Source organism: Patella vulgata, chromosome 7 (assembly GCF_932274485.2).
Source record: "Patella vulgata chromosome 7, xgPatVulg1.2, whole genome shotgun sequence".
Lineage (NCBI taxonomy): Eukaryota > Metazoa > Mollusca > Gastropoda > Patellidae > Patella > Patella vulgata.
The window spans coordinates 60,561,163-60,633,251 of record NC_065885.2 but is presented as its reverse complement, the minus strand read 5'-3'; the positions used below and the strand labels follow the sequence as shown (position 1 = coordinate 60,633,251).

General features: G+C 37.9%; 3 long non-coding RNA genes across 3 annotated transcripts in view; all 3 read left to right on the top strand.

Annotated features, from left to right (window-relative positions):
• LOC126827598 (uncharacterized) overlaps positions 1 to 4,089 on the top strand; it is a 6,676-nt gene extending 2,587 nt beyond the window's left edge. Inside the window, exons 2-4 of the long non-coding RNA XR_007682752.2 lie at positions 436 to 645; positions 1,849 to 2,181; positions 3,964 to 4,089. This is a non-coding gene — a long non-coding RNA (uncharacterized LOC126827598). The remainder of the gene's footprint in view (positions 1 to 435; positions 646 to 1,848; positions 2,182 to 3,963) is intronic.
• A 15,921-nt stretch (positions 4,090 to 20,010) lies between these two features.
• On the top strand, positions 20,011 to 44,690 carry LOC126827600 (uncharacterized). The gene is made up of 4 exons (XR_007682765.2): positions 20,011 to 20,301; positions 40,339 to 40,465; positions 41,885 to 42,045; positions 42,708 to 44,690. It is a non-coding gene; the product is annotated as an uncharacterized LOC126827600 (long non-coding RNA).
• Positions 44,691 to 50,641: 5,951 nt separating this feature from the next.
• On the top strand, positions 50,642 to 54,843 carry LOC126827603 (uncharacterized). The gene is made up of 4 exons (XR_007682767.2): positions 50,642 to 50,768; positions 53,042 to 53,174; positions 53,362 to 53,507; positions 54,587 to 54,843. It is a non-coding gene; the product is annotated as an uncharacterized LOC126827603 (long non-coding RNA).
• The last annotated feature ends 17,246 nt before the right edge of the window (positions 54,844 to 72,089 follow it).

The window sequence follows — 72,089 nt, the reverse complement described above, 5'->3', positions numbered from 1 at the left end:
AAATCGTGTTTTCAATGTCGAAGATTTTGGATGATATTGAGTTAGAGACTTATCTACTTTAAGTTCAAATTTTGGCGTGAGTGTAGAGTTAAATTAACATTGTAGAAAATTCTGTCCATGTTGTTTATATGTGTATTACAATGCAGGACAGGGGGCCTGACAGGGACAACTGTCTAGTCGTTCGGATGGAACGAAAAAAACTGAGATCCCGTGTACACATTGGCGTGCACGTAAAAGATCCCCTGACAGTTGGAATTCGATATAAGAGTAGACCGTAGCGCCGCTGTCCGGGCAAAATTTCCCCCATAGCACACGGTATGGCGTATGCCCGTCCTCATTAGCCCAGTTCGGATCAGAACAGTAGGACGTTAAACCCCATTTCATTTCATTTCATGTCTATTACATCTAATTAATGTTTCTATTTTGTCCTTCTAGAAATGAATAATCTGGTTATATTGGGTGTTTTGTGCGTGGGTCTGGTAGCTGCTTACCCTCGACCCAAGGAAACTGAACTTGAGCACGTTTTAAGAGGTTTGTTAGCCAGACGACAGGGGCCCGGCGATAATGATTCACCACCAGAAACCAACGGCCCAGACGAGGGAAGCGTCAGCGACGGGGGAGAAACTGGAGAAAGAATGGGAAAAGGTAGGTTTATCCATATAAACTAAATTCAATTTAGGAAAAAGTTCCATGCTTTTCGCATATTAAATGATGTCTACGCTGGTAGCTGGAAACAGCAAAGTCACCAGTTGGTTTCATTTGCCTGTTTCAGCATAGATGATATGGTAAGCGGGAACTGACAGCACACTGTAACAAAAATACCAGGAAAATTTTATCCGTATTTGTTTTTCCTGTAATTTACAGAAATTCCTTCAATTAAATACAGAAAAAATAATCCTGGTAATTTTTGTTTCCTGAGCATGAAAGTGATAAAAATTTCATTGAATTAACCATTGACTTTCTACGCGTGTGTGAAATAGCTTTATTTAACGTCCGCTTTCACCGAAGTGATATCGCAGACAGTCCTTATACGCAACCTCTTTCCGCTAATATAAGAATACGGAATATCCTAATCGAGAGACGAGCGCACCGTATCACGAACCGTTACTCGTCAGTGAATGGACCAGTTAGAGGCTTTCAGATGTAAGCTTGCGATACCATCAATGTGCAGGTATATTATAAACTCTGCCATAGAGACAAACCGGCTTACACTGGCCAATCGGTAATACTATCGGGATTTAAGCGTGCTTGGTTATCAGATAATACAAACCTATACACACGGAGCGTTAAAATAAATTTTTATACATTTATGAAAATACTTACAATCTGATTAACGTATGATGAATAACAATAAACTTTATAGATCTTATAAATAATGGAAATTAGATATACATGACAATTAATATACCAAACGTTACAAAATATGATTCTTCATAATTATGGTTAATAAATTGAAATGAATACTATAACATGATAATTATTAGGAATGATTATATGTATACGATTGCTTATCGTTCGATTTGCAAACAGAAATAATCGTAAATTCCTGGTCATTCCACCGTTTATCCCGTAACATAACAGAATCAAATAAAACATTTTATCCTTAAATTTCACGGAAATTCCGGGTCATTCCAAAGTTTATTCCGTAAAATAACTGAATTACGTCGATTATAAAACATTTTATCCCTAAATTTCACGGACATTTTCTGTTTAATACTGAATATTCCATATAAATACATAAAATTTGAAGAAATAATTCACACTTTTAACACAATTTCTCCAAAAAAGCATTTTTACAGTGTAGTTATGTATTCTAGTAGTTTATTTATTGGTCTTATTTACTCGCAGATTTCCTGAGAATGCCCCTTGGTGCATTTTTCAAGATGGTATTTTGTCACCCCGAGAGGCCTGAAGCCCGAAAAGAAGAGAAACCCCTTGACGAGCTTAAGAGACTTCTTAATGAGCTGTCAGGTGGACCTGAAGGTGAACCAGCAGGTGAACTAAGGACGGGTCCTGGTAAATTAGTAGAAAACCTATGTAAAGCTCTAGAAGAGTTCGGTGCACGACCAGAAGGCGGAGGAGAACGGCCAGAAGGCCAAGGAGAACGACCAGAAGGCGGAGACGAATTACCACCCCCTACCAAATAAAATCTCACTACTTCCTATCAGCCGCCAGTTTTAAGTAGGTTGTCGTTTATTTTGTTTTTTAATTTATTATATCCCACCAACAGCTTGACGAATAGTTAAAGATACATTATGTAAGATTTAGAGAAAGATCTGGTCATTCTTGCTGTAATAGTTCAAAAATGGAAAAAAGTAAGATGAACATTTCAGTCAAATTACTTTAAACTTTAAGTTTTGGATGTTTGAATGAAATAGCGCTAAACCGTTTCCGACGATTGCCAAGCGCTGTCACGTGGAGACCCAGACCACATACTCTTGAGTATCGGGTACCCTCGCCACCATTAACGTAGTCTCGATTATTGGTCTTGTTATCAGTCTACGTCATGCTGGATAATAATAATAATAATATGAACATTTGTATAGCGTCAATTCCACACTTAAAGTATGCTCTATGCGCTTTCTACACACAATTTTAAATTAGATATAGCGTTGAAATAGGTATGTTTTAAGTCTGGATTTGAAACACTCAATAGAAGGAGCACTTTTGATGAACACTGGAAGATCGTTCCATTTTGATTGAGCAAGAAAACTAAAAGCTCTTGCCCCAAATGTTTTCATTCTCCACCTTGTGATCACCAACTGTATTTGGTCACATGAGCGTAAACTCCGGGAAGGCTTGTTCAATGCTGAGACGTAAACACATCTAGTCTCTATCTTTTAGACAAATATTCCACGAATAGTCTGGATGGGCTGTCAATATTTGAGAATAACCAGGTCACACCCTGCAAACCTCAGCAGATTCCAGTACCCTACAGCCTCGGCTGTATGACGAAGTCCGCCAATGGAACTACTTTCAAGTTCCCGGATTACCAAAGGCGTTGCCCATGACGACGCCTTTGAAGAATGTTTTATCATAAAAATATTTCAAAGTCTGAAGCTTTCAAGTTTATCCGATTCTCCTCAAACAAGGACAATTTTGTACTGAAAATTATATACACGCATCGAACGACGCAATTTTGATAACGTCTTTTAAAACCGGCAAGTTTTCCTACTAAGTAAATCGGTATAGGCGTAGGTACATATCACTTACCGTTATACAGTCGAGGCTGCAATTTGCCGAGGATTGCCGAGTGAACCAGGTCATTGGTTAGATTATCCGGTCGTTTAATTATCGTGAACAAAATATAAGAAAGGTAACTAGCCCCAAAACAAGATGTTCACGCCCATGAAATTAATTTAAGAATTGCCATTTCAGAAAATCCATTTGATTGCATTGGCAGTCCAATATCCAACACCCTTGGTTACGCACGACAATGGAATTTTTCAGCAAATGTTGACAACGGACCCAGATCCTCCGTACTTTGAAGACTAGGAAACAGAGACTAGAACACGTTCAATACGCATTGAATCGACGCTTTTATGTTGTTTTTAGTTTTATCAAAATCAGAGCGGTCTTGAACTATCAAAAGAATGATTTGGTAGAAATTCTGTGGTCTGTAATTAATTACCTGATAGATTACATGCAAAAACATGAATTGCCGTCTGTAACTTTAACTGGATTCCAGAGTTTGGATGTCGTTGTAACCAGAACCGCTGCATTCAAAACGGCTGCCCCCCCCCCCCCCATCCCTGCAAGCAAGCTGTTTAATTTTGGATGTCGTTGTAACCAGAACCGCTGCGTTCAAGACGACTGCCCCCCCCCCCCCTGCAAGCAAGCTGTTTAATTTTGGATGTCGTTGTAACCATGACCGCTGTATTCAAGACGACCCCCCCCCCCCCCTCTGCAAGCAAGCTGTTTAATTCGTATGTTAATTTGTATTAATCGTCTTTGTCATTGCAGGTATATTATAACAAGTCAGTCAGATCTTTGGTACCATGTGAACTCAAACTACTCTCCTGGCAATTCCAATCTGTTCATTCCGTTTCTGTTTGTAAATTTCAAAATAAATTCAATTATTTGATTAAAGTTGAGAATAAAATCTGTGAATACTATTAATAAAATGGTGCTTAACATCCTACCTTTCTGCACAAACTGGCAAAATCAAATGTGCTATAATGGGAATTTTGCCCACACAGCAGCGCTACATCCCACTCGTTTTTCGATATCTTCAACGTGACGCCAATTCTATACACAGGACCTCGTTTTTCCGTCCCATTCGAAAGACTAAATACCTTTTTTGCACAAACTGGGAAAATGATGACGAGTATATGTCATGAAATCTGCTATAATGGGAATTTTACCCAGACAGCGGCGATATCTTTAACGTGGGACCGGGGATCACGTGGCTAAGTGGGTAAGACGCTAGCTCGCTAGCCTGGAGGTCGGGTGTTCGATCCCTGCATTGGCCGAGAAAGTTCATCCAGATTTTCAGGCGTGGTTCTCCCTTGTCAGTGATGTAGGACGGAGGGGCTGACAAGGACAGCTGTCTAGTCGTTCGGATGGGACGAAAAACCGAGGTCCCGTGTACACATTGGCGTGCACGTAAAAGATCCCTTGGCAGTTGGAATTCGATATAAGAGTAGGCCGTAGTGCCGCTGTCCGGGCAAAATTTCCCTCATAGCACACTGTATGGCGTATGCCCGTTTCATTAGCCCAGGTTAGGAGCAGAACAGTGGGACGTTAAACCCCATTTCATTTCATTTAACGTGGGACCAATTCGAACGACTAAATACCACTAATGTGTCCGGATCCCGGACCTGTCTTGAGTCGCTGATAGTGGGAAACAAGCTGGAAAAACCCACAGAATGGATCTCGACCAGCATCGATATAATGGCCCATTCTGGTAGAAACCATACCAGGGCTGTTTTTCTCAAAGACATGATTTCTGTTGCGCTTCGTTCTAGGTAACCCCTGTCTATTCGCCTAAGAGGATCAGTTGCGCTGCATCAACTGCCCTCGCCCCATCCCCTCCCCCACCTGTACATTTGCGGCGCTTCAACTGCTCACACTTGGCATGCCTATTCCTACCTCCATTTATAAATTTACGTCGCCCAAACTGCCCCCCCCCCCTTTGCCCCCACCTCCTCATCCAGTTACGCCACAGTCGATATCAGTGTCGCTTTAAGGTCGACATGCACTTGTCATGATTCCACCACAAATTGCCTTTACGATAAGACCTGATAGATTATTTTTAGAATATCGTCTACGATAACAGAAGCAAAAGATTATGTGACGTGGGAATATCAGTGTCGCTTTAAGGTCGACATGCACTTGTCATGATTCCACCACAAATGGCCTTTACGATAAGACCTGAAAGATTATTTTTAGAATATCGTCTACGATAACAGAAGCAAAAGATTATGTGACGTGGGAATTCAGTTTTGAATTTTTCTACGGTTTTAAAACATTGTCAAGTTTTACCTGCACGACTTGATGGAATACTCCTGACGACCCTCAATATTTTCTAAACACTGTTGTTTGGGGAAGAATTCGATTTTGTAAGCCACTTGGAAGTGTTTTATCTGTCGAATGGAATGGGAAGATTCCCTATAATACAGGTAAGTTGTGGACTAAAATTGATTTAAATTGCAAAAGGGGTGGGGTATAAACTCTTGCTATTTTGCAAAACCTAGAGTAATGAAGCTGGGTAGCATACGCCAAGTAGTGTGGCATGGACGTAATTTCGCCTGGGCAGCGACTTTTCTCGAATTTCTGGGATATATTACGCACACGCCAACGTGTTCACGGAGTGTGTTTTTTTTGTCCCATCCGAACGATTAGACGTTATACTTTGCCAGGCCCCGTGTCACTGACAAGAGGAAACCAACGGTCAGGTCTAAATATTAAGGCCACCTGCAGATTTCGTCAAGTTCGCGAGATGTAAAATAGGGTTAGGGCACGTGATTGTTGACGAGATTATGGGTTAGGGTTAGGGTTAGTACTAGCCCTGTTTACATCTCGTGACCTTTACGAAATCTGCAGTGGCCTTAATATTTAGACCTTATCATAAAATGTCCTAGTTTGTGAGTCACCTTTGCTCCCATTTTGGAACAGGGGGTACAGTCAAAAGATAGCAATAAGTAGTCAACAATTAGCAAAAATGCTGCATGGAAAATTGAGGAGATCGCCAATTTTGTCTGAATTGCGTAAATGTATAGTCTATTGTGGTTCTATAATACGAAACCGGCCATTTTATGGTGATACACATTAATTCTTGAAGTGGTTTGTACACCAGAGGCCTGTTTCACGAAATTTTAACTAAGATGAAATCCAAATTTTAGTAATTTGATTGGATAATATTAAATTGATTTTAGTGCTTAGCCCAGTGGTTCTCAAACTTTTTTCGCCAACGGCACACCTTGGAACACATGAAAAAATAGCGGCACACCTGGCTAAATATATATGAAAAATATTTGGATTTTGCAAAATAAAATCATGGCAAGTCATAGACGGCACACAGCCGTAGACACAGACTAGTCATACACACAAACTAAATAAAGAAAAACACAGCTATGAACTTACTTTATTGCAGCGTTTCGAATTTCATCAGTCAAATAGCCGGCTTCTTAGTGAGAAATTTTCTTAGTGTGCTGTTCAATATTTCGCGGCACACTTAGGAACATCTCGCGGCACACATGTGTTGAGAATCACTGGCTTAGCCAATTAAAATTGAAGTATCTACTAAAATTTGGATTTTATCTTTAGTTAAAATTTCGAGAAACAGGGCTCCGATTTCGAGACTCAAAAAAGGTAAAAAAAAACCCAGTGTAATTTGAAGAATTGTTGAGAAACTAACACTCCCTTTGGTTTCACTCCCTTTCAAACACGGCTTTATCACGCACTGCAACCTACGTCATTGACGCCAAATAGCTGCGGAGCAAACTGTGAGAGCTATTTTTGAATGATGTCATAGAAAAGCTCGTTATTCACCCTACTTATCTGATAATTTATCGATCTTGTGAAGATTAAAGATTTATCTGCGACCTAGAGTTAGAATGATATGGGGTTCAACGTCCACTCGACACCTGGTGATTTTTTTTATAAAGAAGACTCCTGTCTTGTCCTCCATTCGCCGGCGTGGTTTCCCCTTGTCATTGGAGTAGGGCGGAGGGTCTGACAAGGACAGCTGTCTAGTCATTCGGATGGTACGAAAACCGAGGACCCGTGTATAAATTGGCGTGCACATAAAAGATCCCTTATCATTTACCCGAGGACCTGACAAGGACAACTGTCTAGTCGTTCGGATGGGATGACAAACCGAGGTGGTCCCGTGTATACATTGGCGTGCAAGTAAAAGATCCATTGGCAGTTGGAATTTGATATAAGAGTAGGCCATAGTGCCGCTGCCCGGGTACAATTTCCCCCATAGCACACTGTATGGCGTATGTCTGTCTTCATTAGCCCAGGTTAGGAGCAGAACAGTAGGACGTTAAACTCCATTTCATTTCCCTGTTTTGTAACCGCACTATTATAAATAGTGGATTGGCGACCATTTCACACAGATTGACTTAAGCTAGCGTTAAGATAAAAAAAAAACCCAAACAAACATAGGTTAGCATAACATGACATTTTTCACTCTAGTAATTACCAAAAACTGTGTTGAGTGTCGTGAGCAAGGCAAAGTATGCTTACTGTACAGAGAAACCCTGATACCACATCGCCTTTCAGAAATTATCTAAATTACTAGTAGATGTAGATAGTTGTGTATGTCATGTACTGAGCAGAGTATGCTTGTCTAGAACAATTGATACCACTTTGATTTATTTAGGATGTTCACAGAAATAAGATTATTATTTTGACAAAGGGGGTTGGGTGGCCGAATGCTTTAACGAATCGTTGAGTCACATGGCGTGGTGTCCATTCTGAGCTTGTACGTGACAAGGAGGAGGATCGTGTGTTTTCTCAGGGTTCTTCTGGTTCCTCCAACTGCTAAAGACCCCTACGCACATTCCAATTATTAAAATAAAGTTGAACCACGAGCGGATATTAACCTTCATTTCTCTTTCTATCTCTTTTTTATTGACAAGGGAGCCACGGTGGCTAAGTGGGTAAGACGTTGGCTCGCTGGGCGTGAAGTCGCGTGTTCGATCCCTGCATTGACCGAGAAAGATCATTGAAAGTTTCCAACGCGGTTTCCCCTTGTCAGTGGTGCAGGACGGAGGGCCTGACAAGGACAGTGGTCTAGTCGTTCGGATGGGACGATAACCGAGGTCCCGCGTATACATTGGAGTGCGGGTAAAAGATCCCTTATAATTCGATATAATGCCGTTGCCCGGGTAAAATTTCCACTCATAGCACAATGTATGGTGTATGCCTGTCTTCATTAGCCCAGTAGGGTAGGACTTTAAACCCCATTTCATTTCATTACATTTATTATTGACAAACGTTTGTGACCTGGATACGATATGATATAGGTAGGTCAAATATACGAGAGTGTTGATTTCGATGCCATGTGATTTCTATATGGAAGATAAGGGAATAAAGGTTATAACAATAAACTATCTAATCTACGGATTTATTTATAGACTGATCCATAAACCATCAACACAGAGAGAGAGAGAGAGAGAGGGAGAGAGAGAGGGTAACGTCCACTCGACACAAACTCGGTCATTTCGGGACTAACATATGGTTTAATTTTATTTCAATAATTCGCTTGCGCGTAGGGGTCTTTAGCAGTGGAAGGAAACCGGAGGACCCGGAGAAAACCCACGAGCCTTGACAGGCGTCTCTACTCCTTGTCACGTACAACCGGGGATTCGAAACCACGCCAGTTGACTCAATGACAGGCCTTATGATACAGCACGCACGTGCTAACCATTCGGCCATCCAACCCCCCAGAGAGAGAGGGAGAGAGAGGGGGAGAGAGGGGTGGTTTAAAGTCCATTCGACACAACCTAGGTCATTTCGGGACTAACATATGTGGGGGGCGAGTACCCGGAGAAAACCCACGAGGTTAGACAGGCGACCCTAATCCTTGTCTCGTACAACCGGGGAGTCGATGCAACGCGCATGCTCTAACCATTCGCCCCCACCCACCCTTCACCAACAGAAGAACAGCTGCAGTGTGTTTTACGGTGGTATTTCGAAAGCCTGTTTTAACTCTGGATAACTCGTACATTGTTTGCAGGCAGACCAACAGACTAGCAATTATTTGCCCATTGACTTCAATGTTAAATGGCTGTAACATCACAGACTGTAGCTTTTTGCTCAACATTCCGTTGGTTCCAATCTTTGTAGGCACAATGGGGACAGCATTTGGCAATCTCCCCATCATAATTTTGTAGGGGGTTGACCATTAAGATTTTTTGCTACGCGGATTTGAAGTTGACTGGGGTGAAAATCTCACTTCCGACACAATGATTGCTCTGCAGAAGGACACTTTACACCCCCTAACCCTCCGCTGTAATATCATCAGTATTACCCAAAACTGCTATGAAATTGCAAATTTGATCCCTTTCCTCCAATTCTAGACCAAAAAGTCAACCCAAAAATGCAGGAAGAGGGGAGAAAAAAATTAAGGGAAAAATTGTCTATTTATAACTCGCACTACATTCGTTCATGAAATAAGGGGAAATAATTACTAGTCTTAGTCCAACAATAAATTGTAGTTCGTCTGTTTATAGCAATTCTCTCCCCTTTTGCATGCTTAGTTTTGTTGATTTTTTGGTCTAGAATGGATGAAGAGGGTTTAAATTAACATTTTCTTCCAGGTTTTGGTAAAAATTCATGATTTTGAGGCGGAAGGATAACGGGGTTATCAGGTTGGTTACGGTGATATGTACGGCAGCTAGTTACTTGTTTTTAGTATGCTTCTTCAAGTTTATGTATCTCAAAAGTTTGGTGGTCAACCTCATACAAATTTTAGTGCAAAGACATGACCAACTGTTCCTCTGTCTGTAGTGAAAAACATTCAGCCAAACGGAAATTTGGGGAAAAGTTGGAGGTGGGCAAAGAGGCCAGAATTAACATTGAAGTCAATGGGGAAATTAATGGGAGGCAGACCACCATAAATTTCCCCATTAATAGCATACAGTGCTATATTTTGTTCATGCATCGTCATTTGGCCGAAAATCTGGTGAAAGATCATTTTAATTGGGGTGTTATAAACATGAAATTGTGATTTTTTTATTTTTTTTATCGTTTAATAACAAAGCTGTCGCATAAAGTCACTGTGACTGAGCAGTACGCTGTGACCCGATCGATTCCACGTGGCTAATTGTTTACATCACGTAGTTTGTTTGACAAATTGCAATTGGCCCATTGCCCCGATACGTTGGTGTCAAAGTTGACATAATTTGTAAATTTGTATTATTTCTTTTTTGAATATATTTGCGATACAAGTCCGTTGAAAAATACTCAAACACTATTAACACTCACAAAAACACACAAGCGGACGACATATCTGCCACGCGCAAGCTGTCAATTCAACCACGTGGCGTGAACAGGGCCACAGCGTTGAAATAAACACAAACACTGCTAACACTCACAAAACAAACAATCAGAGGACATATCTGTCACGTGCAAGCTATCAATTAAACCACGTGGCCTGAATCGGGTCAAAGCGTACTGTTATTAAGCATAGAGAGAAAAAATGGGGTTTAACGTCCACTAGACACAAACTAGGTCATTTTGGGATTCACATATGGTTCAATTTTATTTCAATAATTCGCTTGCGCGTAGGGGTCTTTAGCAATGGGAGGAACCCGGAGGACCCGATGAAACCCCATGAGGTTGGACAGCCGGCCCTACTCCTTGTCACGTACAACCGAGGAATCGAAACCATGTCAGTTGACTCAGTGACAGAACTTATGATACAGCGCCATCCGGTCTCCCTTAAAAGGGACGAGAAACCATTCGCCCCCCCCCCCCACAGTATTAAGAACACAATTCATGTTGATATTAATAAACAGGCCCTTGGATGAGATTTGCGTACATCTGGATTTTCCGGCGTGGTCCCCTCCTTGTCAGTGGTGGTGGGGCAGTCATGTCAATGGATAACGTTTAGTTTCTGATTGGTTTCTCGTTTGGGACGAAAAACTGAGGTCCCGTGTACACATTGACGTGCACGTAAAAGAACCTTGACAAATGAAATTAGGAATAAAAGTAGGCTACTGTCAAGGCAAAATTTTCCTCAAAGCACACTACTTGGCGTATGCTCATCTTCATTAGCCCAGTAGGAGCAGAACAGTAGGACGTTAAACCCCATTTCATTTCATTTTGATCAGATGGTCGACCAAACCATAATGCGTGAAACAATAAAGCACTAAACTTACGCCAAAAACGGTATGCTTAAAGGCTCAATACCACTCTTGTTGTAACTGAATAATGTGTCCCAATCTTTATTCTGGTCAACAAATTGTACTATGTTACAATATTCCAATTAATTGATGATACAAATTTCATCTTTACACACCTAATATAAAAAATTGGAAAAATTCAACTAAATGATTTGAAAAGCCTGACGTGAAGCTTTTCAAATGTGACTTGGATTTAAAAATATTTTTTAACCCTCTGGACAAGTAAAATATGATTTAATTGACAATTTACACAACAGGTAGGACACTAATACATATAGTACTTGGAATAAGGCTATTTGTTATTTTCTGGAGCTGTCAAGCCAGCAAGAGTGTTATTGTCCCTTTAATGTAGAGACCAGCGATCATGCTAAACCAATTACATCACTTCCAGTTTTAATAAACCTTAATTATCATTTACATAAACGCTTTTGCTTGTGTAACACGGTGAGGCGCAATTTCTAGAAATATAATTGAAAATACATTATGGAAGATCAGATAAAGAGCTGGCAGTTCTAACTATAATAGTTAAAAACTAGATAATGTAAAGTGAATTTGCTGAAAGTTTCAGTCAAATTGATCCACCGAGATTTTAGCGATTAAATTTTCGGCCTAGCCTCGATAATCATTACTAAAGTCGGTACGATAAAAGACATAGTCTCGATTATCCATTTCATGATTAAATCATGAATGGAAATCGAACAGCAAATCGGAACCTAATCCAATAAACATCGCAGGCTAGCGAAGATATCGAGAGTTGATTATGGTCTGGATAAGTTAATTAATGTTTAATTAATAATTTAGATAACATTTCAGGCCTAAAGAAAGACCTGCAATAGGCAGATTTAGCTCTTGTATAATGTATGTTTAAATAAAATACAAACCACTGTAGGTAATTCCCTTTCATCGTATAGCAGGTGGTCGTAGCCAGATCTGGAGGCGGCGATTACCGGACAGTTAATGTTTCGAGTTGCCAGCTGATGTTCTAGGCGGTAACAAGGCAATCATCTAAGCGGATTAACCGATAACGACATCAGTGATTAGATATAATTATCTGGAATCGTGACTTATGGTGTTATTACACAACTTGTTTATGTCCATAAAAGACAAGTCAAACTCTTCCACACTTTTGTGGAAGCAGACGTTAAAGCATCAGGTAGTTGTAGCTTCCACACACTTTATCTGTATTAGCAGCAACTGTTGAACCTTGATTAATTCACTTAAACATTGCGGATAGTTGAAAAGGAATTCGTGGTACAGGTGAATATTGTGAATATATAGAGGGTGATAGGGTGGGTGTTTAACATCCACTTTAAAGAAACTAGGTATTTTTGGAAATAACATATGTTCACATACGGTACAATGTTCACTCATGGCACACTGTACGGTACACGGAACCGTGGGTAACCCACTAGAAACATCAACGCTGATTGGTTAATCAAATGTCTGACGTCATAAGGTCAAAAGCCGCTCGTATGACCTCTGATGCGACCTTCAATTACAACTGGCCACATCTTCATGTAGTAGAGGCCATAGAAAGTATAACAAAAAAAAACGAAACGAAATAGAGATCTGTATTTTTATCAGATTGCCCGGCAATTCTTGATGTTCATGACATATATATGATTACCCTCTGTTTGTATTTCAGCTTATTGCCCATCCGGTGGACGTGATGATCTAGACCAAACTGACGTGATGATCTGAACTAAATGAGTGTATCATCGTGATGTTTGATTGATTCAGGACAATATCAGGCAAATCGACAAGCAACTCGTTGCTCTGTTCTAGCTAATAATGACATCCTCTACATAGGTCTGTATCTGTTTATTTCGAGAAAGCCAAAGCTTACTTAAGATGACATTTTCTGTTTAGATGTATACCGACAGTATTCACGTCTAATATCCTATGTGACTTCCGGTTAAGCCTTGTACGTTGTTTAAGAGCCACGCTATAACACTTCTAACTGGAATCAAGCTATACGGAGTGAATATCCTATGTGACTTCCGGTTAAGCCTTGTACGTTGTTTAAGAGTCACGCTATAACACTTTTAACTGGAATCGAGCTATACGGAGTGAATATCCTATGTGACTTCCGGTTAAGCCTTGTACGTTGTTTGAGAGCCACAATATAACATTTCTAACCGGAATCAAACTATACGGAGTGAATATGCTATGTGACTTCCGGTTAAGCCTTGTACGTTGTTTGAGAGCCGCACTGTAACACTTTTAACTGGAATCAAGCTATACGGGTGAATATCCGTTGCCGACTTAGTGGTCAAAGAACACTTGATGATCATGGCTTTACAAATAGAGACCAGATTAACCAGTCTGTTTGAGGATTATCTACTGGTAGTATATTTAGCTGTGACGTTTCTTCTATCAACGTGTATGACTGTACTTGTGTGTTGTTTTTTTCATAAGAAACCTCACTTATTGACAGTATCCAACGGATTTGTTTTAAATCTCATATGTTCTGAACAATGTAAGTTGGTTTTGTTATTCCCTCAAGTCCTTTATTTGATTTTTAATTCAACCTCTCGCCGATTTTTAATTCAAGCTCTCACCGATTTTTAATTCAAGATCTGGAACTTTGGTTCCAAATGGGCGTTTTACCCCACGTGCTGCACCAATCCTTGAGTCAATTAAATAAACTTTCTATTCTTCGTACCATTCAAACGAAGAGACATCTTTAAACCCCATTTCATTTCTCTTTTAACTGCAGGTGCCTGTACATGGAAATACGATGGTCAAATTTAACATTTTTATTTGGGGGGGGGGGGGGGGCGTACACGGTACGCTTCACTTCTTCGGCACTTGCAAACGAACAGCACCGCCGCCTGTAATCGGGCATATTTGCGGGCATTTCAGATGAGCACTTTAACATTCATCGAGTCCGTACGCCTATGTGGGGTTGGATGGCTGAATGGTTAGCGTGCGCGCGCTGTATCATAAAGTCTGTCATTGAGTCGACTGGCGTGGTTTCGAATCCCCGGTTGTACGTGACAAGGAGTAGGGTCGCCTGTCCAACCTCGTGGGTTTTCTCCGGGTCCTCCGGTTTCCTCTCACTGCTAAAGACACCTACGCGCAAGCGAATTATGTAAATAAAATTAAACCATATGTCAGTCCCGAAATGACCTAGTTTGTGTCGAGTGGACGTTAAACCCCATTTCTCTCTCTCTCTCTCTCTCCGTACGCCTATGATTTTATAGAAAGGCAAACAAACAAAGGGATATCAAAGTCTACAACCTCATATTGACAACCGGTTGCAATCGTATCGTATCGTATTTATTCAGTATACAAGGCCATTGGCCCAAAGTACAATTTAATCATAGATTATTTAAGTTACACACAATATATATACAAATAATTTATGTTATGGAATTGAAATATTTAACTGGTTGCAATACTAGACAATCGAGTCTATGGGGTGTATCAAAAAGATAGTAGGCTCGATTTGTCAGACATAATGCTTAGCCTCTGTTTAAAGATATTTTTGACAGAGCTTTCCCATGTTACCAGCGTCTCATGCGCTACTTTCCAACAATGTAATGTAGGCCTTTTCGGTGACGTAGCCTCGAGTCTAAAGCCTAGCTTATGTCGCCCTACGACGCGATAAAACTGACGACGACTCCAGTCGGCGACTGGTGTAAGTCTGACGGTAACCAGTCGCCGTCTAGTCGTCTCCAGTTTCCCTGAGTCGGACATGTGCTACTCCTACGACTGGAGACGACTAGTTGTCCCTAGTCGCAAGCGCAATGAACGCAAATACGACTGGCTTGAGTCGGCGCCTCGCTGACGTAGCCTATAAGATTCGATTATTTAGTCACATGGTACCTAGGGGGCGGTAATAACCATGGAGGAACAAGTGGAATGAGGCTATTTTGAAGGTTATCACGTGTCAGTCATGTTATCAGTTGTGGATCCGATTCTTCAGCTGCCGGCGGGTGACATGAGCGCGCTTACGACTATGATCAACTGGTTGCTCGTGATTGTGTCCAGTCGTGGATAAATTCGGTCGTAGCGACATAAGCTGTCAGTTGCCGTTAGTCGCCGTCTGTTTTATCGCGTCGTAGGGCGACATACCTAGACTTAAAGGATAATATTGGTGCCAGTCATTATCACATGTGATAGAGCTGGTTAAACACATTCCAAATATAATTTTAACACAGAGATCATTGCTACGATAGCTAAGTAATACAGGTTTCGTGAATCGGAAGTGACGAACGCCAAAGGAAAACACGAGTCATCTCTCTATATAACTGACTGATGTGACGAGCGATAACGGATATACGGGCGAATTTCTGCTCACTAATAATATCTGATAATGACTGTCACCAATATTGTCCTTTAATGCCACGATTTGTGTCTAAATCTTACCAACCATCCACACTGTATTTGACATGTATTAATTTATATCGATTTTTTTCCAGGTTTTACAGTTTTATTAGTGACGTTTTCTGTGACATCATTGCTGTGTGGCTCATGGATATTTAGTGACGTATTATGTCGCGTGCAAGGTTACTTAGTGATAGTGATGATGACAACTATTCAAGGATCTTCAATGATAATAGCTTTGGATAGAAAATTCGCCATCAATAATTCGTTGAGGTACGCTGAAATATTCAACCAGTCACTGGCAGCGGTTATGATAGGTTTAACCTGGGCTATTGGTCTACTGTTGGGTTTTCCCGCGCTGATCGGTTGGTCATCTTACGAATATAACGAAGCGTTGTACATGTGTACACCCCGGTTTAGTAAAGATTTGGGCTATTCCGTTTTGTTTTTATTGTTTGTGTTCGTTATCCCGTTCGTAGTTAAATGTGTCTGTTATGCCTGTGTGTTTGTAGCTGCGTTAAGTCACACGAAAAGATCCGTTAAAATTTGGCCGGTTCAGCAATCGACGACATCAACGGTTGTCAAAACAAACAATTCCCGTCATCAAGAAAGTGGAAATAACGACACGAGTAGCAGTGAATGGGAGAGCGGTGTCATCCCTGTCGACAATTCATCTCACCAGTCCACATACCCGCGTCAGAGAAACATTACTCGTTTTAAAACTGCAAAAACACTTTTATTGGTCTGTCTCGGATACGTCACTTCCTGGCTGCCCCTTTTTGTGATTGTTGTCAAGCAAACTGCCAACATGTCTGTCTCTGCCTCGTTTAGTAAATTCACAATGGCGATGTTGATGACGTCAGCGGTTTTTATGCAAATTGTTTACGTCATCTTGAATAGAACAAGTCGAAAAGAGCTGTTGAAATGTTTACAAACGTGTTCGTCCAAGTTGTTCAAATCCAAAGATAGTTCGAATACAGATATTAAGATATCGGCTATTAGTTCCAACCCGTCCACAAGCACCAATTTAAACAATGGCGGCAGTAACAGCATTATTAAGGACAATCCAATGACGTCAGATGTGCTGCCGACCATAGAAGAGACTGAGTTAGAAATGTGTGGGGAGACATTGTTTCGAATCCACCCGTTTTCGTTCCGAAAACCTATCAAGCAGCCTCATCACTTAGCCCCAGAATCTAAAATAGAATCTTGTGATTTATGTTTTTTAAGAGGAAGCGAGAAGTTGCCGTCCATTCATGTCACAGTTGATCCCATAGAAAGTCATATTAGGAAAACAAGTCATGGCGACTTGAGAAGTATATCATTCCATCGAACTCGTTCATCCATTTATAACGGAAGTGACGCGTTATCATCTGTTCACTTGACACATGACCCTATTGAACCCCGATGTAGAAAAATTAGCCTAGGCGACTTACATAGTTGGAGAATCCACCCAAAACCCCATCCACCTTCGGATAAAGATTGTTTTGATAGTGAGAAAAATGGATTTCAAGTTGACCGACAAACTAAGAAAAATGCCAGAAAAACGTCCGGTCTACGACCTCATCCATTTTCTCCGTCGTTGAACAACTCTTTGTAATTAGACGGACAGCATGGCAGAATAATGCGCAGATATATCAACAAAAGAATCATATTGCCTACAGAGGATGCTGAATGTTGCGAAATTATCAATTCATCATATCTTTGGAAATACTGAATGAAAGTCAGCCATTGTGGAATGATATTCATTTTAAGCGGGGGATCACGTGGCTAAGTGGGTAAGACGCTGGCTCGCTAGCCTGGAGGTCAGGTGTTCGATCCCTGCATTGGCCGAGAAAGTTCATCCTGATTTTCCGGCGTGGTTTCTCCTTGTCAGTGATGCAGGACGGAGGGCCTGACAAGGACAGCTGTCTAGTCGTTCGGATGGGACGAAAAACCGAGGTCCCGTGTACATATTGGCGTGCACGTAAAAGATCCCTTGGCAGTTGGAATTCGATATAAGAGTAGGCCGTAGCGCCGCTGCCCGGGCAAAATTTCCCTCATAGCACACTGCATGGCGTATGCCCGTCTTCATTAGCCCAGTTTAGGAGCAGAACAGTAAGACGTTAAAGCCCATTTCATTTCATTTCAATTCGTAGCGTAGCTCACAGCCCGCAGTACGTGGGAAATTTTAGTAAACCGTAGTGCCACTGTGTGAGCAACCCTTTCTCTCACAGAACACTATATGGCATTATTATATGTCTGTCCCTATTAAGCAAGTCAGAACAGAACAGTACGACGTTAAAGCCTCATATTTAATTTTTCACGAATTCACGCACATTTAGCAAGATTCCCTCCACCTCCACTTGGCCGCCATCAAACCATCCGAAACTTCCCGTTGGGTTTCGTATTATGATGACCACTTTTTTTGATGTTCGTTGTTATTGACATTAAAATGGAATTGAATAAAATAAGATGTTTATTTCGTTTCGGATTTATACTGTGCTGTCCAATTACTTGCCAAACGGTGCTGGTCGGGGTGCCCTTGTGGTCGAAAGTAACGGGCGTCGAGCTCCAGCTGTCCGGTGGCCATGGGTTTAATCCCCGGTGCGAGAGGACACTGTAGTTTGGAAATGGGGCGCCTTTTAACATTATTCACTAAATGTATATATATTCACTATGTATATATGTTCACTAAATATATATATGCGTCACTGAATTTAATTCTTAGAAATCATTTTTAATACGACAAACGCCATGTGGGTGTTAAACTATATAAAAACATATTTCAATTTCAGTGAATTTAGACGAATATTCAGGAATTGTCTAATAGTTTGACGGCTCCCCGGCCCCGGCATTTTAAATTTTCCAGTTGGTCAAAAACTGATGCAACCATATAATCAATGGAATGCAGTGAGACCCAACGACAGTTGCTCTTGTGGAACAACCGTCAGAGTCGCAGTCTCCGACGAGCATTGTAAATTTCCCGCCAAGTACATGTTAAAATCATCAACAGGGTTTGAGGTCCGTGTTTGAAGGTGGGAGTGGGGGCAGGTAATTAGCAGTTAATCACGGGATTCTAGTAGGCGCTACGACGGGATGGCATCAACAATGGCCGTTGAATGGGCGATGTTTGGTCATATTTATAACTAAAATGGTGACCGATGGCCGCGTTAGAGGATTGACAGTTTATCAAAGAGATGAAACCAAAGAATTTATACGTTGGGGAAGTTATTGTGGCCGCTTACAAGGTGATGTTGCTGGGGTAGGAGTGGCTGCTTGCACAAAGTCTACTGTAGCTAGATAATACATTTTATGCAGGCACTATGTTGAGCTTTAGAGTATCGGTATTTTTTGTATTGCTTTATTTCATGTTAATTAAAGGTTATCCGATAAGTTAATGTTTTCATAATCAATATATTCCTTCATAATTTGTAATATTATTGTAATAAATTGTACGAGAGAGAGAGAGAGAGAGAGAGAGAGAGAGAGAGAGAAATGGGGTTTAACGTCCAGTCGACACAAACTAGATCATTTCGGGACTAACATATGGTTTAATTTTATTTCAATAATTCGCTTGCGCGTAGGGGTCTTTAGCAGTGAGAGGAAACCGGGGGACCCGGAGAAAACCCACGAGGTTGGACAGGCGACCCTACTCCTTGCCACGTACAACCGGGGATTCGAAACCACGCCAGTCGACTCAATGACAGACTTTATGTCTATAATGGTGATAGTCTATAATGTAGGCTGTAACATAATGTATTCTTTAAATACTTAAGCGGCCGTGCTACAAACTCTAAATTACGTCATCTCTATATGGACACAGCTCACCAAATATTTCTACGCCGTCACCCACGAATGTAGGGCGAAAGTTATTTTTAGTCTTTCTCTCCCTTTCCCTTTTTCCCCCTTTTGCATGGCGATTTTTGTTGACTTTTTGGTGTAGAATCGAAGAAAAGGGTTTGAAAATACATTTTCTACCAGGTTTTGGTGAATATTCATGATTTTGAGGCGGAAGGATACAAGAGTTGAGAGGTTGGTTAGGTTGAAATGTAGGGTCCAAAATTGCATGTTTTTTTGTCTCTACTTCCAGCTTGTGTATCTCAAGTTTTTCATGGTGAACCTCATACGTGCTTTTGGGCAAGAGGTTGCCACTAGTTGCTCCATCTGTGGTAGAAAGCGTTCTACCCAACGAAAATTTGGGGAAAAGTTAGAGCCGGTCTAAAAGACGAGAATTAACATTAAAGTCAATGGGTAAATGTTTAGTGATCTGTGGCCATATAGACTGCATGGATTGTACTGTATTATTGTCAACGACATAAGCGACTTTTAATAAATAACGCAATCGCCACACTTGTCGTTGCTATAGCAGATCTTACATAGGTTACATAACAAATACACAGTGAATACGAGAGCTATTAATAACAACGAAACTAACTCAGTCAGGTTTCAAAGTATCGGTGCAATTCGATGCGCGAGAGACGTCTAGTGAAGTGGTTGATTCTGGGAAGTGAACCAAGTCTGACGTCTGTATAAGCTCTTTCACTGTCCATGCCTTATTACTAGTAAAAGATGGCTAGAATATTATCACTGACGTGTTCACTTATTATCGTATACCTCTGTACGGCAGGTAAGTAAAACAGTAAATATGCACCATCGATTTGTCAACAATATCATTGTGATGGCAGAACGTTTTCATAAGCTTAGATAGTGAAAGTAGCGGACATGTTGAATATTTTCACTGCTTTTGAATTTTGATTTCAGGAACTTAAGATATATGAAATGGTTTAACATCCTATATTTCTGTACTATTCAGGCTATTAAAGGCCGAAATGAAATGGAATGGGGTTTAACGTCCTACTGTTCTGCTCCGATTGGGCTAATGAAAACGGGCATACGCCATACAGTGTGCTATGAGGGAAATTTTGCCTGGGCAGCAGCACTACGACCTACTCTTATATCGAATTCCAACTCCCAAGGGATCTTTTACGTGCACGCCAATGTGTACACCAGCACACCTAACTTTACGAAATCGGTTGGAGCTGAATCACAGTCAACTGCCAAAAGAGATTCTAATTGTCCCCCACCCCATGCTAATCTGAAGTACCTGAATATAGGTCAAGCACTCTTTGAAATCAATAATCGATTACGCAAGCTGGATATCATTGAACGACAGATCGGAAACATGGCCAAAGATCTTACCTTAGTGAGGAAGGAAGTAACCACTAATACAGATCGAATCAAAGATGTCGAGGTCAAATTTAATAGTATTGAAAATAGTCTGCAATTCCAGTCTAACTCTATTGATAAGTTGCAGGATAGTAATAAAATTCTCTAAAAAATTAAACATGCATTATGCAAGAGCTAAATCTGCCTATTGCAGGTCTTTCTTTAGGCCTGAAATGTTTTCTAAAGTATTAATTAGACATTAATTAACTGATCCAGGCCTTAATCAACTCTCGATGGCATTAGATTTCTCCGATATTAAATAGATTAGAATGGTTCAGCGATACTCTGATTTAATCAAATATGGAGGCCCGACACTTAGCTTCGATCAACCAGTACGGTGGTTGAAATTATTGCACACGTCTGTTTAACCTTCAAAGGCTAATATCTTCGCTTGCAATAGAGTAATTTCAATGAAATTTTCAAATTATTCAACTTAATCATCTACTTTCGAACTATTATAACAAGAATGGCCAGTTATTTATCTAAATCTTACATAATGTATCTTTAAGTAGTGTTCAGTCTGATAATCGTCACCTAAAACAAAGTGTCATTGACCTAAAGTGTAGAGAGATGCGGAACAATCTCTTATTTTTTTAATATCAAGGAAATGCCACACGAAGATTGTCCAGCGGTAGTTCACACGAGTTCATTAAAACCAAACTAACTATACCCAATTCTGAAACAAGAATTAAATTTGATCGTGTTCATAGGCTTGGAAAAAGGCGAAACACTCGGCAAAATACCCCCGATGATAATAACGCTGATATAATGCCACACGAAGATTGTCCAGCGGTAGTTCACACGAGTTCATTAAAACCAAACTAACTATACCCAATTCTGAAACAAGAATTAAATTTGATCGTGTTCATAGGCTTGGAAAAAGGCGAAACACTCGGCAAAATACCCCCGATGATAATAACGCTGATATAGTGCTGCCGAAGTACTGTTTTCTGGGGGTTGTAGCTTATTCCAACACTAACGACGAAAACTCAGATAAATAGTTAAAATTGTACTTTTAATAAACGAGTGTCCAAAACTGGCTAACGGTCACAATAACGAGATAGGTATCGCTGCGGCGAGCCGGTCACCAGACTAAAGTTACAGTATAATATAGAACATATATACAAGATTAGGATTAAAATAATTATATAATAATATTTGATCAGAGATGTTAAATTGTACATAGGAAACAGATGTTTAAATACAGAAGAAGATATCGACATAGCAAGAACGTGTGTTAACTATAATTACGTAATATATATCGTTACATTAAGTTTAAACCCAGACAGTTAAAAGACTCGAAAGATTAGTGAGATATCAATTCGGACATTGGTCGATTTCTACCATAACTAAAATTATATCATAAAATATATACAAAGATACACTATAACAGTGCCAATTGAATTGGTTGCTGACAAAGATTTCAGACCGATTGTCGCTAAATTTAATTATTTCCCCGACAGAGAAGAAATACGTAAATGTGGATACCTATTGAAAGATACAGGGTTCGGCATTGGTGAACAATTTCCTAGGGAGGTTGTGGCAAAACGGAAGGAATTACTAGCAGTGTTTAAACGGGAGAAGGCTAGAAATAATGTTGCGCGGAAAAAAAAGTCACAGAAAAAAAAGTCACAAATTTGCCTAGGTAAAAAAAACACAGGAAAAAAAGTCACAGTTTTTTTTATTACATCTCAAATTAAATAACAATATAAACAATAACATACATATTTAACCTTTCATTACACATATGTTCATAACACAGATGTAACCAGACTGTTTTAGTCTTTAGAAATCAGCACATTTTGATATAATAGCACATTTGACGTATTAGCACATATGGCATAAATTGTATATAAATGGTGAGTTATATAAACCTAGATAGGACAGGTTTGGACGTCAGCTTACAATTTTATGCTGGAATATTAATGGTGGATTGCCGGGAAAACTTAATGACCAAAATTTCTCTGAATATTTAAGTAAATTTAGCTTAATTTTTGGCATTCATTCCGGTAAAAACGTGAAGCGATGTACCTTACCAGATTATGACAAACACTTAAAGATACATTAGTTAAGATTTTAATAAAGAGTTGGTCATCCTTGCTATAATAATTCAAAAATAAATGATAAAAAAAAAGAAAATATTGAAAATTTCAGCCAAATTACTTCATTCTGAGCCAAATAATCACTGTTTATTGTTTTGACAAGATGTGTGCATAGTTGTAATTAGCGCACTGGTATATTCGCGACTTAGCCTCGCTTTCCCATTTTTAAATTAAATTTTTAAATGGCGAACCGTTCTAATCTAGTTAAAATCGCGAGTATCCGATGCCATCGATAGTCGATTATGGTCTTGGTTTGTTAATAAATGTCTAATTAATAATTTAGATAACATATAAGTCCTAAAGAAAGACCTGCAATAGGCAGATTTAGCTCTTGCATAATGTATGTTTAATAGTCTGATCAAAATGGAGGTGGTATTGTTGTGTTTAGTAAAAAGTCTTTGAACTCAAACTTTAGTATTATAGAGCAACATGATTTTGGAATTGTTGTTTGTAAATTATCTGATTTATTACTGAATGTAGACTTATTTATATGTTGCATTTATATACCTCATGAAAGATCTAAATTTTATCACATATATGACATAGATTTCTTCAATATAATACAATCCCTTTATGTAAAATATAATTCAACTTGTGTGGCGACTTTAATAGTAGAATAGCCAACCTTACCCAATATATTACTTTTGACACTTTCAAAGCCAATTTTTGTGATTTTGATAATATAAAGACTGTACGAAAATCGGAAGACACGATTATTAACAGTTTTGGGAAGAGAGAGAGAGAGAGAGAGAGAGAGAGAGAGAGAGAGATTGGGTTTGACGCCCACTCGACACAAACTAGGTCATTTCGGGACTAACACATGGTTTAATTTTATTTCAATAATTCTCTTGCGCGTAGGGGTCTTTAGCAGTGGGGGGAAACCGGAGGACCCAGAGAAAACCCACGAGGCTGGACAGGCGACCCTACTCCTTGTCACGTACAACCGGGGATTCGAAACCACGCCAGTTGACTCAATGACAGGCCTTGTGATACAGCACGCACGTGCATTTTTTTTTTCTTGTAAATATGTTTATTCATGTAATATGATACATTATGGTTACATAATATAAACAGTTTGCTTAATCTATACAATATTTACAATCATATCAAGACATATTCATAATAATCAAACAATTATTTACACTCAATTACTCGTGATTTTAAAAACATATTTTTGAAGTTTTATGAGTATTTTTTATAATAGAGAGTATATACAATTTAAAAGTAGTTATTTACAGTTAAAACTTTAAAAATCTAGGGTAATTGAGTTATTCAACTCAAAGCTAATTACACACGAGGGTAATATAAAGTTTGACATGAAATTGATATTATTGATTTTACAATATTTACTGGTGTTATACAATGCTGTTTTAAACTCTAATCTAAATAATTTGATTACATCAATCACAGCATTTGGGTTATCACGACATCTCATTCTACGTTTATATATCGCCCGTTAAGGTTAATGAGTTCAGGGTGTGACGGTGTGTTGGCCTGCTCGCCAAGCAATAGACAGGTTGAAAGCAGCTGGCAGGTCAACACATCGTCTGCTACAGATTTAATCAGTGGTTTAATCTGTGATCTGGACATTTTACAAACATATGTTTTAAAGTTTCACAATTTGTTTGACACTCAGGACATAAATCAGAATCTACTTTATTTATTTTAAATAGCCTTTCCATAATCCATACTATATTATGTGCTATATAATATTTGAATCTGGTTTCTTTCCCTCGACATGGTCAGAGGGAGTGATAGTTCCCGTCCCTAAAAAAGGTGATCTTAAAGACCCTAATAATTACCGAGTAATAACATTGATATGTACTTTAGGCAAACTCTTTTCGATTGTTTTACACCGACGAGTATACGGGTGGGCGAAGGAAACCAACATTCTGTCTGTATTTCAATTTGGTTTTCAGCACAAATAAAAGTACCACTGACTGCATATTTATTTTATACGCTCTTGTGTCTAAATCGTTGTCGAATGGTGAACGTTTATATTGTGCCTTCATAGACTACAGTAAGGCCTTCGACAATATCGACAGAAACTTGTTATTCCATAAATTGAGTAAAAATGGTGTTAGTGGAAAAGTCATACGAGTTATTGAGTCCATGTATGAAAATTTTAAGCTATGTGTTACTCGCAATGGCCAACATTCGGATTATTTCAATTCTAGATGTGGTGTTAAACAGGGAGATAGCCTCTCTCCACTACTTTTCCTTTTCTATCTTGGATTTGATAGCGGTTATAATTAACTAATATTCTCTTACATCGGAGACTTGTGTTGCGTTCAGTTCATTTTTACGGTATGTACGAGCTTACGTCTGACTTGAAAGCGCAAGCTTCGTTGCAAGCTCTATTTATGTCTTATTTCTATTTGTAAGACCGATAACCAAAATACCATTATAGTTTGCAATTTAAAAGTCTATCTTTGCCGTAATTCAAGAGTAATTATTAACTATACACTCTTAATCAAGTAAATCTGCAAAACAATTTGAACACAGCATAAATATCTAAACTGTGTAATACACGTATAGTCTTATGCATACGTGTCATTTAAAATGTTCGAGACATGCAGCTTTAGATGACTGGTTGGAAATATAACCGCATATATATCGTGCAGAATATGTGAACACGCCTGTTCTCACTATACAACGTGGACTAACGCGTCCGTAAAATATTCAACATTCATAACATCGTGGTAGTATATCGTTTTGACATCGATTGTTTATGACAAATAAATACCGTTAATTTTGCATGTAAAATTACACCGAGGCCTGTATTTATGATACATGTATCCCCATTCTTTATCAAAAATTAAACTTAAATATATGATACAATTCCTTTTTAAATTGGCTTTCTCTGAAATAAAGTTTGGCAAAGTTATGCGTTACATATAAGCATGAAATGTATTTAGTAGGTTCTATTTGATCTTCAGCGAAAAAGAGCCTAGTGGTCTAGAGTGTCACGCTTCGACCTCTAGCTGGCCGGTCACCTCTAGCTTGCGGCTGTGGTTTCGATCCCTGGTGTGAGCGTATGTGGCATGGAGATAGGGGGCGCCTTCTCAACCTCGTGGGTTTACTCCGGGTACTCCGGTTTCCTCCCACACGAAAGACCCCTGCGCGTGCGCTAAGATCATGAAAATAAAAAAAAGACAACTTGTCTGCGATATCACCTTCGGTGGAAGCGGACGTTAAACACTAACAACAACAACAATCGAATTATTAGTTTATTTTCACGTTTTGTCTTACACGCTAGACATATTGTTAGCTTCTGACACATGTGTATTAATCCTACAAGCCTTCTGTGTTTATTGCCCGAGATAATCGCACTACCCTTCAACCCAAAATGCTTTCTATAGATCCCATATTATGTAATATATGATTGGTGCAATACCCATGCTGTTAGTCCTAATTGAGAAGACATTTAAACAAAAGGATTTAATCAGGGTAGGGAGTCGACGTGTACACACGGAAATCAGATGCGTGAAATTTATCATTCGTGGATGTGTTGTCAGTGTAGTCAATACTTTTTTAAATTGATATATAAATACACATTTTATGATTATGGACGAAACGGTATGTGCATCTCAAGAACGTTTTGCTTCGGAACCGTCCCGTCGCCATTAAAAATCCAACATCTGTTTCACCGTAGTGATCTTGAAAAATAATCCCCGGATAATGACAGGCATTACAGATACCTGCCGTCGTATGAAACCGGTAAAACAATATTTCACCGTATCGCAACAGGTCAGTACTAAAACTAACACTTATTACAGTATTTCAACATTGTGAGGCAAAATAGACATTCGGCGGCAAAACTGAACGATGACCAACAACTAAACACATCGTAATATCTGAACATCGCACGTGAAATTAGGTGGTTGACAACAAAATTTAACACCTTGCGTAATTGGACACCTTGACTGATTTTAATCACGGCTCGGGAAATTGAACGGTCCAACTAATTATTGAACAGTCGTGCTAATTAGACTGGACGCTTATAATTCAACACGTGTCGAGAAACTAATCACTAGTTAATTATAGTCCAGGAGCTAATGACAAAATAATATGGTCATCAGTTACAAAAGGTTTGATCCCCAAATTTGTAGCAGGTGTCGGTAGGAGTAAAAATCAATTGGTCAGATCGGGCACTGCTGGGGCGTATAGCCGCAGCAGCACCTTAAAGTAGCCCCCAGGGGGCCTAAAATTAGGTCATAAGTTACATGGCTGAAACTTTGTAGGGACAATGGTATCCATAGTCGGAGTAAATATTTCACAAATCTAACCAAAATTTCCGGGGCTTTCCCCAAGTCAGACCACGCCCAATATCGCCTCACGGGGCTAATAATATGGTCATCAGTTACATGGCTGAAATTTACCAGAAATGAAGATCCACGCTTGGTAAATACAATTTTCAAAAATCTAACCAAAAATTTGGGGGCTTTCCCCAAGTCAGATCGCTCTAAAGTATGGCCGACCACACCCTAAAAATGAGGCTTTTTATATGGTCATAAGTTACATGTCTGAAACTTACCAGAAACAAAGATCCATACTTGGTAAATACAATTTTCAAAAATCTAACCAAAACTTTGGGGGCTTTCCCCAAGTCAGATCGCTCTAAAGTATGTCCGACCACACCCTAAATATGGGGCTTTTTATATGGTCATAAGTTACATGGCTGAAACTTACTGGAAACAAAGATCCATACTTGGAAAACATATTTTTCAAAAATCTAACCAAAAATGTTGGGGCTTTCCTCAAGTCAGATCGTCCTAAAGCCCACCTGGCCACGCCCTAAAAGTGGGGCTTTTTATATGGTCATCAGTTACATGGCTGCAAGTTACCAGAAATATTGTTCCATGCATGAAAAATGTATTTTTCGAAAATCTAACCATAAATGTGGGGGCTTTCCCCAAGTCAGACAGGTCTTAAAATTGCAGCCCCACCCACCCTCTCTATATAAAGCCTATAATAATGTAATAATAATAATACATTGTTGAACCGCATCAAGATTCAAAATTATAGTACAAAAATAAAACAAATGTTTATTAGCTATGTGAAATCCTAAAATGAGCAATGGTATCAAGTGTTGTAGGAAGAGTAAGCATGTCATACCCCATTCACGACACCTGTTATGAATAGATAGCTAGGACGGATGTTAAATTTATGTCTTCAAACGTTCTGTATTCCATCACAACAACCCAGTCAACAATGATTCAGAATGTTATTCAATATCTTATAACAAAGTGGAAAATTTAAACATATATTTCGAAAGTATTTATTGGATTAATAAGTTGCTTTGGCTTGAATTCGATAGTTTTTGCTTTTCCCTATCTTCGATGATGAATAACAACCTAATGGATTTTAAAAAACTTTAGTCAGTGATGAATTACTGAAATTATGAAATCTATTTATAGTTCTAATACATATAACTTTAGTTATCCTTCCTCCTCATTAGTAAATATTTGTTCCACACAACATTTTAATGATTTAAAATAAGTGATTAAGTGTGGCTGGGTGATGCCAATAGTTAATCTGTCACACTATCATCGTCACCACAAGAATTTTTTGATTCGTCATCGGAGTCCTTGCTTTCTTGGTCACTATCTTCATCTATGCAAATAATCTCAACTGACACGGGAGCAACATCACCACCAAACCACTTTAATTCATACACCCCATCATCATTTCAAACCCACCCTCTATTATTATAATTGGATGGAAATTGGGGAGATTATTCTTTGACGCATTTATCCAGACACTACAAATATAATTCGCTCTCTTGATTTTCAAAGTTAATACCTGTGAGCATGGCGGCAAAGGGCTTGCTTCTATGCCTTTAATACCAGAAAGCCATCCATTTTTAGGCATCCCATAGATACTACAAACAAATCCTTCATTAACTATTTACTCCAGAAGGAATGGATTCACTTTTACCGAGAGAAAACAAGGCAATTATTGGTGATTGGTTGTCAGTCTCAACAAAATCCCGAATTCCTACTGTATCATGAAGAGTGTCTTTACCAGAAAGAATTTCAACAAATCTATCGTAGTTTTTAAAAGCAACCCCAGTTGATAGGTGTGGTGACACCATCATGCCAATGGGTGTTTCTTGGTTGCGCTTACTGGATGTAAATGCCAATTCTGTTTCGAGTTCCTCAATGCTATTGTAATTTAAAGTATGTCCCAAACGATTAAGAATCTTAATAACCCTTTTACTGCCTGTAAGGCTTTTCATTGCAAGACCCAGTTGTAGGTGTTTTGATAGCTTAGTCTTACCCCTGGTTAAAGAATAAATGACATGCTGACTAATGGAATTAATTCTCTTGACTTTGTTTTATCCATAATTAGAGTATGGACCAACTAGTAGATATGTAAAGAAAGCGGAGACCATGTCTAGTACTGCTATTTCACCATTTATGATATGTTGTATGGTTAAATTTTCAGGCAGTTTCATTTTCTTCGTACTGAATATTTCTCATCGGAGTAAGAAAGTGACACCCTGAAGTTCTGAACTGTATGTTCAGTTTCTCTGGCGCTGTCAGATGCCTTGCGAACAGCGTCATCAACATTTAAACCTTCACTGAAGACAATATTACCACATCTTTTATTCCCACTGTCAATTGAAATATTCTCACCAAAGAATTTAACCAGCTTGTTCTGCAAATCACTGGTGAAAATACCTAACTCTGTATAGTTTCCGCCACCAAATTCTAATAAACATGGCTGATAGTATTGCAGTAAGTTATTTAACGGGTAGATTTCTTGTTTTCCAAAACAATGTCAGTCACAATACTACATAAATCATCATTGTCATTCACTTTTATCATATGACCCGCTTACTTCTCGCATTTTTTCAGCATGATAGAATGTCTTTGCCAATGAAATCTATATCTTGGATGTTCTTAAGTATATTTTCATCCTGAAGAATTGTTGCATATTCTTGAATATTTTTTTCGATTGTCTTTGTGACACAGGTTATTACTGTCTGTTTGTGACCTTGATGTTTTCTGTTTGATTTTCTGCAAAACCGGCAGACCTTCTCGAACGAATCGGAACTGGATGCTATGGTGGCTGATAGTGGCCATGTTAAATCTCGCCCTTTTCATAACGCGACAACACATCACGACAGTATTGACGCAATCATACGACACTTCATTCTGTCGTATCATCGTGTTATTTTTATCGTATCGTCGAGATGTCGACTTATTGTCCTAGTCTCTTTCTACAAGTCACAAAAATACAGCTGTACTCATTACATCATATATAGGCCCAAGTAGCAGATTTGATAAATATAAAAGAGATAGTAGGAAAACGTTGATTAATTATTTGTTTTCTCAAAATAATGAAACATTTTGTGCCCACAAGTGAATTATATTTGGTATTATATTAAAAAATCTAGAATTACAATAGCAGGATCAAAGTGAGTTAGCTAAGTTAATTCCTTGAAGAAAAAGTGGTGTCGGGAGGTATCGAACAAGTAAGCATTCATTGCCATGTGTACGACACCCACCAATATTTATAGATGACTGGAGCGATAGTTTAAAAGTGATATCAGAAGACAGGGTGGGAAGGTGATTGTAGAAAAACCAAATCGGGCCACATTCTTTAAAATCACAGCATTATTTTTATCATAGTGCAGCACGTCACCCCAATAGTTGCAGGAGTTTTTTTGAATGAGATGGAGAAAACGATTCGCAGCCTGTCATTGAGTCAACTGTCGTGGTTTCGAATCCCCGGTTGTACGTGACAAGGAGTAGGGTCGCCTGTCCAACCTCGTGGGTTTTCTCCGGGTCCTCCGGTTTCCTCCCACTGCTAAAGACCCCTACGCGCAAACGATTTATTGAAACAAAATTAAACCATGTTAGTCCCGAAATGACCTAATTTGTGTCGAGTGGACGTTAAACCCCATTTCTCTCTCTCCCTCTCTCTCTCTCTCCCGTTTGAAATCACTAATGGGATTGAGGCCTAGATGAGTAAAAATAGGCCCAGTAATATCTTCAACTATGAACACACTCTAAAAGCCTCATACCCCCCCCCCCCCCCCACGTCACCCCAATAGATGCAGGAGTTTTTTTTTATGAGGTGGAGAAAACGATTCGCAGCCGTTATTGACCTTATCGCATATAGGCTTGCATCCGTTTGACATCACTAATGGGATTGAGGCCTAGATGAGTAAAAATAGGCCCAGTAATATCTTCAACTATGAATACACTCTAAAAGCCTCATACCCCCCACCCCCACGTCTCTTATTTAGTTTTACAAATAATTCCAGAATCAATAAAATGGTATCAATGATGTTTGATACAACTGGAAAATAATATGTCAAAAATTGATTAAACAACATGAGAAATATTACACATTGAATCCATATTAGTGATAACGTACATTTACTCAATACGTTCTTTCCAATGGATCATCATTTAACTTGAAACAAGGGAAACAGTCGATCGAAGAAAACAGATTTTTAAAAAAAAACAAACAGGTTCCAATGTGACAGTAGTGCTTCGGTCATGCATTTACCTCCGAGAGTGCCATCCTTTCTTTGAAAGTAATGATTGTGCCAAATTTGAACAAATTCCATCTAGATTCGCGGCCTGTAGGTAGAGTGTTGACAGATCAAATGTAAAAAAAAAACCAAAACAAAAACCCCAGACCTATAAAAATATTTTCTTAAACTCTTTTAAATTTGAAATTATATTGTTTTCACATGTGCTAAGTGTTTTAGCGAATATTTATAGAAGGGTCTTGTAGATAAAGACTATAGCGCATGTGCAGTTTTAAACTTCCGAGACGACAAGTCGACAAGTCGATGATACGACTGTCGTAAGATCGCGTGATTTTGTCGTGTCATCGACCCGATTTTGTCGTGCCGTCGTATCATCGACTTATCGCCACGACAAGTCGATGATACGACGGCACGACAAAAAGCGAAACTGTCGTATCATCGACTGGTTGGATGGCTGAATGGTTAGCGTGCGCGCGCTGTATCATAAAGTCTGTCATTGAGTCGACTGGCGTGGTTTCCAATCCCCGGTTGTACGTGGCAAGGAGTAGGGTCGCCTGTCCAACCTCGTGGGTTTTCTCCGGGTCCTCCGGTTTCCTCCCACTGCTAAAGACCCCTACGCGCAAGCGAATTATGTAAATAAAATTAAACCATATGTTGGTCCCGAAATGACCTAGTTTGTGTCGAGTGGACGTTAAACCCCATTTCTCTCTCTCTCTCTTGTCGTCTCGGAAGTTTAAAACTGCACAGTGCACATGCGCTATAGTCTTAATCTACAAGACCCTTTCTATAACTATTCACTAAAACACTTAGCACATGTGAAAATAATATAATTTCAAAATTAAAATAGTTTTAGAAAATATATTTTTATAGGTCTGTTTTTTTTTTTTTACGTTTTATCTGTCAACACTTTACCTACAGGCCGCGAATCTAGATGGACTTTGTTCAAATCTGGCACAATCATTACTTTCAAAGAAAGGATGACACCCACAGATGTAAATGCATGACCGAACCACTACTATCATATTGAAACTTGTTTTTTAAAATCTTTTTTTCTTCGATCGGCTGCTTCCCTTGTTTTCAAGTTAAATGGTGATCCATTGGAAGGAACATTTTGAGTGTCATTGATACGGATTCAAAATGTAATATTTACTACCCTAAATGTCATTGATACGGATTCAAAATGTAATATTTACTACCCTAAATGTATCATTGATACGGATTCAAAATGTAATATTTGCTACCCTATGTTGTTTAATCAATTTTAGACACATTAATTTCCAGTCGTGTCAAACATCATTGATAGGGACCTACCATTTTATTGATTCCGAAATTATTTGTTAAACAAAATAAGAGGGAGGGGGGTGCGTAGGGGACTTTCGGAGTGTGTTCATAGCTGAAGGCAATACTGGGCCTATTTTTAATCATCTAGGCCCCGATCCCATTAGTGATGCCAAACGGATGAATATGCGATAAGGTCAATAACAGCTGCAAATCGCTTTCTTTACCTCATAAAAAACCTCCCCTGCACTTATTGGGATGGCGTGCTACACCAATGCGGTGATTTTATGTGGTCTGATTTGAGGTTTTATATAATCCCCTTCCCACTCTAATAAAATAAATTGGAAATCTTCTGAAATCGCTTCTAAACTATCGCTTCAGTAATCTATAAGTATTGGTGGGTGTCGTACACGAGGCAATGCATACTTGTTCGATACCTACCGACACCACTTCTTATTCAAGGAATTAACATAGCTGACTCACTTTTGTCCTGCTATTATAATTCTAGATTTTTTGAATATAATACCAAATATAATTCAATTTTTTTTAGAAAACGAATCAACGTTTTCCTATTATCTCTTTTGACGAGTCTTATTTATATGTATCTATTTATATGTATCTGATGTAATGAGTACAGCTGTATTTTTGTGACTTGTAGAAAGAGACTAGGACAATAAGTCGACATCTCGACGTTACGATAAAAATAACACGATGATACGACAGAGTTAAGTGTCGTATGATTGCGTCAATACTGTCGTGATGTGTTGTCGCGTTATGAAAAGGGCGAGATTTAACATGGCCACTATCAGCCACCATAGCATCCAGTTCCGATTCGTTCGAGAAGGTCTGCCGGTTTTGCAGAAAATCAAACAGAAAACATCAAGGTCACAAACAGACAGTAATAACCTGTGTCACAAAGACAATCGAAAAAGGGCTATGAAAAGGGCGAGATTTAACATGGCCACTATCAGCCACCATAGGATGCAGAAGTCAATGTTAAACATGATCTCATCAATTTTGGATTGGAATTTGGATTGTCATTTTCTTGTACTTCATCATTCTGTTTCTTTTGAATTTTAGATAGCTCCGTAAATCTTCTACATCATTCCATATGAAATCCTGTTAACTCATATACAACTTTGGGGGGCATAATTTCAGCATACTTCAAACGTGACTTTTTACGGATTTCTAAAATTTGTTGACAGTTTTGTAGAGTACCTTTCTTAAAAACAAGAATCGGCACCATTGCCAGAATGAAGAGAGCACAAGCCTTCGTGGGATATGATGTATACCATGCAGAATAAAGGCGTAAGGGTGGTTGATTTTTCCAACTTGACGTATTTTTATTTTTGTATGTATTTATCTACCGTAAACATGGACATATTTGTACTGGATCTACTCTATTTATATACATGCTTATATATATTACTGCTTGACTTTATGCCTTAATTCAGAATCTTTGGAAATTTCAGTTATATTACCAATTGGATTGATTTTACCATCGTCTTTTTCAATTTCCATGTTGTATTAAGTTCTTAGACTTCAACTTGCAAAATGAATGAAATTTGTTTCGACTGTAAAAGTTACATACTTTTTGTGTGGAAGAAAACAAAATAATTGTACTCTATGAGACACTGCAACTGAAGACTAATATTTAATACATGTATACCTATAGAATATTATATTGCACAAACTATTTATATGAGATAAAAAAGTTCATTTTTGGTGGCACAGAGATAACCTGTTCTAATGATCACCATGGGAACTCCAAGACCCAAGTTATAAAACACATATTACAACACTGTTATTTATTTCATACTTTTTAAAATGTAAATATGTTTAGATGATTTATATAGAGGGGGTGGGTGGGGCTGCAATTTTAAGGCCCTTCTGACTTGGGGAAAGCCCCATATTTATGGTTAGATTTTCGAAAATACATTTTTCATGCATGGAACAATATTTCTGGTAAGTTGCAGCCATGTAACTGATGTCCATATAAAAAGTCCCACTTTTAGGGCGTGGCCAGGTGGGCTTTAGGACGATCTGACTTGAGGAAAGCCCCAACATTTTTGGTTAGATATTTGAAAAATATGTTTTCCAAGTATGGATCTTTGTTTCTAGTAAGTTTTAGCCATGTAACTTATGACCATATAAAAAGCCCCATTTTTAGGGTGTGGTCGGACATACTTTAGAGCGATCTGACTTTGGGAAAGCCCCCAAAATTTTGGTTAGATTTTTGAAAATTGTATTTACCAAGTATGGATCTTTGTTTCTGGTATGTTTCAGCCATGTAACTTATGACCATATAAAAAGCCCCATGTTTAGGGTGTGGTCGGACATACTTTAGAGCGATCTGACTTGGGGAAAGCCCCCAAATTTTTGGTTAGATTTTTGAAAATTGTATTTACCAAGTGTGGATCTTTGTTTCTGGTAAGTTTCAGCCATGTAATTGATGACCATATTATTAGCCCCGTGAGGCGATATTGGGCGTGGTCTGACTTGGGGAAAGCCCCGGAAATTTTGGTTAGATTTGTGAAATATTTACTCCGACTATGGATACCATTGTCCCTACAAAGTTTCAGCCATGTAACTTATGACCTAATTTTAGCCCCCCTGGGGGCTACTTTAAGGTGCTGCTGTGGCTATACGCCCCAGCAGTGCCCGATCTGACCAATTGATTTTTACTCCTACCGACACCTGCTACAAATTTGGAGGATCAAACCTTTTGTAACTGATGACCATATTATTTTGTCATTAGCTCCTGGACTATTAGACGCTTGGTAATCAAAATTAAACAGTGAGATTGAAATTCGATAGAAGTACAAATTGAGCACTATTCGCCGAAATTCAACAATATTTATGAATAATTGGACACAGAGTAGAAATTAGCGCTATATACGCTAGATTAAACGGTACCAATGTTACAGTGTAACTGAGCTGTTACTTCTATATAATTTCATGTTATGAATTATGTGTGACCATTGCTGTGCTGTGTTTAAAAGATAAAAGTTTATGACTTACAGCTACATGAATAAAAAAAACTTGAAAACTTGAAACTTGAGATGGGACGTAGTCGAAATGGGGGTGCATCTATTCGGCGGTGACTATGCTAACACAGAGAACCCACTTAGAGACCATGTTATAGAGAAGCCATATTGTGTAATAACATAAGATTACCCGGTATTAAATCAATGAGGCGGAAATGAAATGAAATGGGGTTTAACTGTTCTGCTCCTAAACTGGGTTAATGAAAACGGGCATACCCCGTACAGTGCGCTATGAAGGAAATTTTGCCAAGACGGCGGCCCTACGACCTACTCTTATATCGAATTCCAACTGCCAAGGGATCTTTTACGTGCAGGCCAATATGTACACGGGACCTCGGTTTTTCGTCCCATCCGAACGCGTAGACAGCTGTCCTTGTCAGGTCCTCCTTCCTGCATCACTGACAAGGGGAAACCACGCCGGAAAATCTAGATGAACTTTCTCGGCCAATGCAGGGATCGAACATCCGACCTCCAGACTAGCGAGCCAGCGTCTTACCCACTTTGCCACCGTGATCCCCCAAAAATCAGTGAGGCAGTTAAAAGATAAACACAAGGTTTTAAAAATATGGAAATATGTAATAAATTTGCCTAAAATTTTTAGATTTTAGATTTATCAACATATTTAATAATTTAAAAAAAATAATTGATAAACATAGTGGAAAATGAAAAACATATGAAGACTATAAAATATTTAAGATATAACATAAATATTTGGATAACATTATTAAAATAAGGTATTTATAGTCTTCATATGATTTTCATTTTCCACTTTGCTTGATAAATACAAGAGAACCCTCGTCGAAACGTCACTGACTGAAATAAACTCTTCAAGTAACTTGTATTCCATAGAATTGTGTCAATGTTATAAATTTCAACTACCCGTTATTTTTATAAAATAAAAGTCTGGTTTTATCGTTGCTCGGCCCCAAGGTAGAATATTTTAAGGGCTATTAACACAAAATTAAGCAGTTAAATTCTCCAAAATATAATTGAGATTGGCCCTTTAAATTGGAACAGTATACTATTTATATATTGCCGATGTGAATAATGTAGTGATTATAATACGTTCAATTAGGGTTGCAACGATTCATCGATTAACCGTGATGTTTTAAAAATCTCTGAAGCACGATACAATCAATGGCCGTATCGCGATTCGTTATCCAAATAATAATTTCACAAAAATAGACTGATATTCCTTTAAATGCGTAAATAAATCCATGAGCAAAATAACGTTTTTTACTTTCGGCGGAAATTTCAAATTTTTAAGTTATATTTTTAAAATTTATTAAAATAAAGCCTGAAAATAGATGGTAACCATAAACAGTCCTACCTTGTTAAAGAATAATCCTATTAATCCTATTACTCACTATTGCCAGCTGAGAAATTGGCAAAAATATCATTTTCCTCTTCAAATTCAAACGTTTGAAAAAGCTACTCCATTGTGGAGAATATAAAACAAGGGAGGTAACTGGGATGTAATTGTGTTATTATTTCCTGTGTAAATGAGTTTTAAGTGTGAGAATGACACCTATGATCGTATAATTGTGAGTTGACAACCTATTGAGCAAAAGACATAGAAATAATTATGTTTTGACTTTCTTAGAAAATTTGAAATTTTCGCTTTAAGGCGTTTTCGACACATGAAGTGGCTTATTTATTATAGCTATTTCGTCAAAATTAAAATATCAGCCTGGTTAAAGATATATTATGGGAGATTCGATAACGAGTTGGCAGTTCTCACTATAATAGTTAAAAACTAGATAATGTAAAGGCAATTTGCTGAAAATTTCATTCAAATTGATCCCCTATGAACCGAAAGCTAAGCGAATGAAATTTCTGCCTAGCCTCGGTCATCATTACTAAAGTCAGTACGGTAAACAGCATAGTCTCGATTATCCATTTAATCGTTTAATCGAGAAGGAAAGTTATGCAGTAAATCGGCTCACAATCCACTTAAGATAACAGGCTAGTGATGCCATCTTGAGTTGATTATGTCCTGGATAAGTTAATTAATGTCTAATTAATAATTTAGATAACATTTCAGGCCTAAAGAAATACCTGCAATAGACAGATTTAGCTCTTGCATAATGTATGTTTAAGCAAGTCGTGCTGGAAATTAAGTTGCATTCAAATTACACGCTTGAATAATATGCAGAAAATAAACAACATATTATACGTTCGTAATATGCGATTTGTGATATTATTACTGTATAAGAATGGCGATTTGTACATGCTGCATACATTGATCGGCACATTTTCAATGTATATTGATATTTGATATTAAATTGCTGTTAAATTTTGACAGTCTTTCACTGTGAAAACTCGAAGGCCTACTTTTATGATTTACTTTAAAGTAGCTAAGTCTCTAACTCAATATCATCCAAAGTCTTCGACATTGAAAACACGAATAATTTGTCAATTTAAATCAACATTGATGTTGTGATCTTACCAGGAAAAGATGGACTTCTTATATCCAATATTTAAGACAAAATAACATTTTACCTTTGGTACCATAATGCGTTTCGGCGCCATTTGTAACATAGGACTCGAAGAACGAGGCTAGACATATTCCACAAGTCATGTCAAACGGCGATGTCATATTATTATCTGGAGAGCATGCGCAGTAAATACTATCGGTGTAGACAGAAATAACTGACGCTAGAGATTGCCAAACATAACTGAATTGAAATTAGGGTAAAAACGGAAACGATTGAATGTAAATCAGTTTATACACATTCATATTTAATTATTATATGTGTTGCGACCAATTTGTGTCAATTTCTAGATCCCATATATTAACGACTTAGCTCCTTTAATGTCATGTTTCATGACCAGGCAATTGAAAGTAGGGCTGCAACGATACGCCAGGCCACGATACGATACGCATGATCACGCTTCATTATCTACGATACGATTAATATCGCGATATAGGAAATAAATTTAAAAATTGCTGTTAAATTTTGACAGTCTTTCACTGTGAAAACTCGAAGACCTACTTTTATGATTTACTTTCAAGTAGCTAAGTCTCTAACTCAATATCATCCAAAGTCCTAGACATTGAAAACACGAATTATTTGCCAATTTAAATCAACATTGATGTTGTTATCTTACCGGGAAACGATGGGCTTCTGATATCCAATATTTAGGACAAAATAAACATTTTACCATCGATACACGAATCGTGTACCATAATGCGTTTCTGCGCCATTTGGAACAAGGGACTCAAAGAACGAGGCTAGACATATTCACCAAGTCATTCAAACGGTGACACATATTTTTATCTGGAGAGCATGTAATAACCAGACGCTAGAGATTATCATTCGATTGAGACTACTGGCGTATTTCGCCCAACATAACTGATTAGAAATTACAGTAAAACAGAAACGATTGAATGTAAATCAGTTTATATACATTCATATTACATTATTATATGGGTTGCGACCCTTTTGTATCAATTTCTAGCTACCAAATATTAGCGATTTAGCTCCTTTAAATGACCCACATGTATTTGGTATGTCATATATTGTTATGTTAAACTCAGGTTCTGTAAATTTGCAAAATGACCTCCAAAATGACACTAGAGACCATGCATCTGTCAAGAATTTGTATATGGCATAACCGTGGTAAAATCCGACGCAAACATCATTTTCGTTTTTCGATATTGGCAAATGACGAAAAACGAGCTTAGCAGTGGATTCACATAAAAACTGCACTTTTTTCCTATTTTTAAAATATATTGGCGAATGACGAAAAACGAGTAGCTGGTTTTTCGATATTCAAAATTAAATCTCAAGTCTATATCAGTTTTCAAAAACAACCCAATTTCGTCATTCGCCAATATCAAAAAACAAGGACAAAGGTCTAGTTTTTAAGTGAATTCACTGCCCAGGCATGCTCATTTATGATGTCTTTAGTTCGTTAATTTTGTTTTAGAAAACTGGTTTAATCAAATGTGTTTTGGAGATGTTCTGTAGATATACATGATTAAGCTCTGCATGTTTTGCGAGTAGCTCGATTTTCGACATTCGCCAATATAAAAAAAACAAGGGGAAAGGGCAGTTTTTTATGTGAATCTACTGCTCAGGCATCCTCATTTATGATATCGTTAGTTTGTTTTTGAAAACTGATTTAATCAGTTAACTAGCGTGATCATAAGGTCTGCCATTGAGTCAACTGGCGTGGGTTCGATTCCCGGTTGTACGTGACAAGGAGTAGGATTGCCTGTCCAACCTCGTGGGTTTTCTCCGAGTCCTCCGGTTTCCTCCTACTGCTAAAGACCCCTACACGCAAGCGAATTATTGAAATAAAATTAAACCATATGTTAGTCCCTAAATGACCCAGTTTGTGTCGAGTGGACGTTAAACCCCATTTCTCTCTCTCTCTCTCTAGAGAGTTGATTATTGGCTTGTCATCTGAGTAAATGCCTATGTAGATTTAATTATGCATGCGTCTCTAAATATCGTTCTAACTTCTTTTTTTTTTTTAATTTGTATCTGTAGGTATAGATTGTGACGAGTGTGCTCTAGACCGTACTCATATATTTGATAGCGATACCATTACTTGTTTATTTGGTTGCTGTTATTATACTATCGGTTTTTCTAGCGACGATATATGCTGTAACCCCTCGTAAGTAGCCATTTTAAATATACAATAATTGTATAATAATCCATCTATCTATCTATCCATCCATCCATCCATCCATCCACCCACCAGCCCATCCATCCACCCACCCACCAATCCATCCATCCATCCATCCATCCATCTATCTATCTATCTATCTATCTATCTATCTATCTATCTATCTATCTATCTATCTATCCATCCATCCATCCATCCATCCATCCATCCATCCAGCAAGCCAGCCAGCAAGCCAGCCAGCCAGTCATCTATATGACTATTTACCCATCCATTTATCTATTTATCCATCTATATATCCATCCATATCAGATGCCAACTGATTCTCGAAGTTTTCTGACAATATCTGTCGAAGCGATTGCCCTTAATTCAACGGTTTTCGATGTATGTGTACCTCTACGAGGAATGGAAGTAGAAGCCTATGACTTCGAGGATTGTTGTGACTTTTTGTCAGCAGCATGCCAGTGTTCTCTACTGCTTCATGGTATGGGCTAGTGCAATAGAAAATCAGCGTAATTGGCAGTATGATGACTTGAACTATGCATTCTTACTTTTGTATATTGTATATTTCGGGACTAACACATGGTTCGGTTTTATTTCAGTGATTCGCTTGTGCGTAGGGGTCTTTAGCAGTGGGAGGAAACCGGAGGACAGGCTACCCTACTCATTGTCAAGTACAACCGGGGAATCGAAACCACGCAAGTTGGCTCAATGACAGACCCGATGATAGGCTACAACGAGCACGTGCTAACCATTCGGCCATCCATCTCCCTCCCCCCTCCCCCCTGTGAAATTTATGGCATCGAATACCAGTCTATACTTTAGCGGAACATTTCAACGAAATTCTTCCGATTGTCGGTCTTTAACTTAAACATACAGTATGCAAGAGCTAAATCTGCCTATTGCAGGTCTTTCTTTAGGCCTGAAATGTTATATAAACTATTCTATTAATTAGACATTTATTAACAAAACAAGACCATAATCAACTCTCCATGGCATCGGATAATAGAGATTTTAACTAGATTAAAACGGTTCGCCATTTCAAAATTAATCTAAAAATGGGAAAGCGAGGCTAAGTCCCGATTATACCAGTGCCCTGGTTACCACTGTGCACTCATCTTGTCAAAACTACAAACAATGATAACTTGGCTAAGAATGAAGTAATTTGAATGAAATTTTCAATAATTATTTTATTTTTTCATCATCTATTTTTGAATTATTATAGCCAGAATGACCAACTCTTTATTAAACTCTTAATTAACTAAAGTATCTTTAAGTCTGAGAATGCTTTGTGAACTTGGGGTCTGGGGACTCATTTCCAATCTTAGATGGATGCATGCCCATTGTCCGGCCCGGGTCGGTTGTCAAACTCCGTTTTTTCCGACTTGTCTTCTACCTTTCTGATTGTAGGTCTGCAACTATAGTTGGAATGTCTGCTGGTGGTATTGCTCTTCTAGCTGCTTGCATTGCATGCTGTTATTGTTGCTGCTGTCGACGCCGTGGAGATCCGGGAGTAGTGGTCATCAACCCAAATGCAACTCCAACAACGACAGTTGTATCAAATGTAGTAGGTGAGTTGTGGGAGGGTTGAACGTCCACTCGACACAAACAATGGTTCAAATTTATTTCGATAATTCACTTGCGCATAGGGGTCTTTAGCAGAGAAATCCGGAGAACCCAGAGAAACTCTACGAGGTTCGACAGGGCACCGTACGCCTTGTCACGTACAAGCGGGGAATCGAAACCATTTCATTTGACTCAATGGCAGACATAAAGATCTGACGCGCACGGGTTAAATTATTCCGGGTTGGTGCAGAAAAGTAGGATATTATATCCCGTTTTATTTCATTTTATTCCGGACTTTGGTTTATTAATCCAGGTTTTGGGGAACCGGACTTTGGTGTATTACCGTTCAGATGGGACGAAAACCGAGGTCCCGTGTACACATTGGCGTGCACGTTAAAGATCCCTTGACAGTTGGAATTCGATATAAGAGTAGACCGTAGTGCCGCTGTCCGGGCAAAATTTCCCTCATAGCACACTGTATGGCGTATGCCCGTCTTCATTAGCCCAGTTCGGAGCAAAACAGTAGGACGTTAAACCCCATTTCATTTCATTTCATTTGGTGTATTAATCTAGGTTTTGGGGAACCGGAAGTATCGCATTTCAGAATCATTGCTTTATGTGATTGATATTTATGACGTAAATGAAAACCATATTTCTTTTATTACAGCACAAGGAGGTTACCCTCCTCAGCAGGGATATTCTCCGCAACCTGGGATAGTGCCGCAACTCGGATTTCCACAGAATCAGGGTTATACACGGATGGCGTAACTCGATTATGCACAGACGCAGCAACCTGCCATTTCGAATTTTTACCATCACGAATTCTCGAAATTAAATTTTTAAGACTATCGCTGTCATTTTATTACCAAATTAATGTTGTTGTTTTGTTTTTATATTATTCTTTTAAATGGTTTTATATTACCAAATTTGGCAGTCATTTTGAAAGAAATGTCCGCCATCAAATGAAAAATACATTTTTTTAATTGATTTTTGTCAAACTCGATTTTTGACACATTTCGCTTGCATAACCACTCTGTGTTTGTGGAATTTAAAACGAAATTATTTATCCCCCCACCACTGAAAGACACTGATTACGAGATATCGCTCTCCGATAATTCCTGAAGAACGCCAAATTGAATTCTGTTAATCATGTAATTTTTCCTTGGCCGATTTTGAGTATGATTTTGTCTGACATATTTATCATTGAACCAAACTGCATCGGTTTCTTTAGCAATTTGTTTAGGATAAAATTTAGCTGGTAAAACGTTATACCACGAAAAAAATAAAACGTTTTGTTAAGTAAAGCTATATGACGCCATGACGTAATAGTTTTTTATGGCGTCATAGTTGGGACCCAAAAAGGCGCCTGTAAATGAGTTGTAGTAACTTTCCCTATACAGGGCTTTGGCAGCAAGAAGCTTTAATGATCTGGAGACGGCATGACGTCATTTTACCATTATGACGATGCAAGCCAGATACGCCATTTTGATTAACCCAAAACATTAAAATTTTGGGTGGAGTAAAAACTTATTTTTTCTTAAACAAGAATAACATAATACCCAATTATACTAGAGGAAATTTGTTTAACATAGTAAAAGGCAACACATATTCAGATATAAATAATAAGTTATTAATTTATAATAAATCATGTAATGTCTATGAAGGTATAAAATTAAAATTATCATCTCAAACCGAGTAGCCTATATACAGCAGATTGTATAGATTTATGAATATCGACTTATTTTATGGCTGGTATCCAATTTCCCCTGATTTTGGTTTCGATTTTAAAACGTTTGCAGTTTCCAACCATTTATGACCATAATTCCGCATTTAGCCCCGGATTAAACTTGTCAGAGACGGACTGGGTAGCTCTGTGTCCTCGGACCAACTGGTTTCATTGGGCCCGGACCCCATCGGAGTGAACCATACGTGACATGACGAGAAAACGAAACTAGTTTGATTCACTATCCCTGCACCTCACTCGCTTAGATTGTTTTTCTCCTCAGATTGAGGCCATTCTTTTTTCAGTGGATAAGGAGATAGAGAGAGAGAAATGGGGTTTGACGTCCACTCGACACAAACTAGGTCACTTCGGGACTAACATTATGGTTTAATTTTATTTCAATAATTCGCGCTTGCGCGTAGGGGTCTTTAGCAGTGGGGGGGGGGGGACCGGAGAGAGAGAGAGAGAGAAATGGGGTTTAACGTCCATTCGACACAAACTAGGGCATTTCGGGACTAACACATGGTTCAATTTTACTTCTATAATTCGCATGCGCGCATGGGTCTTTAAGCAGTGGGAGGAAACCGTAGGACCTGCAGAAAATCCACGAGGCTTGACAGGCGACCCTACTCCTTGTCATGTACAACCGGGGATTCGAAACCACGCCAGTTGACTCAATGACAGGCCTTATGATACAGCACGCACGTGCTAACCATTTGGTCACACCCCCCCCCCCTAAAAGATTAGTGATATCAATTCGGACATTGCTATTGACTAACATTAAATATTAATGAAATATATACGAAGATAAACTATAACATATATACTGTTCTGTGTATACAAATAAGCCTACCTGTGTATCAATCATTCAAATTTAATTTATGTAAATATTCATGAATTATATTATATAAACATATAGAAAATGTATTATATTTCGTTTTATACGAATGTTTAGATGTTGTACAGAGCTGGATTTTGTACATACTTTCTGCTGCAGTGCTGGGCTAATGAAGACGGGCATACACCATACAGTGTGTTATGAGGGGAATTTTGCCCTGGCAGCGGCACTATGACATACTCTTAAATCGAATTCCAACTGTCAAGGGGTCGTTTACGTGCACGGTAATGTATACACGGGACCTCTGTTTTCGTCCCATCCGAACGACTAGATAGCTGTCCTTGTCAAGTCCCCCGTCCTGCACCACTGACAAGGGGAAACCACGTCGGAAAATCCTGATGATCTTTCTCGTCCAATTCAGGGATCGAACACGCGACCTCCAGGCTAGCGAGCCAGCGTCTTACCCACTTAGCCACCGTGGCTCCCTCGTTATAAAAATGTGCACTGTTATGTCTAACAGTAACAGTCTTGAACAGAAAAGATTTCAAAATTAATATACCCTACTGGAATGCAGATGAGGCCATAGCTAGCATGCATCTTTGATGGAATGACGTCAGTGGTTGCCTAGTAACCTAACGCTAACTCGTTGGTAGAAAAGTCATTGCAAGATACATTCTACAGAAATGTGACTGAATTACCTGAACAGCCAGATTAATGGCCATATAAAAATTTTCTTTTGAATCCAGTAGTTAAAGTAGCTATATCTCTATAACTCAATATCACCCAAAGTCTTCAACATTGAATACACGAATTATTTGTCAATTTAAATCAACATTGATGTTGTGATCCTACCGGGAGAAGATGGGCTTCTGATGTCCAATATTTAAGACAAAATAAACATTTTACCATTGGTACACGAATCGTGTACTATAATGCGTTTCAGCGCCATTTCTTACAAGGGACTCGGAAGAACGAGACTAGACATATTCCACAAGTCATTTCAAACGGTCATACTAGTCATAGATAAAGTTGCGACAACTGTGAAGCCATAAATTTCATATGACGTCATGAAAATATGACGTCAACTGTACAAAGACGCCATCTTGGGTCGTACCTAAATGACTACTCACTATCTATTTTATGTCCTATCATACTGTTATGTCGAAGTTAGCTGCCCCCGACAGGGATGTCGATAGATATGTCATAGAATTCCGCAAAAAAAGAGAGATAAAACATACATTTTTTAAACGAAAAGATGCAATTTGATTATGCACATGAAAATAATAGAAAATAATTCGCGCATCGCTTCCCTCGCCGGTAACATCTACGTTATCCCATTACAATAGGTTAATGAATCATCCCTAAATGCTTAAAAATGTAAATATACCTATTAACAAGTATACGAGAGTACCATATCTTGGAATTCTGGGCCCTTATTCACGAAAACTTAAACTAAGATACAATCGAAATTTTAAGAAATACTGCAATTCGATTGTCTGACCAGTAAAATCAATTTGCATATATCCAATGAAGTTGCAGTATTTCTTAAAATTTCGGTTGTAACTTAGTTTAAATTTTCGTGAATAAGGACCCTGGTGTTACATCAAAAATGGAACAAAGCACGCCAAATGTTTCATTTCGATAGTACTTATATTGGTAGAGTCTTAGGCTTTTTTCGAAGAGCGCCCTTCCCAAGAAGAACAAGAAGATGTGTAGGTCTTACGGACCAATTCCTGGTCCAAGAAAAAAAAATCAACAATGATCTCCTGGCTTTTCTCTATACTAGCAGCAACTTCTATAGTTGCATTGCAAGTCACGGTGTGGCACTGCAACGTCAAAATGGCAGATGAGAGAGAGAGAGAGAAATGGGGTTTAACGTCCACTCGACACAAACTAGGTCATTTCGGGACTAACATATGGTTCAATTTTATTTCCATAATTCGCTTGCGCGTAGGGATCTTTAGCTGTGGGAGGAAACCAGAGGACCCGGAGGAAACCCACGAGGTTGGACAGGCGACCCTACTCCTTGTCACGTACAACCGGGGATTCGAAACCACGCCAGTTGACTCAATGACAGACTTTATGATACAGCGCGCGCACGCTAACCATTCAGCCATCCAACCCCCCCCCCCCCCCCCAAATGGCAGATGAAAATACTTCTCAAAATTTGACTCGGTGGTTTCTTTAAAATCCCCTTTAAATTCGTTTCCTCGGTTGGTCTTTCTAAATTAAATACTATTTCAATTTGAACAGTTATAATATTCATGAGAGGAGTTGAAGAATGTAGAAAGTGGGCACAGTATATCTATATTTATCTGGTCCGTGTGTGTTGTGTGTGTGTGGGCAAAATTTCCCTCATAGCATACAGGCGACCCTACTTCTTGTCACGTACAACCATGGATTTGAAACCACGCCAGTTGACTCAATACAGCGCGCACGTGCTAACCATTCGGCCATCCCCACCCCACCCCTTCGTCATACAGCCGAGGCTAGAAGTAGGGTTCCTTGAGTCTGCTGACTTTTGCCGAGTGGCTAGATACATATTATGCAGGCAGCAGGCCTATATATTATGTTGAGCTTCAGAGTAACTTTTTTTTTTGTATAGTTTTAATCTATGTTAATTTAAAGGTTGTCTGATAAGAGTAAATCCACGGAGTTGAGAAGGCGCCCATATCTCACGCCAGGGATCGAAACCACAACCGGCCAGCTAGAGGTCGAAGCGCGATACTTTAGACCACTGGGCCATCCCAGCACCCACACCCCCACCACCCCCATGGGTTAATAAGATACTGACTGTCAGATATCCATGACTTTCGGTGACGTTTATCCTATTTCACTATTTCAAGGGAGGTAAGCTACATATTCAACACCAGGAACTAGACCACAGATTTTCCAATTCAGGATTCCTCTGTCAATATTGATTACGCTCATTTTGAGTGACGTTGATCCCATTTCAAAGGGAGGTAAGACACATATCCAACACGAGGGATTACACAACAGATTTTTCACTTCAGTATTTCTCTATCAATATAAATTACGCTCACTAAAGGTATACACTGACATAAATATCTAAAGATACTTTTCAAATTGTTCTTTTTGGTATTCAATTACGAAGTACGAATAATAGATTTCCATGACAATGAATTATAAATAATAACAGGTTAAATACACCAAAGGTTATAAAGTAAAAATACACGATTCACAGGTAGACCATAATATAGAATAGGTGAGATTGAATTATTTACAACACTCTGGCAGGTGCGACGACATTATGTTCAGTTTAATGAATTTTGCAGATATAGCCAGCCAGCGCTGCCTGTTTATTTTGGAGAATAAAACTGCTTAATTGTGTGTTAAAATCCCCTAAAACCCTCTACCGTAGGGAGGGAGAGAGAGAGAGAGAGAGATGGGTAGAGAGGGGGAGGGTAGCAGTGGAAGGAAACCGTTTTTCGATATTAAAATAAATACCCCTCCCTTCCCCTAGATTTCAGGGATGGATACAAAACACAGAGAGAGAGCGAAATGGGGGTTTAACGTCCACCCGACACAAACCAGGTCATTTCGGGACTAACGTATGGTTTAATTTTATTTCAATAATTCGCTTGCGCATAGGGGTCTTTAGCAGTGGGAGGAAACCGAAGGACCCGTATAAAACCCACGAGGTTGGACAGGCGATCCTACTCCTTGTCACGTACAACCGGGGATTCGAAAATACGCCAGTCGACTCAATGACAGACTTTATGATACAGCGCGCGCACGCTAACCATTCAGCCATCCAACCCCCCTCTACCGTAGGACCGAGTAACTAACCAAACATACGTGATACGTTTTCAAACAACTAAAACCCGACAGTCTTCATCTGGAAATGGAGACCGGTGTACCAAGCTGTATTATACGGTGTCTGGATAAAACCAGACTTTTATTTTAGAAAACAATGTGTAGGTGAAATTTACCTTTCGTTATCAAGTAGAGCACATGGGTCATTCATTGTATAGACCTCTAAAGGAACGGGAACCGATTATCAGGTCACCCGACGAAAAAATTTACCCGAAATCGTAAAAGGGTTACGTGTCCCGATAAGCAGCTTTGACGTTCACGTCCAAACGACTCAATATTTTGAGCTGAAATTTTGAGACATGGTAAATTCTCTATATTTTGGCCTTAAATTTCATAAGTACTCGGACTTTTATTTTTGAGACTCTGTTCAAATCGGGCAGATTTAACCCAAACCAAGGGGTTATCTACAGTTGACAATTTGCTTTTGTTTTCCTAATATGGTTGGTAATACACTACCATGATGTTACGTCTGGTAAGTATAATGAAGGCATCAGAAATAGAAAATTCATCGTGATCCGCATCCCCATATATGGGGTTTCTGGACGTTATATCTTTGAACGACTTTAATTTGGACCCTTCGCAACTAGAAATTGCAATAAGAAAAAATAACAATTGAATGTAAACCAATCTCTTTGTTTTTATATTACATTAAAGGGACAAAATGTAAAGAGCTAAACTCCGAACTGAGATATTGGCATTTGAATTTTAAGCCTAGCCTAAAATCGGTAAGATAAAAAACATAGTCTCGATAATCCATGTTCGATTAAATCCACAGTGGGCGTTGAGCAGCAAATCAGATTCAAATCCAGTGAAAATCCAAGACATAAGATAGTTTTATGGCCGTCATATTGACTTCATTGGTAAATATAACATGTCTCTCTCGGCTATTATTTTAGATATATTTAATTGACGCGTATACTATCTCCCTGATAATGTCTGTCTACTACATCGTTAACACTGTTTATCACGTGCATTTTGCATATCGATAGTCCGTTGGCCAATCACGCTATTTTACCGAGATTTCGCCTAATAGTTTGGATGCAGCTATGGCGGGTGTGGCGCCAGGCAGGATAAGCTTACTCTTCCGGACACCTGTTACCACTGTTTAGTCGTGTATTTTGTACACGGTGAACAGTCCATATTCTGATTACACTATTTTGCCTGATTACACTATTTTGCCTATACCGTTTTTTTAGGACTTCGAATTTTGTCTAATGGTTTGGATTGTTCGTATTTGGTTTTATTTTATTTATAGCATCGAGAGTTGATTAAGGTCTTGTCATGTTAGTAAATGTCTAATATAAGATACATTAGTTAAGAGTTTTATAAAGAATTGGCCATTCTTGCCATAATACTTCAAAAATAGATGATAAAAAAAGAAAATGTTCAAAATTACAGTCAAATGGTAGCATCGCTTGGCAGGCCTTTCATCACCAGTTTCCGATAGTGACATCAGCGACTAACGGTAAACGTTAGCTTGGTAAGCCATTTTTGATTTAATTTTAAATGGACCACTCTTTAAATCCAAACTTATCCCAGCCATCCGTGGGTCTACAGAGTTGATTTTGACCTTGTCGAGTAAATAAAGGTCTAATTAATAATTTCTATAACATCTGAAGCCTAAATAAAGACTTGCAATAGACAGATGTAGCTCTTGCATAATGTATGTTTAATAATTTATATAATATTTCAGGACTAAAGAAAGACCTGCAATAGGCATATGTAGCTCTTGCATAATGTATGTTTAATAATTTATATAATATTTCAGGCCTAAAGAAAGACCTGCAATAGGCATATGTAGCTCTTGCATAATGTATGTTTAATGTGCATTTAGACCCAATTTCGTCTATTTTAAGGTTCCAAAGAATAGAGTTATGCCCCCTTCGATGTGAAAATTATTATCGGATTGGCGGAGTTTCACACAATTGCAATATCATGTATTTGTATTTCCGTAATGTCCCGAACACGTGTGAGAACTCGTGATAATTGCATAGATGACAAATAACAAAAGTAACGAGTTTTTACTTTTACTCGGAAATAGACACAAGACTGGATTAGCCCAGTCGGTTCAGAACTGTAGAACGTTAAACCGTAAACCCGATTCCATTTTATTTCGGAAATAGACATTAAAAAACACATTATGTTCTTGATGCTATTTCACGGAATGTAAGCCATCGAGAGACTGGTTTTGCAAGTATATTGATAAATAAAAGTTAACAGTGAAAAGAGTCTTGATGAACAAGTCTTGATTGTTGCAGCAGGTGTTTGAAACATGGCTGTGATATTATGTGTTACCAGTTCAATTATTATATTATATCTATATTTGACAGGTAAATATGTCTATATAATATAATGATATAGGAAAACCACGAGAGAGAAAGAGAGAGAGAGAGCGAGAGAGAGAGAGAGAGAGAGAGAGAGAGGGGGTGGGGGGTAAATTAGAGGAAAAAGAGATGGGGTTTAAGCTAGAGAAGAAAGGGGGTTTAAATGACGAGAGGGAGAGAGAGAGAGAGTTGGGGGGGGGGGAGGGGCAGACTAACGCGACTGACGTGTAACGCCTCTCAACACAAACCAAGTCATTTGTGGGAACAACATAATATGGTGACATTTTATTTTAATAATTTGTTTGCGCGTAGCTGTCTTTTGAGGTGGATAGGCTCTCTCTCTCTCTCAATATTAATGAAATGAAGTGAGATGGGAGTTTAACGTCCTACTGTTCTGCTCCGAACTGGGTTAATGAAGACGGGCACACGCCATACATTGTGCTATGGGGGAAATTTTGCCCGGACAGCGGCACTACGACCTAGTCTTATATCCAATTCCAACTGTCAAGGGATCTTTTACGTGCTCACTAATGTGTACACGGGACCTCGGTTTTTCATCCTGCATCACTGACAAGGGGGAACAACGCCGGAAAATCGGGATGAACTTTCTCGGTCAATGCAGGGATCGAACAGTGTCTTACCCACTTTAGCCACCGGGACCCCCTTTACAATAATGTATAAATATATATAGGATATAGAAACGTAGTCATATACCACAATATTAATCATAAACAAGACCGTTTTTATACCGTTTTAAACACATATCAATATATCCATCTCGAATGTATATAGCACGTGCCTTAAATCAATAGTATTCTGGTGTATAACTAGTCGTTATTGAAGTTATACAACCCAGTCGTAAAACATGTTTATTATTCAACATGTGTGTAAAAGTCCTGATAAAATGAAATTAAATGGGTTTAAAATACAGATGTGACGTCATCCTTTGAAGTTGGCGTAACATTGTTTACAATACTATACGGGCAACTAGCCAATCCTACATTATCTATACTAGATGAAATATTGGACACGCGTGGCATATTTCATTGAAAAGCACGTGCGGGATAGTGTCTGTATTTTAAGTTGTTTAATGGCCTCGAGCTAATGACATTGCGTAATATATTGAAACAACACTCGGCTAACGCCTCGTGCAGTATCGATATATTACTTAATGTCTCGCTCTCGACCATTAAACCATGCTTTTAAAGTCACCACCCAGGCTAATGAAGATGGGCATGCCGTGCAGTGTATCATGAGGGAAGGTTGAACCGGACTCTTGCTGCGCATTGGATCATTAGGCCTGCCATTGAGTCAAGTGACGTGGTTTCGATTCCCCGTTTGTACGTGACAAGGAGTAGGGTCGCCTGCCAAACCTCATGGGTTTTCTCCGGGTCCTCCTGTTTCCTCCCACTGCTAAAGACGACTACGTGCAAGCGACTTATTGAGATAAAATTGAACCATATGTTAGTCCCGAAATGATCTAGTTTGAGTCGCGTGGACGTTAACCCAGCCCCCCGCTTCCTGTGTACTCTTGATTATATTTATTCAGGTTCAGTTACACATATTACTACCTTAACAAACGATTTGAAACTTTAAAAAAGAAAACAAAAATAAGGTTTGTTACTATTTCTGTGACAAAGTACTCTATAACTTTTATCAAATTGAACGATTATTAAGGTGCAGTGAGCTTATTGACCTCCAGTTGGTTTTGATAATACATGTATATATTATCTTTTCAATCCGTGGGTGGGATAGGAATGTGTCAAAGTGCTCTCTAACTTTCATTTTGGTTTCTGTTTAATTTATGTTCCTGTTGTATTTATGTAACTGTTTTATATTCTGTCCCTGATGTAAATAAATTTTATATTTACGAAACTGATCTCTGTTATCACTATAATAGTGTTACATTTCTTACAAAGGTTTTTGGGGGTTTTTTGGGTTTTTTTTAAACTATTTGTTCCTATTTCGTACTAAGTTGTGTCACTATTTCGTACTTATTCTTACTATACCACTCTAATTTATTTTTATTCCCATTTCTTACTAAAATGTTTTACTATTTCGTCCTATTTGTTTTTACCATTTCGCCCTGTTTTTGTCACTAGTTAGTAATGTTTTTATCACCATTTCGTACTACATTTTTTACAAATTCTTGCTGGTATTTTTTAGTATTTCGTACTATTTATTACTATTTCGTGCCAATGATTTTTACTGTTTCTTCCTATTTTTTATCGCTATTTACTAATGAGTCTTGTGCTGATTTGGGATTATTTTTCTTCTAGGCATAAATAGCGAACAGTGTGTTCGTACTAATGGTGTGGTGACAGAATCTCAGTTTTGTTTGTTTGGCTGTTGTGATGCCAATTTCGATATTGCAACTGGATTTAATAACAAAAATTTATGTTGTACAATAACGTAAGTATTTTAACATTTTAATAAAAATCAATAATCACGATGGGACGAGAGAGAGAGAGAGGGGAGAGAGAGAGAGAGACTAAATATGGTAATACGTGTCATTTACTAATTAGGTATAGTGTGGGCTTAATGTAAGTTGATTGAAATGTAATTCACTGACGTGTTTTTATCTACTTTCGTTTTTCAGTCTAGAAACTATAATAGGAATAGTTGTTGGTAGTCTCGTGCTGCTCCTTATTTTGATTGGATGCTGTCTTATCTGCTGTTTACGATGTGGTAAATCAACAATTGGCACCAATACCCAAAAAGGTCAAAGTTCAAATGATGTAGCTGGTTAGTATGGAAACACATGCTGGTCACGTCAAGTATTGATTTTAAGGCAGAGAGGGGGAGCAGAGATACAGAGAGAGACAGAGACTTTGCTTGAGCATAGATGCCTTTGGCAGTGGTAAACAACCAAGCTTAGAATCAAAACGGGGGATTGGATGGCCGAATGTTTAGCGTGCGCGTTGTATCATAAGGTCTGCCATTGAGTCAACTGGCGTGGGTTCGATTCCCTGGTTGTACGTGACAAGGAGTAGGGTCGCCTGTCCAACCTCAAAGGGTTTTCTCTTGGTCATCCGGTTTCCTCCCACTGCTAAAGACCCCTACGCGCAAGCGAATTATTGAAATAAAATCGAGCCATATGTTAGTCCCCAAATGACCTAGTTTGTGTCGAGTGGACGTTAACCCTCTCTCTCTCTCTCTCTCTCTCTCTCATTTCAATCAAATCACGACCCCTCTGACACACATTATGTTATCTTATTATGAGTGTTCTCTACGTGTTGTGGTATGCAACACTGTCTTTGTGTTCAGTGAGATGCGATTACAATCTTTGTCAATAAACAAGAAGATCGTCTCATATGTAATTTTAGAGCAAGAGCCTAAGTGCGTGTGCTGATACTTAAACATATATTATGCAAGAACTAAATCTGCCTATTGCAGGTCTTTCAGTATGCCTAAAATGATTTCTATATTATTAATTAGACATTAATTAACTTATCCAGACCATAATCAACTCTTGATGTCATCGCTAGCCTGCGATGTTTACTGGGTTAGGATCCGATTTACTGCTCAACGTTCATTCATGATTAAATTAAGAAATGGATAATCGAGACTATGTTTTTATCGTACCGACTTTAGTAAAGATGATCGATGCTAGGCCGAAAATTCAATCGCAAAATTCTCGGTTCAGAGTGGATCAATTTGACTGAAATTTTCAGCAAATTCCCTTTACATTTTCTAGTTTTTAACTATTATAGTGAGAACTGCCAGCCCTTTTTCTAATCTCCCATAATCTTTAAGCGACGAATATCGTTACTTGTATTGTATTTTGAAATAATATCATGGCTCTGGTTGTACTATTGTTTCAGGGCATCATCCGTACCAGCCCATTGGAGAGTCCAGTTATCCTGTTCAGAAATCAGGATAGCCGATATGACAACCTTAACTGTAACTTATAAACTCAAGAAAGCTCAAAACATTAATATATTTTAGCCTGTCCGGGGACGGAGTTTAGAAAAGTGGGTTATTAAATGTTATCTGTAGTGCTACAAAATCACACAAACAATGACGAATTTGCTTAAAATGTAAACACTTCACAATTAAATAAAACTTAAAATAGCACAAAGAGTGTTAAAAATTCACAATGACCCCTACGGAAGGGCTTCGCTTTTGTTGTTATATTTGTTTGGAGTGAGGGGATGTATGGTCAAATGGATAGCGCGTGCGCGCTGTATCGTAAGGTCTGTCATTGGGGCAGCTGGTGTGCTTTCGATTCCCTAGTTGTTTGTGACAAGGAGTAGGGTCGCCTGTCCAACCTCGTGGGTTTTCTTTGGGTTCTCCGGTTTCCTCCCACTGCTAAAGACCCCTACGCGCAAGCGAATTATTGAAATAAAATTGATCCATATGTTAGTCCTGAAATAACCTAGTTTGTGTCGAGTGGACGTTAAACCCCATTTCCCTCCGCCTTTCTCTCTGGGTGACGCTCTCCGTAAAAAGATCGACATAAAACTTGGCATTCGTGTTCCTTGGACATTTGACCATCGATTTCAAAATGAGCGTGGTGACATCATGGGACTAGTCGTTCACGTGGGCGAAAACAGAAATCTTGTGGAGAGGTCGGGACTCAGTGCTGGCCAAGGTAATGTGGTGATGTTCTGTTGTTGGAGGTAACCTGTAACGATCCTGGCCCTGTGACATCTTGCGTTGTCATCCTGGAAGATGAAACGGCGGCCATGACGTCGTGCGAACGGCACAACATGGACTGCCAAGATGTTGTTCCGGTAGTACTGGCCTGTAACACGCCCTGCAACAACATGTAAAGCCGTTCTTCCAGCAACAGTGATGCCTCCCCACACCATAACAGAACCACCCCCAAATCGATCATGTCTGATGACGTTAACGTCTTGGAAGCGCTCGTTTCGACGACGCCACACCCTCCTACGTCTGTCCAAAAATCAACAGTGAACCTTGACTCATCTGAAAACATCACATTGCTCCAGCGTCGATTATCCCAGTGTTGACGATCCCTACACCAACGACGTCTTGCCTGAATGTGATGATCTCTCAAACAAGGGATCACGCGAGGACGTCGGGCGCGAAGGTGACCCCTATGCAGTCGATTCCGAATCGTCTGGCCACTCACTCTCACACCAGTGTCTGTTTGAAGACGAGCGCTGATCTGATTTGCTGTGATGACACGATTTCTCAAGGCCAAGGTACGGATAAATCGATCCTGGGCTTGAGTTGTCGCCCTTGGTCGACCTGAGCGTGGTCTGTCCTGTACAGATTGTGTATCACGGTATCTGGACCATAGCCTGCTTATGACAGACTGAGAAACATTCATCGTCCGCGCCACAACCGCCTGTGTTGTGCCGATCTGTAGCATGCCAAGGGTAAGCCGACGCATATCAAAATTTGTTTTCTGGTCACTAAAACAATTAAACTGATGTTTCCACCCTGGAATTTCAATGCCACAATGACTGTAACATTCAAAGTCAGAGTCGTGCAAATCTTGGGTTGGACCCCCATGATGATCCCAAGCATCACCTGCATTCCATGCGGTAGCTATTGGTGCGTTTGGGCGTCACATGTAACTGGAAATGTTTCTTCTGTTAGGTTCTATAGTGACTTTTTTCGTAGTCATTTGCATATTTTAGTATTATGCCCCCAAAATCAAATATCCCCTACTTTTTTTGAATAGTATATGTGTTTGCGTGATGAGTCTGTAGCTGCACTATGTAAACAGCATACCTGCTGCACTATTAAAATTTAATCTTAGTAGAAAGTTAAAGAGAGCACGTGTGGCTTTATCATTGTTGAATAATGTTATGATTGGCACAACTACCTATTAAAAGGTTATCCAATTTAAGCTAATAATAATAATAATAATATGCATTAATATACATTTTGGTAATGAGTTTTCATATACTAAAGTGTACTACTTCCTCTAATTTGATGTAATCTATCATATCAACAATGATTCTATATACATGTACTAGAATATATGAGCCTCCTTTTAATTGTGAAATAATCAATCATATCTATGTAAGACTCCTATGTATAAAATAATAACTTTATTCTCAAATAACCGTTACAATAAACAGCGTAGAGAAGAAATAGTGTAATCTTATTAATATAACATAATAATAATAACATAATAAATATATATACAATGTGTTGAGTTGATGTAAGACTCCATGTGCGAGAGTATAATATTTCTTTTGTGTTTTTAAATCATCAATGGAAGATTCCATACTCTATAGTGTATAAACTTCCTTTTAATTGTTGATGGATAACTCTATATGCTAGAATGTATAAACACCCGTTTAATTATGAAATAATTAACCATATCAATTAGATAATCAATCATTACTAGAATATATAAAATTTCGGTCAATATTGAAATAATCAGTGATATCAATGAATGACTGCTTATCCTAGAATATCAATGAATGACTGCATATCCTAGAATGTTTCAACTTTCTTGTAACTTGAAATAATTATATCTCTAAATGACTCAATAGACTAGAATATATAAACTTTTCTTTAATTTTGTAACATTCCATTATATCAATGAATAATTTCATATATACTAAAATGTAAGAAGACTCTTTTAATTATGAAATAATCAATCATATCACTGATACAATCATATTAATAGCTGACTCCATGTTTGAATTTAACAGAAAAGTGCATATACAGCTTTTAGAAGTAGGAAAGATAAGCTTCTTGATTTTTATGGATTGGTTTAATTTTAAGAGAGCTCAAATGCTACTACCTCAGAGTAAAGCTGTCAATTATTACTTACGGGTTTATATTATTAGATGAATATGATACAACCAAATATGGTTTTAATAAAATGTTTGTAAACGTCAACAATTATTATAATATTTCACGTTATATTTATTCAAATACTTTATAAGTTTAATTTTGTAAGACTGTAATCGGCCAGACGTATTTGTTAGTATAAGTGGGCCACGAACCGTTATATATATGCGTTTGCGTGATGAGTCTGTGGCTGTACTATGTAAACAACATACCTGCTGCTCTATTTAATCTTAGTAGAATGTTAAAGAGAGGATGTGTGGCTTTGTCATTTTTAAATAATTTTATGATTGACACACCTGCCTATTTAAAGGTTATCCAATTTAAGCTAATAATAATAATAATAATAATATGCATTAATTTACATTTTGGTAAGTAAGATTTAAAGTTCCATTGTCGAGATATTTAAGTAAGAATCTTCACCTGTCGGTGGATCTGTAGTAGCATCGCCTACTTTGGTAATTCTCATTCTTATCTTTGTTGCCTCACAGACTGCCTCAAACTCGTTTATATTTCTCACTAATTTTGTTGATCCATCTCGGGTTTTTATATAGATGATCCCATCCCTACACCATGTTTGGGAGATTTTCTTTTCCTTCAATAATTGGCGGGCTTTAAAAGCAAGGGTAGATCTTAGTTTTGTTAGATCATCATTAATAAAAATCTTATTCCTTTTCATCACAACAGGTACGAGAGACAAATCGTGTGCAACAGCACCGCTTGTTTCCTGGGTCTTCAACGATGTTTCTTTACTTGGGTCATTTTTAACATTATTGACACCTGTATTTGTTTTGCGGGGTCGTATATTTTTTAGCCTTTTGGCGTTTTTCATGAAAGCTTGTTTGGTATAGTAGCCCTTGAATCTCACTATGATGGATCTAGGTTTGGAAACAGAATCATATGCGCCAGGGGGGCCTACCCTATGACTTCTATTTATGTAATTTCTGGTTATTAGGACATTAATGATTTTACCTACTTCGATCACTAGCTGGTCTGTGTCTTCTTCTTGTGTTTCTACGATTCCTATTACAGTAAACATTCCCGATTTCCATATATATTCTAATAAATTTGATAATGTTATAGCTAAAGATCAGAAGGATCATTTAAGTTTAGACAGAATGGCTGATAGTGTTAAAAATAAACAGGTTATATTACAGGGTCTCACCGAATCACTACTTGATGGTCAAATTTATGCTAAACCTTCGTTTCTAAGTTTTAATTCCATTTTAGTATTTTCTGCGCTGGGATTATCGGCAGGCGCCGTCGTAATTGTTATTTGGATATTTTCTAAAGTAAGGATTTAACATAAGTACTTCAAATTAGTTTAAGGAGCTGTACGGCTAATTGTTAGATTTTATCTTTCTTATAATCTATTGTATAATTATCTTTGATTTGTTATATATCTATTTACTTTTGTGGTCAAAAGACTTTTTGTGGGGCGGTAAGGTGTTGTTATAGTATACAGATATTACTTTCAGATCTTTAGTCATACATGTCTTATCACATCTCCCCGAAAATCCCCTTTCCTGCACAGTTTATTCACATTATAATTATTTAAATATTTAATGGTTTTCAAGATCTCTTATTCAACTTTTATATAGTTAGAGTCGAAACATTAATTGCGGTTTCCTGCAATGTTAGGTTCAGACCAAGTTTAGAAACTAAGAGGATTAAAAGTTACTTAACACTGATGATAAGGGTTAGCGCCGTTAGGGTATATATGGGAGTGAGTCCCGCGTCTCTTTACTCACTCACACTGTATATACCAGCACCCGAAATAAACGTCAGTTGTTCTTAAAAGTATTATTTTCCTCTAGGTAAGTCTAAACTACACTATGTCTATTTTGATATTTTAATTGTCTTATTGTAACATTTTAATTGTCGTATATATCACGTCATCCTAACCAGTTTTAAAGGTGTGTGTCTTACACGCTTTCTACGAAACTAGCTCAGGCAAGTTTCTAAGTATCGGAGCAAATCGATGCGCGAGCGATGTGCATAAGTGAAGAGAACAAAAAGGCGTGGTTTGATTCTGGGAAGTGAACGAAGTCCGACGTCTGTAAGCTATGTTACTGCCCGTGTCTTATCACTAGTAAAAGATGGCTAGAATATTATCCCTGACGTGTTCGCTTATTATCGTTTTCCTCTGTACGGCAGGTAAGTAAAACAGTAAAAATGCACCATCGATTTGTCAACGATATCATTGTGATGGCAGAAAGTTTTCATGAACTTAGATAGTGAAAGTAGCGGACATATTGATGTTCACTGCTTTTGAATTTTGATGTTAGTAGACCTAACTTAAAATGTATGAAATAATATTTTCTGCACCATTCGGCCATTTGGGCTAATGAAGACGGCATACGACGTAAGTAGTGTGCTAAAGGGGGGGGGGGGGGTAATTTTGTTTGGACAGCGTTGCCACTAGAAAATAAAGGGTTCATTATGTAAGATTGAGATAATATAAAGCTGGATGTTCTTGCTATAATAATTTAAAAAATAATTGATTTTGAAAAAAAAAAATTTACAGGCTGTACCTAGAAACAGAAAAATAAAATGACCGTAACTAAAAACTGAAAAATAAAATGGCTGTACCTAGAAACATCTGAGAAAAGAAAAAAAAATACTGAATTTAGAGAGACGAATGGGGTTTAACGTCAACTCGACATAATATAGATTATTTCGGGACACTAACATATGGTTCAATTTTATTTTAATAATTCACTTGCGCGTAGAGTTCTTTAGAACCCGAAGAAACCCACGATGGCCAACGAATTATAAATATATACCCAAAATAGACTATATCAAAATATATAGAGAGACGCACTAATTTATGCTTTCGTTGTGGTTGTCAGACTGTCTTTTAAAATAATATGAATGATATTATAAATGCATGTTTTATTTAAAGATGGGTTGTTTTAGAATTAGATAAAGGGCTGGCAGTTTTCGCTATAATTGCTTTAAAAAACAAATAATAAACAGAGAATTTTTAGTGTAATTTCTTGGAAAAATATGAGTAGAATTAAAAATGTAAAGCTCTTGAAGATTCTTGTCAGTGATTCGTATAGACCCGAAAATCTCCAAATTCTTTTTAATTTGGGTAAATTTTGTCTACGTTCTATTGTTTTACTAAATATTTGATTTTTAATATTTGAGAAGTAGGCTATATTTTTCTATATGCGTAATTTGTAGAAATTTGTTAGAGTGATTTCTTAGAAAAATATCGATAGAATATTATGGTCGCTATTGACAACACAATGCTCTTGTCGGGTCTTGTCGGTGATTTAGTATAGGAAGCCGAAGTTTAAAGCGGCAAGGATCGTTCAGCAATGTGACGATAGAAATGAAATGAAATGAAATGGGGTTTAACGTCCTACTGTTCTGCTCCGAACTGGGTTATTGAAGACGGGCATACGCCATACAGTGTGCTATAAGGGAAATTTTTCCAGACAGCGGCACTATGGCCTACTCTTATATCGAATTACAACTGTCAAGGGATCTTTTACGTTCACGCCAATGTGTTCACGGGACCTTGGTTTTCCGTCCCATCCGAACGACTAGAAAGCTGTCCATGTCAGGCCCTCCGTCCTGCATCACTGACAATATGGAACCACGCCGGAAAATCTGGATGCACTTTCTCGGCCAATGCAGGGATCGAACACACGATCTCCAGGCTAGCGAGCCAGCGTCTTACCCACTTAGCCACCGTGTCAATGTGTCAAAGTTAATTGTAATGTGTTAAAATACATTTTTATGTGTCAAACTAAATTTTAATGTGTTGAAATAAATTTTAATATGTCGAACTAATTATTAATGTTTTGAAATACATTTTAATATGTCAAACTAAATTTTAATAATTCTCTATTATCTGTTTTTTTCTTTCTGGTTTTTTTTATTTATTTTTTATTTTTCGAGTTAGTTAGGGATATCGGTGTAGATAATTATCGTTCTGGGTCTGAATGTATTGATGCACAAACCTGGCCTATTTCGAAGAGCAAGTTAATATCCTTAAAACAAACTTGTTTTCCTATAGGATATTATACATGCAATTTACATTAAAATTTGATACCCTATGAGGGCCTCCATTTTATATACGTATTTTCTAGAACTTTATTTGAGTGATTTCTTAGAAAAACATCAATAGAATATTATGGTCGCTATTAACAACAAACCGCTTTTGACGATTTAGTATGGAAGCCAAATGGCGGCAATGGTCGTTCAGCAAAATGATAGAGAAAGAAATGGGATTTAACGTCCACTTGACACAAACTAAGTCATTTCGGGACTAACATATGATTCAATTTAAATCAGTAATTCGCTTACACGTAGGGGTCTTTATCAGTGGAGGGAAACCGGAGGACCCGGGGAAACCCCACCAGGTTGGACAGGCAACCCTATTCATTTACATATACAAGCGGGGGATGGAAACAACGCCACTTGATTCAATGACAGACCTTCTGTTTAATGTGTAAAACTAAATTTTAATATGTTAAATTAGATTTTGATATTAATGTGTGGTTTTTATTTTATTTTTATTTTTTTTTGGTGGGGGGGGGGGGGGGGTAACATGCAACTTACATTTGATACCCAAATCCTTTCTAAATATCATGTTTATGACTTTCATTAAAGATAAAATTTGTTTCGACTTTCTGGATTTTTTTTTTTTGTTTTTTTGTTTTTTTGAATTCAAGTATCTGATTAAAATTGAATCCGATCACGAAATAAATTTAAAATATATTTTCTGTCCTAATAAATGAATTCAACTATAATATATACATACATATTTTACTAACCCGAGATTAATTAAAAATGAGATTTTGATTTACGGAATGGTATAAAATCGGTGATTGTGATTGAGGAATATGTTGTCTGAAATTGGTTCATGCTTTCGTCACCTCTAGAATAGATTTCTGTAATGTTCTATTACATGGACTCCTTCGCCCCGCACTGAGGAAACTACAAAGAATTCAAACTTCTGCAGCGCGGCTCGTGTTTCCGACACGTCTCCGTACACATATCCCGTTTTTCGAGACCTACATTGGCTCCGAAACTGTACAAAGATGTCGCTTTAAAATGCATGGTCATAACTTTGTGTTTTTTGAGCTATTTTAATAATTCTTTTTTCTTTGAGTACCTTGAAAAAAATCATTTTCACCTGCAATTTCCGATTTTCGAATTTCGAAAATTCGTCGCTGTAATTTCGTGTCGGAAGTTGAGACCAACTTGACAACTTCTTTAATATTTGCACGATTGTCATGAAAGTTGTAATGTAAGTAGATCCTACCGATGTGACTTGAAAGATTCCATTAGCAATTTTCTAACTTATCTCCCCTCGGAGAAATTAAGGATCAAATTTTTAAAAACAAAATGACAAAATATAGGTCAGATTGCCTTTTTTTCTGTACACTAAGAAAGCACTGATGCGCACACAATATATGAAGTCTATCGATCGACTCGGAAGTGCCACCATCTTGAAATGTGAAAAATCCCCAAGGCTTTTGCGATATTTTAGTTACAGACATTTTTTTTTTAAATTTTAGTATGATTTTCTTCTGTAGATATTTTTTTTTAGAATAGCGTAATTTCTTGGATAAAATATTTGTGTGTTCTAAATAATTATATTCTTTTACATGTGTTTTGATTGAATTTAAAAAAAAAATTAAAAATAGTATGCTTTTCTTCTGTAGATATTTTTTTTCTCGTTTTAAAATAATTACAAAGTTTTTTTTTACAAAATTGAATTTATTTATTCAGCGCTTCGTAAAACCGGAACTTACTAGGGTAAATAACTCCAATTTAACGACAATATTTACGACATTCATATATTTTCTTACCATGTGCCGAAAATCGTTCTAACTTCTAACTTACGGCAATGTATACAAAATGTCCGACTTCGCATGTTGTTGACCCATTTTTCTAACCCATACATTAAAGTTATTCCCTATATATTAATAAAATGAATAAAAAACAAAATTTTTTAAGCTCTTTCTTTAAAAAAAAGTAAGATTCCTCTCTGACACAGATTAAAAAAAACAACGCGTAATATCTAGTAGTGATTTACGTTACAGACTACAGTTAATAGCATTGTAATTTCTGGCTACTAAAATTTTGGTGCTGGCTAGTAAATTTTTAGCATTTAGTAGCCAGTGAAGACTAAATTTTCCATGCCCATATTGACCCTTGGCTATAAGGGAAATTTTGCCCGGACAGCGGCACTATGGCCTAATCTTATATCGAATTACAACTGTCAAGGGATCTTTTACTTGCACGAAAATGTGTTCACGGGACCTAAACAGCTGTCCTTGCCAGGCCCTCCGTCCTGCATCACTGACAATATGGAACCACGCCGGAAAATCTGGATGCACTTTCTCGACCAATGCAGGGATCGAACACACGACCTCCAGGCTAGCGAGCCAGCGTCTTACCCACTTAGCCACCGTGCCCCTCCCCCCATGTGACGATAGAATGTGTTGAACTACATTTTAATGTGTCAAAGTTAATTTTAATGTGTTAAATTCATTTTTATACGCCCACATTTTCATGTGGACGTATATTGTCATCGCCCCTGTCCGTCCGTCCGTCCGTCCGGACGTCCGTCCGTCCACAATTGTTTGTGAACAGTCTACAGGTCACAATTTTTATCCGATTTCAATGAAACTTGAAATATAGGTTTATCACCCAAAGATCTCGGTTCCGTTCGGTATTGGCATGTATCGGACTGTAACTTCATGGATTATGACCCCTGATCACGTGTTTAGCTTGTGAACACTGTAGAGGTCACAATTTTTATCCGATTCGGCTTAAACTTGGAATGTATGCTTATAACCCAAAGATCTCGGTTCCTGTCGATATTCGCGCATATCGGACCGTAACTTCCTGAATTATGGCCCCTGATTGTACGAAAAATCGCGTTTTTAGCTTGTGGACCCTATAGAGATCATAATTTTTATCCGATTTAAAAAAACGTATTATTATATCACGGTTACACCCTAAGGACGGCTGAGTTCGAATTTCGTGAAAATCGGCCCAAAACTGACAGACAAAATGGCCGCCCTTCATTCTCAAATAGCTTAAAAATATGGTATATCAAGGTTGTGGACCCTATAGAGGTCATAATTTTTATCCGATTTTGTTGAAACGTGAAATGTGAGTTTATAACCCAAATATCTCGGATCCTTTCGATATTCGCGCATATCGTACCATAACTTCCTGAATTATGGCCCCTGATTGTACAAAAAATCGCGTTTTTAGCTTGTGGGCCCTATAGAGGTCATAATTTTTATCCGATTTAAAAAAACGTATTATTATATCACCGTTACACCCTAAGGACGGCTGTGTTCCAATTTCGTGAAAATCAGCCCAAAACTGACAGACAAATTGGCCGCCCCTCGTTCTCGAAATAAGGTAAAAAAAATATGGTATATCAAGGTTGTGGACCCTATAGAGGTCACAATTTTTTATCCAATTTTGTTGAAACTTGAAATGTAAGTTTATAACCCAAAGATCTCGGTTCCTTTCCATATTTGCGCATATCGAATTGTAATTTTCTGATTTATGGCCCTTGATTTTACGAAAAATCACTTTCTTTTTTGCTTGTTCTCTATCCATCTCTCGAAAATGTGGGCGTATCCTGCCTGGCAGCCGCTGGTAATATGTCAAACTAAATTTTAATGTATTGAAATAAATTTGAATCTGTCAAACTAATTATTAATGTGTTGAAATACATTTTAATGTGTCAAACTAACTTTTAATAATTCTCAATTCTTTATTATCTGTTTTTTCTTTCTTTTTTTTTAATTTTTCGAGTTAGTTGGGGATATCGGTGTAGATAATTATCGTTCTGGGTCTGAATGTATCTATGCACAAACCTGGCCTATTTCGAACAGAAAGTTAATATCCTTAAAACAAACTTGTTTTCCTACAGGAAATTTATACATGCAATTTACATTAAAATTTGATACCCTAGGGGCCTCAATTTTATATACGTATTTTCTAGAACTATGTTGGAGTGATGTCTTAGAAAAACATCAATAGAATACTATGGTCGCTATTAACAACAAACCGCTCTTGACGGGTTTTGTAGGCGATTTAGTATGGAAGCCAAATAGCGGCAATGGTCGTTCAGCAAAATGATAGAGAAAGAAATGGGATTTAACGTCCACTTGACACAAACTAAGTCATTTCGGGACTAACATATGATTCAATTTAAATCAGTAATTCGGTTACACGTAGGGGTCTTTATCAATGGGAGGAAACCGGAGGACCCGGAGAAAACTCACAAGGTTGGACAGGCAACCCTATTCATTTACATATACAAGCGGGGGATGGAAACAACGCCACTTGATTCAATGACAGACCTTCTGTTTTATGTGTAAAACTAAATTTTAATATGTTAAATTAGATTTTGATATTAATGTGTGGTTTTTATTTTATTTTTTTTTTTTTTTTTTTTGGGGGGGGGGGGGGGTAACATGCAACTTACATTTGCAGAGCCGCTTTCCCTCATAGCACAATGTATGGCGTATGCCCGTCTACATTAGCCCATTATATGGGCAGAACAATAAGACGTTAAACACCATTTCATTTCATTTCATTTCATTTCTTCTTTAATACTACATGTAGTTGTAACTCACTTGATATTGAACGGAGGTCTTCGTCTGTTCTTGACAAAGACGTGTACATTTTAAATCTAAGTAAACAGGTTTTGAAAGTAGGCTAGCCTACAACTCCTAACTCATCCAAAAGCTCCTCCATTTTATATACAAGAAGTAAAATGTAGCCATTGCGCATGTAACTAACTATAAACATCCGAGACGAGAGTCGCCGTTAAGCAAGTCGCCGAAAAAGGCGCCGAAAAAGTCGCCGATTTTTTCGGCGCGTGGCTTTACGGCGACTCTCGTGTTGTGAAAGTCGCGGGTCGCCGATAAGGTAGTACGACGAAAAAGTCGCCGATCGGCGCCTTTTTCGTCGTGCTGGCTTAACGGCGACTCTCGCGTTGTATCTAGAAACCCGCCGATCTAAATGGACGCTTTCAGCCACCATAAATATGGCCTTCAAAAACATAATGACAAATGGCCTTATAAAGGTATACACAATAATATCACGTCATCCTAACCGGTTTTAAAGGTGTGTGTCTTACACGCTTTCTACGAAACTAGCCCAGGCAAGTTTCTAAGTATCGGTGCAATTTGATGCGCGAGCGCTGTGCATAAGTGAAGAGAACAAAAAGGCGTGGTTTGATTCTGGGAATTGAACGAAGTCCGACGTCTGTAAGCTAGGTTACTGCCCGTGCCTTATCACTATTAAAAGATGGCTAGAATATTATCCCTGACGTGTTCGCTTATTATCGTTTTCCTCTGTACGGCAGGTAAGTAAAACAGTAAAAATGCACCATCGATTTGTCAACGATATCATTGTGATGGCAGAAAATTTTCATGAACTTAGATAGTGAAAGTAGCGGACATATTGATGTTCACTGCTTTTGAATTTTGATGTTAGTAGACCTAACTTAAAATGTATGAAATAATATTTTCTGCACCATTCGGCCATTTGGGCTAATGAAGACGGCATACGACGTAAGTAGTGTGCTAAAGGGGGGGGGGTAATTTTGTTTGGACAGCGTTGCCACTAGAAAATAAAGGGTTCATTATGTAAGATTGAGATAATATAAAGCTGGATGTTCTTGCTATAATAATTTAAAAAATAATTGATTTTGAAAAAAAACAATTTACAGGCTGTACCTAGAAACAGAAAAATAAAATGACCGTAACTAAAAACAGAAAAATAAAATGGCTGTACCTAGAAACATCTGAGAAAAGAAAAAAAAATACTGAATTTAGAGAGACGAATGGGGTTTAACGTCAACTCGAGATAATATAGATTATTTCGGGACACTAACATATGGTTCAATTTTATTTTAATAATTCACTTGCGCGTAGAGTTCTTTAGAACCCGAAGAAACCCACGATGGCCAACGAATTATAAATATATACCCAAAATAGACTATATTAAAATATATAGAGAGACGCACTAATTTATGCTTTCGTTGTGGTTGTCAGACTGTCTTTTAAAATAATATGACTGATATTATAAATGCATGTTTTATTTAAAGATGGGTTGTTTTAGAATTAGATAAAGGGCTGGCAGTTTTCGCTATAATTGCTTTAAAAAACAAATAATAAACAGAGAATTTTTAGTGTAATTTCTTGGAAAAATATGAGTAGAATTAAAAATGTAAAGCTCTTGAAGATTCTTGTCAGTGATTCGTATAGACCCGAAAATCTCCAAATTCTTTTTAATTTGGGTAAATTTTGTCTACGTTCTATTGTTTTACTAAATATTTGATTTTTAATATTTGAGAAGTAGGCTATATTTTTCTATATGCGTAATTTGTAGAAATTTGTTAGAGTGATTTCTTAGAAAAATATCGATAGAATATTATGGTCGCTATTGACAACACAATGCTCTTGTCGGGTCTTGTCGGTGATTTAGTATAGGAAGCCGAAGTTTAAAGCGACAAGGATCGTTCAGCAATGTGACGATAGAAATGAAATGAAATGAAATGGGGTTTAACGTCCTACTGTTCTGCTCCGAACTGGGTTATTGAAGACGGGCATACGCCATACAGTGTGCTATAAGGGAAATTTTTCCAGACAGCGGCACTATGGCCTACTCTTATATCGAATTACAACTGTCAAGGGATCTTTTACGTTCACGCCAATGTGTTCACGGGACCTTGGTTTTCCGTCCCATCCGAACGACTAGAAAGCTGTCCTTGTCAGGCCCTCCGTCCTGCATCACTGACAATATGGAACCACGCCGGAAAATCTGGATGCACTTTCTCGGCCAATGCAGGGATCGAACACACGATCTCCAGGCTAGCGAGCCAGCGTCTTACCCACTTAGCCACCGTGACACCCCCCCCCCCCCCCATGTGACGATAGAATGTGTTGAACTATATTTTAATGTGTCAAAGTTAATTGTAATGTGTTAAAATACATTTTTATGTGTCAAACTAAATTTTAATGTGTTGAAATAAATTTTAATATGTCGAACTAATTATTAATGTTTTGAAATACATTTTAATATGTCAAACTAAATTTTAATAATTCTCTATTATCTGTTTTTTTCTTTCTGGTTTTTTTTATTTATTTTTTATTTTTCGAGTTAGTTAGGGATATCGGTGTAGATAATTATCGTTCTGGGTCTGAATGTATTGATGCACAAACCTGGCCTATTTCGAAGAGCAAGTTAATATCCTTAAAACAAACTTGTTTTCCTATAGGATATTATACATGCAATTTACATTAAAATTTGATACCCTATGAGGGCCTCCATTTTATATACGTATTTTCTAGAACTTTATTTGAGTGATTTCTTAGAAAAACATCAATAGAATATTATGGTCGCTATTAACAACAAACCGCTTTTGACGATTTAGTATGGAAGCCAAATGGCGGCAATGGTCGTTCAGCAAAATGATAGAGAAAGAAATGGGATTTAACGTCCACTTGACACAAACTAAGTCATTTCGGGACTAACATATGATTCAATTTAAATCAGTAATTCGCTTACACGTAGGGGTCTTTATCAGTGGAGGGAAACCGGAGGACCCGGGGAAACCCCACCAGGTTGGACAGGCAACCCTATTCATTTACATATACAAGCGGGGGATGGAAACAACGCCACTTGATTCAATGACAGACCTTCTGTTTAATGTGTAAAACTAAATTTTAATATGTTAAATTAGATTTTGATATTAATGTGTGGTTTTTATTTTATTTTATTTTTTTTTTTGGTGGGGGGGGTTAACATGCCACTTACATTTGATACCCCAATTCTTTTCTAAATATCATGTTTATGACTTTCATTAAAGATAAAATTTATTTCGACTTTCTGGATTTTTTTGTGTTTTTTTTTGTTTTTTTGAATTCAAGTATCTGATTAAAATTGAATCCGATCACGAAATAAATTTAAAATATATTTTCTGTCCTAATAAATGAATTCAACTATAATATATACATACATATTTTACTAACCCGAGATTAATTAAAAATGAGATTTTGATTTACGGAATGGTATAAAATCGGTGATTGTGATTGAGGAATATGTTGTCTGAAATTGGTTCATGCTTTCGTCACCTCTAGAATAGATTTCTGTAATGGTCTATTACATGGACTCCTTCGCCCCGCACTGAGGAAACTACAAAGAATTCAAAATTCTGCAGCGCGGCTCGTGTTTCCGACACGTCTCCGTACACATATCCCGTTTTTCGAGACCTACATTGGCTCCGAAACTGTACAAAGATGTCGCTTTAAAATGCATGGTCATAACTTTGTGTTTTTTGAGCTATTTTAATAATTCTTTTTTCTTTGAGTACCTTGAAAAAAATCATTTTCACCTGCAATTTCCGATTTTCGAATTTCGAAAATTCGTCGCTGTAATTTCGTGTCGGAAGTTGAGACCAACATGACAACTTCTTTAATATTTGCACGATTGTCATGAAAGTTGTAATGTAAGTAGATCCTACCGATGTGACTTGAAAGATTCCATTAGCAATTTTCTAACTTATCTCCCCTCGGAGAAATTAAGGATCAAATTTTTAAAAACAAAATGACAAAATATAGGTCAGATTGCCTTTTTTTCTGTACACTAAGAAAGCACTGATGCGCACACAATATATGAAGTCTATCGATCGACTCGGAAGTGCCACCATCTTGAAATGTGAAAAATCCCTAAGGCTTTTGCGATATTTTAGTTACAGACATTTTTTTTTTAAATTTTAGTATGATTTTCTTCTGTAGATATTTTTTTTTAGAATAGTGTAATTTCTTGGATAAAATATTTGTGTGTTCTAAATAATTATATTCCTTTTCATACGTTTTGATTGATTTTTTTTTTTTAAATTTTAGTATGATTTTCTTCTGTAGATATTTTTTTTTTAGAATTTTGAGTGTAATTTCTTGGAAAGATATAAATAGAATTGAGTGTTGTCGGTGATTCATACATCCGAAAATCTCCAAAGTCCAAATGTTGGGTTTTTTTTTTTTTTATTTTGAGTAAATTTTGTCTACGTTCTATTGTTTTACTGAATATTTGGTTTTTAATATTTGAGAAGTAGGTTAATGAAGACGGGCATACGCCATACAGTGTGCTATAAGCAAGGCTCTACATGGCGACTAAAACACTCGCCATGGCGACCAAATATATTTTCTGGCTAGTTAAAATTTTCACTTGAGTCGCCAGCTGGCGACTGTAAATTTTTTTTCTCGTTTTAAAATAATTACAAAGTTTTTTTTTACAAAATTGAATTTATTTATTCAGCGCTTCGTAAAACCGGAACTTACTAGGGGAAATAACTCCAATTTAACGACAATATTTACGACATTCATATATTTTCTTACCATGTGCCGAAAATCGTTCTAACTTCTAACTTACGGCAATGTATACAAAATTTCCGACTTCGCATGTTGTTGACCCATTTTTCTAACCCATACATTAAAGTTATTCCCTATATATTAATAAAATGAATAAAAAACAAAAATTTTTAAGCTCTTTCTTTAAAAAAAAGTAAGATTCCTCTCTGACACAGATTAAAAAAAACAACGCGTAATATCTAGTAGTGATTTACGTTACAGACTACAGTTAATAGCATTGTAATTTCTGGCTACTAAAATTTTGGTGCTGGCTAGTAAATTTTTAGCATTTAGTAGCCAGTGAAGACTAAATTTTCCATGCCCATATTGACCCTTGGCTATAAGGGAAATTTTGCCCGGACAGCGGCACTATGGCCTAATCTTATATCGAATTACAACTGTCAAGGGATCTTTTACTTGCACGAAAATGTGTTCACGGGACCTAAACAGCTGTCCTTGCCAGGCCCTCCGTCCTGCATCACTGACAATATGGAACCACGCCGGAAAATCTGGATGCACTTTCTCGACCAATGCAGGGATCGAACACACGACCTCCAGGCTAGCGAGCCAGCGTCTTACCCACTTAGCCACCGTGCCCCTCCCCCCATGTGACGATAGAATGTGTTGAACTACATTTTAATGTGTCAAAGTTAATTTTAATGTGTTAAATTCATTTTTATACGCCCACATTTTCATGTGGACGTATATTGTCATCGCCCCTGTCCGTCCGTCCGTCCGTCCGGACGTCCGTCCGTCCACAATTGTTTGTGAACAGTCTACAGGTCACAATTTTTATCCGATTTCAATGAAACTTGAAATATAGGTTTATCACCCAAAGATCTCGGTTCCGTTCGGTATTGGCATGTATCGGACTGTAACTTCATGGATTATGACCCCTGATCACGTGTTTAGCTTGTGAACACTGTAGAGGTCACAATTTTTATCCGATTCGGCTTAAACTTGGAATGTATGCTTATAACCCAAAGATCTCGGTTCCTGGCGATATTCGCGCATATCGGACCGTAACTTCCTGAATTATGGCCCCTGATTGTACGAAAAATCGCGTTTTTAGCTTGTGGACCCTATAGAGATCATAATTTTTATCCGATTTAAAAAAACGTATTATTATATCACG